Raw genomic sequence first — 64,313 nt, 5'->3', positions numbered from 1 at the left:
AATCTCCCCTCTGGAGATAAAAACATCTTATGTAAAATATTCTAAATAAAGGAAGTTTTTCTCCAGAAAGGTACGCCTTTATCTTAATCTCATAGCTATGAATTATTTAGAAAGTTTAGAATTAACGGAAGAATCTGATTATTATAGTCTATCTGCCTTATTAGATAATGAAAAACAGGCTGTTCTAAAAACAGAATTAAATCTCAAATCAAATGAAAAATTTAATAAACAAAATCTTTTAAAAGAAGTTTTTAATAGAAAAAATATAATATACTATGGAAAAATTCAACTTGAAGCCCCTATAAAGATAAAATCTGCTAATGGAGAACTTGAAATAGCTCTTATAAATGATGAAGAATTGAGTAAACAGATTGAGAAAATTAAGGATCAATAAAAAAGATCTAAAATTGGATGGATTCATATTAGTACTATACATAATGGAACAAGACGATGAACCATTTTCAATTACATATGCAATAAATTATGCTTTAACAAATAGCCATCATAGTATAATATTTAAAAACAGAGAAAGAATTTATGTCGATGAATTATTTCAGAAAATTGTAAAAACAGAAATACCAAAATATAAAGCTATTGAAAACCCAGTTCTTTTACTAAAAGAACCATCAGGAAAATTAGTTTCATCGAATTTTCAAATAAGAGAATCCAAAATTAATAGCCCTTTAAGTTTATCTAAGTTAAAGATTAAAGAAGAAAATTCTGAAATAAAAGAATTAACAAAAAAGGTCGAAAAATTAAATGAAACCCTAAACACTAAGTTATGACAATAAATAAAGAGAAAATATATGTAACCTATCAAGACAAGAAACAAGAGCTCTTTGAAAGAGAAAATCGGTTGAATTATTTACAGTTTTCTGAAATAAATCAAAGAGCATTTGAAACTCTAAAAATAATCTATGAAAAATTGAAAGGAGAAGTTGAAGAGTTAGAAAAATTAATAAAATCTCTAAAAAATTGATGAATTGATGATAGAATTTGCAGAAATTCTAAGATAACTAATGAAGTATACAAAGATTGAAAGACCAGAAAACAAAATAAAAAGAAAAAGAGCGAAAAAATTAAAAAGTAAAATAAAGGAGTATAAAAGAGAATTAAATAATCTTCAGTTTGAAATTAATGACCTTATAATAAAAAGGATAGAAATAAGAACAAATATAAACAAGTTGGAGCTAAACTTGAAAAATTTATAAATGCCTGGAACATGAATTAAACTTAAAAAATTTATAAATGCTTGAAAAACCATATTATGACTTAAAAGAATTAAAGCTGTTAAAAGAAAAAATGGAAAATGAAGTTGAAAAATTAAAAAGATATTTAGAAACAACAGAAAATGTAGAAATAAAAGAAGTTTTTGAGGATTTAAGAAATTATATTAAAGAAAAAGACAAACAGATAAAAGATTTTATATACAATAATCCATGCAAAAAAGAATATTATAAACTAAAATAAGATTGAAAAATTATGGTCAATACTTTTTATAAAGCACCTATACAAATAGAAATTTCGAAAAAAATTAAAAGAAAAATCCAAAGTAAAAATTTTGGTATCAGAGCCAAGTTAACGATTAAGGGTAACACTTTCTCTTTAAGCAATACTTTTAGTGATACGCTTTCAATTACCAAATGTCCACAACTAATTGGTAAACTTCTTTGTAGTCTAACGGTTGCTTTTAAATGTATATATATACTGTCCGTCATTCATATATATCATTATTTGGTTATACATTGAGGTATGTATATATTTACATTGAGGCACGTATATATTTTATGAGGCAGTCTTTTAGTTCGGCAAAATTTTTATTTTTTTATAATAAGTAATAAATTTATTTATTTTAAAATACTAACAGAGTTTTTGCTAAATTTTGATTGTCCAAAAATTTTAAATTATCTGTGCCATTAATTTGGTGTAAAGTTAATTGATTATCCATTTAGGATATAAGGATTATTATCTATATGTCATTTATGTAAATATTGATTTATCTAAAGAAAGATCTATATTTGACCAAGTTATATATACATATTAATAATATTTGAATAATAAAAAATATTATTTAATTGTTACATAAAGAAACTAGTAACAATTTGGATTAGCATACCCATCTATTTTATAAAGATTTAGTTTTGGAATAAATTGATTGAATATTATGTTGCCAAAGTAGCATCTTTTGTGAAAATTGATTTATTTAAAACATTAGAAATATGGTGATATGTAATTCATGTGAATATTGGTCGGCCCAAAGGAAGGTCTGTATTTGGCTAAATTACATACACATATTGATGGTAAATACATATTTGGGTAACTAATTAAGAATAAAGTAATGCTTATTATTTATGCGAACAATAATCGACTCAAAAGAAGTTTATTGTTTGGCCAAATAATAAGCATTGCACACTTTTGTTTATTTTTTATTAATTATGCGGTCAATAATCGACCCAAAAAAAGATTATTGTTTGGCCAATTAATAGAAAATATACGCGGTAATAAATAGGTTGCGAAGTTTAAGTCTCCATGTGCGCATTAAGTCGGTCCAAAGAAAGGCTTGATGTGTGACAAGAATTTTGACAATATTTGATTACTGAAATGAGAGTATCACTTACAGTTAATTTTTCTATCCAAAGATTGAAAATTAATGTTGTTCTAGATATCTCAATATGGATTTTTCCCATTATTTAACTAATGTTTACTGTATGTTCCTTTTGTTCTAATCCAGAAACTATGGATTAGCTACCAATGTTTCTGCACAAATTAGCAGTATTCCTATGCTGAATGGTTCAAATTTTAAAGTTTGGAAAGATACCGTGGAGATTGTCCTCGATTGTATGGATCTAGATATAACTCTTCGAGAGGAAAAACCCACTTCCACTCCGAAAAATCTCAATGAGGTTAAAATAGAGAAGTGGGAGAGATCCAATCGAATCAGCATTATGATCATGAAACGCTCAATTCCTAAAGCATTTTGGGGCTCAATTACTGAGAATAAAGATGCCAAACAGTTCCTAAACGATGTTGAAAAATTCTTTACTAAGAATGAAAAGGTGGAGGCAAGTAGTCTCTTGAGCAAACTTGTCTCCATGAGGTATAAAGGTAAAGGAAACATAAGGGAGTACATTATGGAAATGTCTCATATTGCTTTAAAATTGAAAGCACTAAAGTTAGGGTTGTCTGAAGATTTACTCATGCATTTCATTTTGATTTTCCTTCCTGCACACTTTGGGCAATTCAAAGTGAGTTATAACACTCTGAAGGACACTTGGTCCTTAAATGAGCTTATATCTCACTGTGTGCAAGAAGAAGAGAGGCTATAGCAAGATAAGACTGAAAGTGCTCATATGACTTCATCTTCTTAGTATAAAAGAAAGCGTGATACTATTGCGGATGTGCCTTCTCAGCAGAAAAAGGTTAAGAAACAGGATCAAGTTTCAACCTGTTTCTTCTGTAAGAAGGTGGGACACATGAAGAAGGATTGTACCAAATATGCCACATGGCGTGTAAAGAAGGGTATAATTCTTACTTTCGTTTGTTCTGAGGCTAGTTTAAGTTATGCACCTGTTGATACTTGGTGGGTAGATTCTGCTGCTACTACTCATGTAAGTATTACTGTACAGAGTTGCCTGTGGAGCCGACTGCCAAGTGATGCTAGAAGATACATCTATGTAGCAGACGGCAATATAGTTGCAGTCGAAGCTATAGGAACCTTTAGATTATGTTCCACGAGTAGATTTTACTTGGATTTATTAGAGATATTTTATGTACCGTCATTTAGACGAAATTTGGTTTTTATTTCTCGTTTGGACAAATCAGGTTATTTTTGTTCATTCAAAAACAATAAAGTCAGTCTCTTTTATAATTCGAATAATATTTGCTCTGGTCATTTGGTGGATAATCTATATAGGCTTGACGTAAATTCCTATAATAATGAAATACTGCAAACGGGTACAAAACAAAAACTAAATGAGAATTCGGCATCATTATGGCACAAACGCCTAGGTCACATATCTAAATAGAGAATTCAGAGGCTCGTGTCGGTTAGAATTCTTGGACCCCTAAATTTGGCCGACTTTGAAGTCTGCATTGAGTGCATAAAGGAGAAAAGGACAAACAAAAGAAAACTATGTGCCGAGAGAGCTAAAGATGTCTTAGAACTGATACATATCGATATATGTGGCCCATTCTCTACTGTCTCTTGGAATAGACAACGGTACTTTATTACGTTCATAGATGATTACTCTCATTATGGATATCTATATTTAATTCATGAAAAGTCCCAAGTCTTGGATGTTTTCAAGTCTTTCAAAATTGAAGTTGAACTTCAACTTAAAAAGAAAATTAAAGCTGTCAAATCTGATCGTGGTGGTAAATACTACGGAAGATATGACGGTTTAGGTGAGCAATGTCCCGGGCCTTTTGCTCTTTTCCTAGAGGAGTATGGAATTGTTCCGCAATACACCATGACAGGCAAACCTAGCATGGATGGTGTTGTAGAGTGAAGGAATCGAACTCTTAAAGACATGGTGAGAAGTCCTAAAGACCGCAGTGTACATCCTTAATAGGGTACCAAGCAAAGCAGTTAACGAAACCCTATATGAAATTTGGACTGGAAAAAGGCCCAGTATAAAGCATTTGCATATTTGGGGATGTCCAGTTGAGGCGCGGCCTTATAGGCCGCATGAAAGAAAATTGGACTTAAGGAATTTTAGTTGCTACTTTGTTGGTTACACTGAGCATTCACAAGGGTACAAGTTTTACAATCCTGCATCAAGGTCTATTTTTTGAAACGGGAAATGCGAGATTTCTTGAGGATGTTGAGTTTGGGGGGAAGGAAATATTAGGAATGTTGCTTTTGATGAGGATTTTGTAACTGATAATGATCTAGTCTTTGTACCTATTATTGTTCAAGACACAGTTATAGTACAAGAACACAATGAGAATTTTACTGTAGATCCAGTTACAGTACAAGAGAACTATGCATGAGAATATCGTTGTTTCTCAAGATACTGCTACAGCACAGGAAAATAATGAGAATCCTTCTCAATCCCAATCCATACAGCAAGCTCAACAACCTCAAGAAGTGTCACTAAGGAGATCCAATAGAGAAAGGAGAAAATCCATCTATGGTCTCAAACAAGCTTCTTGTCAATGGTATCACAAGTTCATCAAGTCATTACCTCATGGTTTTGAGGTAAATATTATAAATGAATGTGTATACCACAAGTTCAGTGGGAGTAAATGCATATTTTGGTCTTATGTATTGATGACATTCTACTTGCCAGTAACGATATAGGCTTGTTGCATGAAACTAAGAAATTTCTATTGAACAAATTCGAAATGAAAATTCTTGGTGATGTCTTTTTGTATTAGGAATTGAGAAATTAAGAGATCGTTCTCAAGGTATTCTTGGATTATCACAAAAGAACTATATCGAAAAGATTTGAAGTAGACATAGTATGAAAAGTTATAGACCAAAGGACACACCCATAGCTAAAGGAGACAAGTTCAATCTCAAGCAATTCCCTAAAATGATCTTGAGATGACAGCAATGCATGATAAACCTTATGCATCAACACTAGGGAGCTTAATGTATGCTCAAGTCTGCAGACGTCCCGATATATTATTTATAGTGGGAGTATTAGGTAAATACTTGAGCAATTTGGGCATGGATTATTGGATAGCTGTTAAACACGTAATGCGTTATCTAAAGAAAACAAAGGATTACATGCTTATTCATTGGAGATCAAAAAATTTTGAGATCATTAGGTACTCTGATTCCGATTTCATAGCATCTAGTTGCGAAACTTTGTCACTGAGCTTCGTATAGTAGATGACATTGAACGGTCATTAAAGATATTTTGTGATAATAAGTCAGCAGTACTATACTCCAATAACAATAAGAGCTTGACAAAATTGAAGCATACAGACATCAAGTTCTTAGTTGTCAAGGAGAAAGTTTAAGAAAAACAGATTTCCATGGGACATATAGGAACAGAGTATATGCTAGCAGACTCAATAACCAATGAATTGATCCCTAAAGTCTTTTATAAGCACACTACTCGAATGGGAGTCAATATTTGTGATGCCTTGGTTTAGTGGGAGTTTATTTTATACTATATGTTCTATGACAGATATTGAGTTATTTTTCTGCAGAATTAAGTTGATGGTTTATTTCATGTTATGTGAAATGTTTATTTTGCAATATTTGTATTGTATTTGATCTCAATGAAGTTTTAAAGTTGGACCAGCTGGAAATAGACATGCATGAGATCACTTGGCATGTAATTTCCATATTACTTATCCAAATTTGATCTATGTCGTTAAGTGTATTAGGATGGTGATTGTCGTGGTTTAGTCACGAGATTAATGTGATAAAAGCTGTAGTAGTTCCATATCTAATGTTTGAGATGGACCGGATTGTTAAAGTATGAGAGAAATAGCATTCAGATGCGCGCATAAAGTTTATAAGATGTGATTATATCAAGAAAAGAATATATGTATAGCCCAAGTGGGAGATTGTTAGGAAATTATTTTAATTTTCTAATTTGTTTGTGGGCAATACATATATTAATTATAATCACAAATTATGCTATTTCAAATTAAATGACTTATATAATGGTGATCTCATTTATTGTTATAAATGCTAAATTGAATAAGTCATTATTACTTTTGATTTGGAATTAAATGAAAATAAAACCAGATATTATCTTTTGTTCTTTAGATAATTATCTTTTGAATTTTAAATATATTATCTTTTGGACTTTAGATACTATTTTATTTGGGCTTTAGGGTTTAATGGGTGCCATGCTCAAATAAAAATAGGCCTTCAGGGTTTCGGTCTCCAATATACCAAAGCCAACTTTGTTGTTCTTTCCCCATCAAAAGAGTTGCAGTTCAGCTACCTAGGAATACAGAAGGCTTTGGTTGAGAAAGATCGAAAGAACACAAGATCCAAATTATTCCATCAATTTCTGACTCTTATGAGTAAAAGTACGCTTTCGCATTATGTTATATTTTTTTGGTGATTCAATATGGATGATCTGGGTTATTGAAATTGATTTATTCCAACTCATTTTTTATCCGTTCTTCAAATGGCATAAACTTTACGAACCCAATTTTCATATAAAATAAATTTGAAATAATTTGGGGGTCCGAAAGCTGAGTTATGGTTCGCCGAAGTTCGGCCAAAAATCAAATTTTCACAAAAATCCTCAAACCTCTGTTTTCATTAATTCACCATTCAGTATCAACTTCCTTTGCTAAAAAATCAGCACTAACACATACAATATTACAGCAACACAACTCTACACCCATCCATCACCCATCCTACCTCAATTTTAAACAATTCTCATACATGAACTTCACAATTATACCAACAAAATCATCAACAATCCATCATCTATACATATTCATTATTATCAACTTGCCAATAATCATTAAATCATAATTTATCATTCTATTTCCATTCTCAATATCAAACAACAAACCAATACTCAACCTAGTTCAACAAATACCATCAAGGCACTAAGCAATTCATATACTCATGCATTCCCACCTATCCTATGGTTATCTAACCTAAGTTTTCACAAGACATTATATATTAAATACGAGAAAGCAAAACCATACCTTGGCCGATTTCCTCTTATAACCCAAAGATAACCCGTTAAGCAAGCCACGAGTTCCACTTCCAAAATCCAGCCTCCACAGTCACCAAGCATTCAACATCCATAATTAAGCTCCAATTTACATATATACACACCTAACACATATTATCACATATACATATCCAAAATTCAATACCCAACACACTTAATCAAGGAATTAGCTAGGGTTCTAAGAGTCTCACCTTACTCAAGTACCAACGAAGCAAGATTAAGCATTTTTCTCAAGCTAATCGGATCCTATAACAAAAGAATCAAAATCTCAACACCTACTTATACAATTTTAAAAAATTTGGAGAAGGAATAACTGAGATTAAAACTGAGACTTCCTTACCAAATTAGGCACTGAGCTTTGTAGAGCTCGACGCTGCAGACGTGTGGCCGCAAACGGTATGGCGATCGGAGCTCGGAGTGAGAAGATATGGTGGTTTGAGTCAAAGCCAAGGGTTTTGTTCTCCTTCCCTTGTTCTTTCCTCAGAAGCGTGTTTCTCACGAGGTTGGGAAGGAATGAGCTGAGCTCATGGTGTTTGTGGAGTGTGGGTTGGGCCTTGGGCCAATACGGGATTGGTTTGGCCCGTTCAGCCCAATCTTGGGCCAAATTTTTTAAAATTAGTATAAAAAATTTTTATTTTAATTAGCTCTACCTCATTAAACTATAAAATTCATATCTCTAATTTTTTTATTAAAAATTAATTTATTGATTAACTATTTGCTAATTTTTACGGGGTTTACATAGTGTAGGAGATCCACGAAGGGTGTTGTGGACATCACTTGGACGGAAAAGCATTAGGTTAGAAGGTCATTAGAGCTTAATATTACTGGCCCACTATTATTAAATATGTTATGGAGTATGTAAAGAAGCGTCAAAAGTACCAACTCCATGGTAATTATCATCAAATCCCAGCTCATAAACTCGTCTCTATCATTCTGACACAACCATTTGCAAAGTGGAAAATGGATTTATTAGGTCAATTCCCTCAAGGGACTGGTCAAGTAAAGTACCTAATAGTGGTCATAGACTATTTCACAAAGTGGATTGAAGATATGCCGCTAGCGAGCATCACCTCAAACTAATGTCAGAAGTTTGTTTGGGGAGAAGTTCTTGGTAGGTTTGGAATTTCTGAGGCAATCGTCATAGATAACGGGATGCAGTTCACGGACTCCTAATTTCATGAACTATTAAGTGGACTGGGAATTCGGCAAATCTTTGCCTCAGTAGAGTACCCTCAAGAAAATGGACAGACTAAAACTACAAACAAGGTAATTCTGAAAGGGTTGAAGAAGCGATTAGATGACGTTCCAAGATCATGGGCTGATGAGCTATGGTCAGTGATATGGTCCTATCGTACTACGACTCAGTCCTCTACTGAAAAAAGACCATTCTGACTTACCTTTGGAGAAGAAGCAATGATCCTAGTAGACATTGGAGAGCCCAATCCACAAATGCTTCTTGGGAGTTTGATACAGCATGAAGGTCTTGACCTAATTGATGATGTGAGGGAAGCAACCAACCTAGCAGAACAAGCCTTGAAGCAAAGAGTTGCTAAAAGGTATAATACAATGGTAAAATCAAAGAACTTCCAAGCAGGAGACTTGGTATTGAAGCAAGTTGATGCCGGGACCTCGGCATCCCAGGAAAAGTTGGCTCTAACCAGGAAGGTTCCTTTAGGGTTAAAGAGAATCTGGGCAAAGGGGTATACAAGTTAGAAAACCTAAATGGTTCCAAAGTCCCAAGAAGTTGGAATGCTGTTCACTTGAAAGGTATTATTCTTAGGAGCATCTTGTAATAAAATAAATGAACTATTTTCTATACACTTAGGTTTTTAAAGAGGCCTGATCACTTTTTTAAAAAAAAATCATTAATAATACAACGTGATCTAATTTTTGAATGATTGTCATTTAAATTGCGTGCATTATGTCGTTATTTAATTTTTCATGTGTAAGTGTTAATAATGGTACTACGGTATATCAAATACCTATCCATAATTGAATTTGAAGCCAAACGGCCAAGTAGTAATGAATTTATCAACAAGCATCGATGAATAGGTGCATTAAATGCTAGTATCGGAAAACAGTAAAAGCGCAAGTCATGAAATTTAAAAGGCAATAAAGGTGGTAACGACTTAACCTATCAAATTTTGTTTAAAAGTTCCCAGAAGAGATAATGATGTCCCGAATAAATAAGAAAATGTTTGTCCATAAAAGGTAATACGAATTGCCTAGTTCAAAACACTTCGAACTTTCAAAAAAAGGAATTATAAAATTTCTACAGCTTTTTCATCTGCCACTTTCTTGAAAACACTAATTTGGGAGATGTCCAAGTCGGGAGCTAAGAGTCTGATTTGGTCAAGGATGTTCTGCTCGGCATCAAATATCCTATCTACAATAGCGCGCTCAGCTCGCTTATCTGATGTGTCGAAGGTTTCAATTTGAGTCATAAGCTCGAAAACTTGTTTCTTCAGATTTTCCACCTTCAAATCTAAAGAAGACTTTGCCTCCTTCAAGTTTGTTACTTCACCTTAAAGGTGGTTTGCTCCTCTTGATGGACGGAAAATGAAGTGTTTAGGCTCTTAACTTACGAGTTAACATTGGAAGTTTCTCTATCCTTCATCGCGAACTCAGCACAAAAGTTCAAGATCTCCACCTCGGCGTCTCAGATATAGGCATCCGAGTAAAGGAGCAACATTTAAACTCGAGGAAAGGTGTCCTCCAAGGGCATCTTAGCAAGTCCCAATCGGGTATCCTCAGTCAGTAGGAGTATGTCCACAAAGTCAACAGCCCAAAATTCTTTCTCCAAGACACAACCAAATGAAGTCGAAGAAAGGACATCAGAAGGCTCTTTACCTTTTTTCTTCGGCCTTTGCTTCTCTAGAAAGTTGGCAGGGGAATCTTCTTCCAAATTATGGTCTTCAGAACCCTGTCCTTCTTCGCTTCCTTCAAACCTGGGAGGCTGTGGCAGATTGTTCATTGTGCTCGACAAAGACACCCTGTTGCCACTAGGGTTAATCGGGAGGTTGGATTGAGATTGTAACCTTTTCTTCATAACAGCAATAGCTACAATTCCTCCAACCATGGGGACTACTAAAAGAAAAGATTTTATAAGTTCATAAAGTTGGAAGAAAGTAATTCAAAATTTCGAAAACAAGGGCTGAGAACATAAAATTTGCTAATGTTGTTTTGAGCAGCATGCTCGTCAACTATAATATCTCTCAAGCTTAGGGGGAGTTCGTTCCATAGACTAATGAGCATGTTAATGCTCACGAGTTTGGAAGCATTAACGCTATGAACTCAGATTTTCGAGGATGAAACATTAAAATTCTAATAGAGCTTTTACCTTTTTTATTCTTCTAAAGTCATGAAAAAAGGTGTTGTACCCTCCACCCTTTCAATTTTAAAAATTTTTTTCTTTAAATCCGTTGTAGGATTCCTAAAAAAGATTAAATATTCTTCTATTAGGATTACCTCGGAAAGAGACAAACCCGTGGCCTTAGAAACTAAAAGGCATGGTTAAAGTAAAAAATAAAAGAAGACTTTAATAGAAAGTTCGAGATCTAAGAATGAACATAACAATTCAAAGCTGCGAATGATAGCCCAGCTATTCGGGTGAAGTTGAGAAGGAGCGCATCCAATGTGCTTCAAGACGTTCATTTGAAAGTCAGAAAATGGAAGTCGGACTCCAAGTCGAAAAAAAGGGTCTCATACATCCACAGCCATTTCGGAGGCGTTTTGGGATGTTCATTTATATGGCATAAGTATTCATTGGACCCGGAACCAACAGTACATATAAATTACCTAAGTCGGAGTTAAAGATGACCCCGGATTCTTCTAAGTTATCTAATTCCTCTTGGGTAATGAAAGAAGGTGTCGATTTCACTTACTCAGAAACCCAAGAGTAGATATACACCTCGAGCTCACTACCTGGATTGGTTGGAGGCACGGAAATAGGTCAAGTCCTTGGGCATTTGGAAGTGCTAGCACGCTCACGAGTTACAACAACCTTTTTCCTCAGCATCTCAGAAAAAATCTATAGGGGTATCACCACTATGTTACAAAGAGAAAACTTCGAAATCTACCCAGAAAATTAAAAAAAAAACCACCAAATTCTAGAATACTCAGAAAGGTGCGAGAAAACCTAGAAATTAAATGGGATAAATAAAACCTAAGTCAACACTACTAGAATTAGGGAAAACTAAAATAGTGGTACCCCTACTATGTTAGCCTAATCTGTAAAAGTGAAAACGAAAGTCATGGAAAAAATGCAAGTGACAATGAAAAAAAATGAAGGTTGCATAGTGAAAAAATTTACATAAAATGCAAATTCTGATGGATTGAATGATAAAAAGTAAAAAGGGAAAAACCTTACTTGATTTTTGAAGATTATTGAATAATTTGATTGTTGGTGATCACGAAAAGCTAGCCTCTCTGCACTGAAATAGAAGCAGAGAAGAAGGAATGAGAAGAAAGATGAAGAAACCTTGGGGAAGTTCTTTGGAGAGAGAAAATATTTTGAGGAAATAAAAAGTGAAAGTTAAAATGGAGTTATTTAATTAAAACTTAATGTGACATTGATTGATGTAGAAAAAAATTGTAATAACCTCACAGTTCGTAAAGCGAGAAAAGTTACAACAAGCATGAAAGAAACTGAAAAGCTTTTCAAAGATTTTTCGCACTTAAAATTTAATAAATGAAAAAATCATTTAAGTCTGATCCTGTAAACTCAGGTACCCTCGACAAGATCATTTAATCGAGAAATCCAAGTTAGTTGGGACACTGTTCTAGACAAGATCAGCCGTTCAAAATCATAGTTAAATGAGAATACTACGTTACTAATTAATGGATATATTATTAAGACTAATAAAATCGTGATCTCATAAAACTAACAAATTATGACATTTAAACAGACATTACTGATAGAAAATTCCTAGAAAACCATTACCTTAGAGAGAAATGAATAAAGAAAAAGGGAACTCAACAGATAAACTTTAACAAATACTAACATATGTAGACATTTTTGACTTAGGTATCAGAATGTCTTGCAGGTAGTCTTTCCAAATTAATTTTAACGTCACTTAAATTAAGATTTCTGATCTCCTAATCTCATAAGCTTGTAACCACAACTAAAAGTACGAACAGAGGTCTTTGACGCTAGATTTCTTTGAGAGCCTCTTAGCAGTAGTGTAGTAGTCCATGATTTCATAACAGACGGCCAATAAAAGACAGAGACTATTCAGCTAATTAATATAACTCAATAATTAAAGAGTAAGATTTAACTCCGAATAAAGACAAAAATAACTATATTTAAATAGTTAAACTAAAATATGTGCAAGAAAAAAAGAGATATCCTATTTGGTACAAAAGAGTAGCATAAATTTTTATTTAGCAAAATTATTTCCTAACTAAGTCAGATCAAAAGAGTGGTCCAAAAGGAATAAGAGAGAATTGTGATTAATAATGTGTGATACATTTCAGAATTTGACTCCGAACATTCCTGTCCTGGTATTTAGCTTTCAAATGCACCCTGTTACCGTGTGATTTCTGATGTACATGCTTTGATATTTAATACATAAATGTGATTAATAATAAGGATGTGATTTTCATTTCACATTTTTGGAAACTCATATATACAAGTGGAATTTTTTGTGATGCCACTTCTTGGTTTGCTTCTCAATTTCAGCCCAAGAATTAAAGGGACCGCAACAGAAGAATAGCTGCTATGATTAGCAATGCTACGGTGCACAATAATGCCTGCAAGTTGATCAACACCACATTGGCATTTATAAAGTGATAGAGTGAGTTGCAATTAAGTGACAAAAACTACACTATTATCTATGTGATTGTGTGATGAATGGTTCAAGTCTTCCATGAAATTTTATCTCTGTTGAAGAAAACAAGAATGGAAACATGGATTTTAATAGCTTCACCAAACATCTTAGTGTACCTTTAGGCTATTTAAACGTGTAGAGATAGTTACACTGCGATTTTGAGAAACGGGATCCATCAGATCGATCTAGTTCAAAGTAAAAATCTTTTGACAAGGAATCAATCAAAAATTGGAAAGATTGATAAAAATGGTTGAATAATGTGATTTTTTAGTAATTAACTGATTTAAAATAATAAATAATATTTTATTTTTGAAATTATATATTTATATATAAATATATTATTTTATTATATCTAATTCAACTCTGATTAAAATATGGTTAATCCAACAACCGATTAGATTTTCAGGATTTACTTACACATTGTTACCAACTGACATAAGGTAGTGTTTGGTTAATATTTATGTTCTCACACATAAACACGATGACACACATTTGTTGATTGTTCTAATAAGACATAAATTTCGTTGTAACATTGTTAAATATATGTATAGAGGGAAAGAAGTTACTGTAATTGCGGAGGCTCCAAGACCAGCCCTTTCCCTAGGATCCTTTCGATAGTAATTTCCGAAATAGAGAATTGTTGCAAAGTACCACAGAGGTGGACATACAAATCCAAAAAGGAATCTGAAATAACAAGCAAAAGTCATGAGAGGCCTAAGACAAGAACAAGAAGAACAAAGTGAAGAAAGGAATTTATAAATTGATATGTAAAATACTTACGAGAACCATCCAATTCCGCAGCCAAAACATGGAAGGGGTTTGTCATAAAGTCCAATTTGCAAGTCCTCCGGATCTCTAATCAAATAATATTTTCCCTTTTCTTGCTCTGTGTCATCTGGCGCTTGAGCTGCCACGACAATTGACAGTGTTTTAGAAGAACTTGATCAAAGAGTTTGTATACTAAAAATCAACTACTATATGTTTGTATATTTTGTATTTTAACACATATTTTATATTGATTTAGTAGTTAATTTTTTATACACAAGTATCATGGTTACAAATGCTTCTAGTATCTCTCTTTACTTTTTGTTTGGTAGTTGGTACATTATCAGATCAATATCTCTAAATAGAATACAAATAAATGGAAATAAATTACCTCTAAAAATTGGAAAACTTGGTACACTTGGCCTCAAAAGATTAACATGTTTATCAGAGACTGATGTGGCCAATTCGACTCCGTTTCGCAAGTTAACAGTCTCTTCATTAGCAAGACCTGTGACATCAAAGTGAATCACAATTCATGGTAAGTGTGTTGGATCAAGTTATTTCTTCATAGTTCTAAATTCCCTATACATGAATGCTTTACAGTGAAAAGTAGTGAACACTATACAGCAATCCAAACCTGCTAGTGCAAGTGTACTATATTTGAACAGTGCCATGCATCTAACTTAGGTGCACCAATAATAAAGATCTTACATAATTGTACATCAAATTTTGGGTAAATGACATAAAAGAAACCTAATGGAGTATAATATTTCCTTAAATGTCCTGAATGGTTCTACGTTACATGCATGTCCTGAAATTAGTTTTTGTATGTCCTAAAATTAGTTTTTTTAGGTAAATCAAAGCTACTAAACTCGATTTGGACTATTCAATGCATTTACTAAATAGCTTCGATTTAGTAGGAGCAACTTCTATAGAGGTAAATCGAAATTAAAAGAGTCGAACCATGTCCAAGGTAAATCAAATCCATTAGTTTCGAATCAAAACCACTTAATTCGATTTACTATTTTGATAGACGAACAAGTAAATCAAGTACATTACAAATTTTTATAGTACTCATGACATCTTTTAAGCCATTTACAATAATTTCAAAAAATACTTACAATAAAAAATTCTAAAATTTTATAAAAATGCTTACTTTAAAATTGTTATTAAAATTTTAGTTGTCCTCGTTATAAAATGAATAATTACAATAATTTTTTTTAAAAATTATAATAATATATAAATACAAAATGAATGAACGATTTAAAAATAGGACAATCTTTATAATATTGGAAGGCAATTAATTTAAAAACGTGATTTAAAAAATAAATTATTCTCATAACTACATAATTATAAATTTTAAATACTTTTTAAAAAAACTATTCTAATACTTAGAAGTAGGGGTGGCAAGCGGGAAAGCCCGCCCCGTCCCGCCTCACCCAATGAGGCGGTCCTAGAATCTCACCCCGCCCCGCCTAATTGCGGGTTGGCGGGCCGGCGGGCTAAGCCCGCCAAAGCTCTTTTTTTTATTACTAACTACTAAATAATATATATAATTTCACAATCATATTAATAAATTTATAATTTTTAAAGGCATAAAAAATTATATTTTTTATATTCATAAACATTAAAATCGTTGTAATTATAAATATCTAATAAACATAATTATAAACCAAGTTTTCATCCAAAACATAATTATAAATATTGTCTCTAAAGTAACATAAACATAATCCAAACCACTCAATTTTTATCTTCATACTTTTGTAAGTTAGGTTGGAGGAAGTTAGGTTTTGGCCAAAAAATTGTAAAAATACCTCCTCACTAAAAAAACACTAAGCCCGGCGGGGAAGTCCGCCCCGCCCTGTCAAAGCTCGCTAAAGTCCGCAGTTTAAGCGGTGCGGGTTAGGCAGACTTTTACTATTTGGCGGTCCTAATTTTTCAGCCCAGCCCGCCTTTTTTGGCGAGTTACGCAGGCCGGCCCGGCAGGTTTAGGCCCGTTTGCCACCCCTACTTAGAACGAAGGATCTAAATGTTTTAATTTTAAGGAGGTCAGAGATATAAATATATTTTTAATTTTCAGAGATCAAAATATCTGCGAGATAAAAGATTAAGAACCTATTTGTCCTTTTCTCTTCAAATTTTTATACAAGTACTTTTTTTTACTCTAAGAAACTAATCCAAACCCACAAAAACTATTTTTTTTCGCCCTTGGTGAAATAGCAGCAAAACTCTTTCATGCTTTTGGCAGTTTGGTTTTTTAGTATATCAACACTCTACTGTAATAGTCACACTTATTCAAATTGCAACATTCGAAAATTATAGCATAATTTATTAATTAAATTATCCAGATAAGGATAAATACTATGTGTGGAAAATCATGATCAGAAACTGTTTATAATTGTCAGAGTTAGAGCAGTCAATACTACATCAAATTGATGATTTGTTTCCTCATTAGAACCTACCAACTATGTTTATGCAATTTATTTAGAGGAGTTATCTTCTTAATGATATTAAGGGTTTTTCTTCTAAGAGCAAAAAGCATTGCGTTTTTAAGTTTTTAATGCATTAAAGAATCTTTTAGAAAGTGTTGAGTACCTTTATCCATAGAAATCGGAGCTAGTTGGCAAACTCAGCCTTTTAGCTGTTCAAACAACTGCTGGAAATCCCTGTTTGACGCAATCCAATGCAATCTTAGACAAAATCATAAGTTGTGAGACCAGCATGGCAGAAGAATACACAACAGTTGCAAGATATTGCATATCAATTCCCAGAGACTATGATGTTAGAATTTTCTTCTATTGATAGTTGACTTTTGATTTTATAAAAACAGTTTAAAATGCTTAAACCTAATATTCTTGTAAATTATAAAATGATGGAGTGATCCATTTTAGGTTTTAAATGTCATGTATTATTGGGATCTCTTGTAATCTAAGTTTTTGATGGTTAAGACCTGATCATTATATATACATGTTATAAGTAAAAAATTCACCCTTTTATCTAATTTGCTAAGGGATTCATTACTTGCCACCTCTAAAGAGATTCGACAGGATGTGTGTTGTCAAGTACCGAATCCTCACAAATATTATCCCCCAACTACTTGGCTCATGAAATTCCAGAAGTATATATATAGTTATCTTCCATTAGTTACTTCAAATTCCTAGTATTAAGTCTATTAAAAATGCTATTTGTACACCAAAATCAGCCACCAATGTATTTGTGTATAAATACATGTGGTTTAATTTATTTTCAATGTGTATTTGTATTCCAACATGTATTTTATACTGGTGACTGACTTTGGTGGTTGATTTTTGTGTACACGTAGCATAGTCGTAAATCCATAATATTAATATCTAACATATGAAACTCATAAAATCTTTAAGAGAATTAATGAAATATTCAAAGAGATCCAATAATGAACATTTAGGGTGAGAAATATGTGACTTTTAAGATTTTAATATTCATGAGACCAAAAGCAGTTGAATGGACAAAACTGTTGATCATCTAAAACTCTAATAATCATGGCACCTAAGAAAAAGAAGAAGCAGATGCTAAAGCAAAAAAAGGTCAAGAACATGTGCATAAGACTAGCAAGAACACCTCTCAAAATTTCATAGATATTCTATTACTTGAGCAAACATGGATGAATTTAAATTGTATGAAGAAGTAACAAGAATTGCAGAAAATAATGGTCGGAAGAACCAAAGTTTATTAATTAGGGCAACATACACACAGAGAAATTTCTATGAACTATGAATGAGAACTTCAGAAGAAGGAAAATTAGTTACCAGTTATAGAAAAGCTAAAACAGAAATACCGAAAAAAAATTAAAAAAAAAAACTGGGCTAAAAGTTCAATTTATGTTTCTTCATTGAATTGGTGCTTGACCTTCATTTTAACATTATACAACTGAAGCTAAACAGAGTTGACTCTGATCTGTCTCTTCTTGTTGTCTTAAAATGAAACTGTGAAAACTATATACTCTTTAGTTTCTTTTTTAATATATAACGTTGCGTGGGAATGAATAATCATAGAAACTAAGTTGCCTTTTGGTTGGTCTCAGCAGTTACAACTTACTAGAAAGAAGAGAGAGTTTTTGAGTTTTTTGAATTCACTAATATGGTAAATCACGCTTTCTTACAATGCAAGTTATTTCTTATATACAACATGCTGCTAACTAACTTCTCTTGATAGAAATAACTATGATAGATATCTCTTAACAAATTCCTATCAGCTAGTAAATTACATGATTTGCCAAGTCTTTAATTCGACTCAAATGACATCTCTCCAACAAGAGTGAGTAATAGCTTCATCATAGTGTTTGGGTTCAGTGATGGAAGAGACAACCAAGAAAAACACCTTATATGCATGTAACAAGTTCTCATATAAATGATTAGACATGATTTGATGCAGCAACAGAATTTGGGAATATAGAATTGAAGACATGAACTGTTGTATTAAAAGGCAAATGATCCCTCATAGAAGACTACATTTTGAGACACACTCATAGAAATACTCCCTTAGAAGACTATATTTCACTCTATTATCCCATTTTGTCGAGGACTTTCTCTGACTTTGGAAGTCCTGCATCTCACAACCAAATTGACAATCAAATGCACCCATTCATTGTGAAGTATAAGACATTTGTGAGACATAAGTATTTTGTCCCAATATGGATGCAACGACAACTTGTTTATTAGGCAAATTTATTTTTATTGGCTTTGTGAATGCAACTAGAGAATGGGTTATATGGATATAGTGGAACTTATCAATGATCCAAGAATCACCATTTTTCAGAGACATTTTCATGAGCACAACTTGGAGTATAGCCTTTTATCTACCTCCAAACCATCTGCCTATGCCACTTTTACCATGTGAGAAACTTGCAGCAAATTAAAATTTTTGAATTTTAAATTTTCTGAATTCACTAATTATAATATGGTAAATCATACTTTCTTACCGTGTAAGTTATTCCTTATATACAACTACTAAAACAAACGGCTTAAACCGTCTTGCCTAATTTATATATGTAATCTTTTTTGTTATTTTTAGAATTTCAACTCAAAATAATAATAATAATAATAATAATAATAATAATAATAAAAGGATTAGATATAAAAGGAGAAGAGATCTTGGCCTTCGACTTCTTCAGATTCTTCTTCTTCTCTTATCTCCACACACCTTACATTTTTTTCTACTAGGGTTCTTTCACACCATGAGCAACTAAACTTTTATTGTTAAAGTTAGGAGCTCTATTATTTTAATGGATTAATATTATTATCATTCCTCTCTTGATCAATGCACTAGTTTATTTTCAAAGATTAGTTTCGTTCTTCATCCTAGGAATTAGGATATATTGCAAGATAACTCTTTTTCTAATTCAATTCTTGTTGAATCTTAGAAAACTTAAATCACTTGAATAATAGCTTGAAATTAATTACTCATAATTCTCTGATTACCTGAATTTAACGTGATATGTGACATATAATTATCTTATCTTTGGGTAACTAGGATTTGTGTGGCTCATAAACTAGGATTGGATTTAAACTTCTAATTTAAATTAAGCGACCAAGGAATTGGCTATTGGTTTGGTTAGAAGAGATTAAATTGCTAAGGAATTATGCTTTAATCAATTAGGGTTTGCCATGAATTGAACTTTTGCATTATATTAAAGTGTGTGATAAGAACTACTAACCCGGAAATTTAATATCTCCAAAGCCTTTACTGTTTTCTCATACCATTTTTACCAACCGTTCATTACTTGATTTCTTGAATTCTCTAATTCATTGCTTTATGATACTTGGAACACAAATCACTCAAATTGGCTTGTCTGACTAGTCTAATCATCCAATTATTTTTGCTCAATCCATCAATCCTCATGGGATCGACACTCACTCACCTGAGTTATTATTTGGTACTTGGTACGACCTAGTGCACTTGCTGGTAAGTTTATAGTATTCGAAATTTCGCAACCAACCACATGAAAAAGGGTTATTTATTAGAAGTGTAAGTTTGGTTTGTTCAACTTTAGGGTTCTTATTTGTGGCTGTTGTTGTATCAATGTTGGGGGTAGAATTAGAAAGGGTTTAGGTCACATTAGGAGATGGAATTGAGAATTAAATTAAGTGTATTTGGTTGTTTACATATGGCAAAGTATGTACAAAACCTTATCAGTATATGAAATCGAATTTATGCCACCAATGAAAGGGAATCTGATTATAATGAAACTAAATGTATTATACACCATAAAACCAAATATAATATCATATAGTCATCCAAACAGATTCCATAAGGTTTGTTACATAATAGCAACCATAATGTAATAATATCAAACATAAGACACAAAACATAATACCAAAACATAAAACACTAAACCAGTAGCCCAAAATAAGTACTGAAGTTGCATAGTTGCACTTTTTTAACAAAGCATAAACATCACATGATCCAAAATACAAAAGTTAGCATATCCTATTGCTACATCTTGTCATTACTTCTTCTTTGCATTGGTGAGTCCAAGAGTTGGAATGAATTGCATTAGCCTTGTTGTGGTGCCAGAGGTAGCAGCAATTGTCTCAACAATAACTGGTGTTGGTATTGGTCCAGGTGTTGGTTGATTTGGTCTTGGTGCTAGTGGCACTATAACTGGTATAGGAGCGAATCCTATTGGTGCTAATGGCCTTGGAATAGTTGTTGGATTTTGGAGTCTGACTATTTGTTGCTTTGGTCTTGGAGCCTTAAAGGCAGGGTTGGCTGGTGGTGTAATGTTATTGGTAGCTTGTGCATTAGGGCCTCCAAAAGCATGCTATAAATTCCAAAAAAAAAAAAGTAATTACAACATTGACATATACATTGATATATACTTATTAATATCAGGCAAACAAACAATAGTTAGAAGATACCTGTGACTGTGGAGCTGACTGTGATAGTTGCACCTCTTCTTGGAGTTGAGCAGTAGTTGCATTTGTTGCAGAACTTGCCTCCTTTGCCTTACTCTTGCCCTTAGTTTTAGATTTTGGAGGAGGTTTAGGCTTTGGTGGTCCTTTGCAAGTCTTGGCATTATGTCCAGCAATACCACATTTTTGGCAAATCACTATGAAAGTCCTTCTCCCCTTGGTCTGATAATGACTATCTTCAATAGGGGTCTGCCTTCCCCCTTCTTCTTTGTTGGGCGCCGAATAGGCCTCTTGAACTTTGGTGGTTCTGGACTGAGATATTCATTTTTCTCCAAATATTTTTCGGAATTGACAGGCTTAATATAGTGGTGATATGTTGCTCTAAAAGCATCCATCTTGAGCTATTGATGCACCTATGGCTCTGGTCTGTCATAACTTTTTTGAATTGCTGCTAGCATATGCACACAAGGAAGACCTGTGTGAATTAGTGTTCAAACATTGAGTTTATCTTATTTTCATAATAACATGAACATGTGTAGTAGAATATGCCAAAATTCTTTTTTACCTGTCAATTGTCACATGTTGCAAGTACATGTTTGTCACATGTTGCAAGTACACATTGCACTCATTATCCCCAGTCCATTAAGTAGTCCAATACTTGGTCTCCTTCATGGTATCCTCCAGCTTTTTTTGTTATACTGGGGCTAGTACACCAGTATAAGTACTTAGGACCTTCTTGTGTTTGGTTATCCTTCTCATTAAATAATAGTGCAACTCTTCCAACATAGTTAGTATTGACTTTCCTCTGTAGTGGATAATTTCTGTATTCCACACCTCACTCATGTTATTGGTGACATTGTCTAACTTGGGCCAGTGACGGAAGTAGGCCTTAGTCCAACATGCAAGCTAAAACTTTGCAAGGTAAGCCCATGCCTCTTTGTTAATCCTCTTGAGCCTTTGCATTTGTTGTTGGAATTCTGCATCTGTGCTACTCTTAGCACAAGTCCAGACCATGTTTTTCAAATGTGTGTCCTTAAATATTCTTACAAGGTTCTGCCATATGTGTTTAACACAGTTTCTATGATGGGCTCTAGGCATAACCTCATGCAAAGCAGGCAGCAGTCCCTGACAGTCAAAATAGTCCCAAAAATATTTCATTATCAGACATATTTGTTCCTTAAGATTTTACTAATCAGGCATATAGATACCCAAAAGTATTCATAACCAGACATACTACTTGATCAAAAATATAAAACAGAGATAAAAGTTTGTGTAGTCATTAACACCAGACAGATAACTTTATAAAAAATGTACAACAGAGATACAAAGAAACAAAGTTTACCTTTTATTGGTTAGAGATGAAGTTCCACCCTACCTTCAACCTCACAATCACCTAAGTTATCTTGCAATAGCTCTAGGAACCACTTCCAGTTCACTTTTGTCTCACTATCTACCACAGCGTAGACAATCACATAAAAGTGATTGTTTGCGTCTTGTGCAACAGCAAACAAGATTTGCCCTCCATAATATCCCTTGAGGAAGCATCTATCAAGTCTTATAAGGGGTCGATAGTTGGTCTTGAGGCTTTTCTTCCAGGCATCTAGACATACATAAAGCTTGTTGAATAATGGTGGCGACTGAGGTATTGGTATGCATTCCATCTTGGTAGTAGTTACAGGATTGCTTCTAAGCAACTCATGCAAGTAATCCCTTAACTTGCCATACTGGTCCTTCTCATTGCCAACATATCTCTCCCTTGCTAGCTCATGCATGTGCATCTTAAGCACTTTTCATTGGCATTTTTTATAGAGAATTAATGACTTTTCCTTGATAATTATATGATTTTTAAGGATATTCTATTAGTACTTTGATTTTCTTGGTTTCATGATTCTTGTAAAAAAATGTTAGGAAAAAAGAAGCAAAAGAACAAGGTAGAACCAAGAATTGAAGACAAGTGAAAAGAGAATTTGTGATGCTGTTAACCCTGACCTTCTATATTTATGCATGAATACCATATCCACTCATACAAAATATACAGATTACTAAGTAATCTCCATTCTAGATATTTACTCAAACAAAATATTTAATAAACACAACAATGCTCTCCATAAGGACAACGTAACAACAATCGATCAATAAAATGCAAAATGCTTACCTCAGTCAGGGACGACAGAGACACGATCACAAATAGCACGAATTCGAAACTGCTGACTTGCTATGTCGATCATTCTCGAAATAACGATAATATAGGTTAGAGTGGTGAAGATGCTGAAGGTTGTGACGGGGATGACAATGGTGACGTGAAGAGAGTGGTTTTCTTCGTAAAACCTAATAGAGCAAAGAGAGTCACTTGTAATTTTATTTCCAAAAAGCAGCGTAAGGCACATCCATGAAATAATGTCGATTTTACACAAAGAGGGCCAAGGACTATTTTGTCGTTTTTGTCCACGTGGCACTAATCGTGTGACGTGACAAATTAATGCGATACTAAGACATTTTTTACTAGATTTGGCGAAACAAACTGAAATAAGAGGCTCAATTTTTTCGATATGGAGCATGTATGTGTGTTTGGCATTGATATGGAGTTAAGGTGGGTTAGACATGTATGTGGGGCAGAGTTTTGGCAGCTTTATAAAGGGGTTCTCGGACGGTCTGAGTTCTGGGTTTTTAAGTTGTAAAAGTGGGAGACGGACGGTCCGATTTGTGGTGGGGAGGGAAAGTGTTTAGTTGCTGAGGAATCGGACCCTGCGAGATGGCTGGGGGAAGAGAAGACGCACGGTCCGATTTGCGTGTAGTTGATGGAGTCGGACCGTCCGTTTTGGCTAGGGATGGTCGAACCGGTTGACGAAAACGCATGGTCCGATTTGGTTGTGGAATATATTTTTGAATGAAGTTAACCAAGCCGGACGGTCCGAGTTGAGAATAGAGTCTATATAAAAGTGCAACGAGTTAGTGTTAGGTTATCCCTCTTCTTCTCCTTCAAAATCAAAGAAGTGTGTAGTTAGTGTTATGTTTTTTTTTTGTGAGTAGGAGAAATGAGTGATAGAGTACTAATAAAGGTGTATTATTTTGGTCAAATTTTATTAGAAACATCTGAAGGGGTAAAATTTATTTGTGAAAATCCAGTAGATGTTGTTATTCCTTTTATCATTTCCTTTGAAGAACTGAAAGGTTTGATCTGTGAAAAGATTGATTCTGAGAGGGCAAAAAAAATATCCTGTGTTCTATACAGATATCACGTACCGGTATTTGGTGGGTTTGTCCAATTTCAAACAAGATATGTGACGGACGAAGCGAGCATGCAGGAGATGTTTTCAATGTATATTGAAAACCGGGCGCAGATCTCGTATATCGAGTTGTATGTTGAGTTTGAACAATCTGAGGCAGACCGAAACATTCTACGGGAAGATTATAATAGTGACAGTGAAGAAGAGTTCGAAAGCAACTACGAATGTGTTGGTGCAGATGGAGATGAAGTTCATGGTGAGGGAAATATGGATCCAGATGTGACAGAGGTGGCAGATGCACTCGCAAACGATATGCCGTTTGGGAAGCCTTCATTCATGCGAGTTCTGGACTTGGAAGCCATGCATGTTCCGGAGTTTCCGGAATATATGACTGCAGGTACGTTAATAAAAAATAATTGTCTTTTTTATTTATTTGTTGAATTATTTATGAATGAATTATTATTTATTACCCATTATTTACGCATGCGTTGATGTCATGTATGTGTTAGACATTGAACCGGTTGAGCTGATCCTATGTAAAAAAAAATTAAAAAATAGTAGGAATTTAAAAAAATAAATGTCAACATATGTGTTCAGTAATGGTTGAAACATATAACGTTATTTTAAACGAATATAGAACATAGAATTTAATATTTTATTATTATTTACGTTAGGGTCGGATTTATGTCATACTTGATGCAGTTAATATTGATTTAGTATGGTTTTGAAATATATATGTATTTATTGAAATTTTTCCCATGCTTGGTGTCCTGGCAGAAGTTCCTTTTGTCGCAGATGGTGAATTTGCTGTTGGGATGGAGTTTAGTTCCCGGGAAGCTGTTATTAAGGCAATAAAAGAGTATACCATACGACGAAGCGTAGATTACCGGGTGTATGAGTCTGAGCCTTTGACATTTTATGCCAAGTGTACACAGTATGGGTCAGGATGTGATTGGCTTATTAGGGTAAGCTTGATCAGCAGGAAGTATTGTTGGGTTATAAGGAGGTATAATGGTAGTCACACTTGTACCAGAGCCACCATTTCACAGGATCATGCGAAGCTGGACTCCATCACAATTGCAGAAGCAATAAAGCCATTGGTTGAGGCTGATCCCTCCTTAAAGGTAAAGTCTGTTATAGCAGAAGTGCAATCGAAGTTTAACTATACTGTTAGCTATCGGAAAGCATGGTTGGCTAAGCAAAGGGCAGTAGAAAAAATATTTGGAGGTTGGGAGGCATCGTACGAAGCGTTGCCTATATGGTTTCAGGCCATGTGTCATAAGGAGCCATCAGCTGTTGTCCATTTTGAGACTATGCCTGCATACCAAGGCGATGACTTGGTTGGTCATATTCGGGTACTGCATAGAGTATTTTGGAGTTATTACCCCTGTATCAGGGCATTCAGACATTGTAAGCCAGTTGTCCAGGTGGATGGGACTCACTTGTACGGGAAGTATAAGGGTTGTCTCCTAGTCGCAGTTTCACAGGATGGCAACAACAACATCGTCCCAATTGCGTTTGCTATTGTCGAGGGAGAGACTTCTGATGCGTGGCACTTTTTCCTTAGTAACTTACGTCAACATGTTGTCACTCGAGATGGTGTGGGACTGATATCCGACCGACATGAATCCATCAATGCAGCTGTGGAACGGAGTAACGGCGCCTGGTCACCTCCTAGAGCTTTTCATATGTTCTGCATCAGGCATATAGAGTCGAATTTTCTGCGGAAATTCAAGGCACCGTACCTCCAAAAATTGGTCGTCAACATTGGTAATAATTTACTAAATTTAAGTAACTTATTAACAGTAGTTAAATATTAATATTTGTTTTTGAGTTTTATATTTTTTTTTTTTGCTTTCCTCTAGGATATTCCAGGACGGTGCGGGAGTATGAAGTGCGTTACCAGCGATTACGGGAACGAGGGGAAGCGTATACCAACTGGTTAAACCGAATTCCTCGCGAACAGTACGCATTGGCGTTTGATGGTGGATACCGATGGGGTCACATGACAACGAATCTAGTGGAATGCATCAATTCAGTGTTGAAGGGTGCACGCAATCTTCCTATTACTGCTCTTGTCAAGGCAACATTCTACAGGCTAAACGAGCTCTTCACCAGAAAAAGAGCAGAGGCAGAAGCGCGGATTAATGCTGGCCATGTGTTCTCCGAAGTCGTGACCTCGAAGTTGCATGCAAACCAACTTGCATCAGGAAACATACAGGTCAGTTGCTTTGACCGGCAGAATGAAGTCTTCGAGGTGCGTGAGATGCCAAGCGGATTGGAGTTTGCAGTCGATCTACGCGCCCTTCGATGTGACTGTGGTGAGTTCCAGGTGAACCGGATCCCCTGCAGACATGTGTTCGCATGTTGTGCGAACCAGCGACTGGATTGGAAGCTATATGTGCATGACGTGTATAAGATGGACCAAGTTCGGCGGGTGTACCGAGCAAGATTTAGGCCACTAGGTAACCCGACGACGTGGCCTGCGTACAACGGTCCTCGCTACGTACCGAATCCGTATCTGAGACGTGTCTCGAAAGGGCGCCCCAGGATGACGCGTTTCTTGAATGAGATGGACACGCGTATGTTACGTCGTCCTAGGCGATGTACGCTATGTGGAGCTGAGGGACACAGTCGTAGTAGATGCCGTCAGTCAGCTGGTAGAACCGTCGACGGAGATGCTCAGTAGGTTCACATTGTGGTAGGTGTAGAACGGTTTATGTATTCTAATGTTAAAACGGTTTATGTTAAAACGGTTCAATCTGATGTTTTTATGTTAAGACGGTTTATGTATTCTGATGTTTTAATCGCATTGTATATATGAACCGGCCGGTCCGGTTCAATCGCCTTGTACCGGTCCGGTTCAATCGCGTTGTATAAATGAACCGGCCGGTCCGGTTTAATCGCATTGTAAAAATGAACCGGCCGGTCCGGTTCAATCGCGTTGTATAAATGAACCGGCCGGTCCGGTTTAATCGCATTGTAAAAATGAACCGGCCGGTCCGGTTCAATCGCGTTGTATAAATGAACCGGCCGGTCCGGTTTAATCGCATTGTAAAAATGAACCGGCCGGTCCGGTTCAATCGCGTTGTATAAATGAACCGGTCGGTCCGGTTTAATCGCATTGTAAAAATGAACCGGCCGGTCCGGTTCAATCTGATTTTATGAATGAACCGGCCGGCCATGTTCAATCGGATTGTGTAAATGCACCGGCCGGTCCGGTTCAATCTGTTCTTCAACATTAACCGACCTGTCCTATGCAATCTGATTTTATGAATGAACCGGCCTTTCCGGTGCAATCTGAATGTATAAATGAACCGGCCTTTCCGGTCCAATCTGATTGTATGAATGAACAACAATAATGCGTACGTATGCAACACCTGTACCGTAATGCGTACTCAAGATTAACAATACCTGAATAGTGCATAAATACTCTAAACATGCAACATAGATACTCTAAACATACAACATAGATACTCGGAACATACAACATAGATACTCTGAACATACAACATAGATACGTTAAACATACTACATAAATACTCTCAACATACTACATAAATACAACATGGTCCACGTGATTACTACTTAAATAAATAAGTTACAAGACAACTACTTTCTCATGGCCCACTTCACATCCTTGACTAAATTCTTGCATTTCTTGGCCGCCTTTTTGAAGACAGATGGAGTGTAGCGACTAGCACTGCGACGTGGTGGATCAATCCTCAGATTGTAACCTTTGGAGGTTTCATCCGGAGTGCGTGCATGACCTGTATAGAAATTATAAAAAATGATTAAATTATGCGCAGCAGGTAATCACAGCAAGACATAAACCACATAAGATTTAGTAAAGGTAAAAAATAGATGCCAGTTATGAACAAAAAATAAAAAAGTAATGCAACATGTAAAGTAGAATACTAAACATAATACCATCATTACGAGATTCTTCATCCTCGTCAAACTCCTCTATTTCATCGTCATCTTGATCCTCCTCGTCATCCGGGTCATCTACTAGATACGCATCTGTCTCCCTCTCGAGTGCATTAGCATCTTCTTCAATGAGTCCCATGGATACACGGTTAGGATTCTGACTAAAAAAAGCTCCGCGTCCGTCATCACTCCTACTAGAGTCAACCGACACAAACCCCCCAGAAGCAACCGATGATGTATGGCCCGGATACCTCGCATCCAATGAATACCTACCAGCCATGAGGTCAGGCTGTTGGCCATATTGTGGTAGTCCAGGACCTGCAGACATCAACCCAAGCAATTGGCTAAAAGAACCTCCTTCTCCTGTTTCAAACTGTAAGGTTCCCCAATATTGTTGACTGATTGGAACTGATGGGGGGAACTGTGTCTGAGGTACATAATGGCTTGAGGACTGAGGTTGTTCTTGTGGAATCGGTGTTGGAGGTAATATATGCGGCGAAAGTGGCTCTTCTACTTGATTGTCAGCATCCATATCCTGACTACCCTCATCGGTATCCTGATTATCCTCATCCAAATCCTGATCACCTTCCTCCATATCCTGATCACCTTCATCATTATCTTGACCCACAAGATTTGACAAGTTCAAGTGGTCCCCATATTTTGATCGGTACCAATGCATGTAACTATCTAGTAGATCTTGTGAAGGCATCGGAAGCTCAGATAGAATGTAGTTATACCTGTTTGACCAATGCATCACCCATTTTGAATGACTCGCTTCCGTGGCCCAATTAAGATTCTTGGGACCCTTCAGGGTTTCTCCATGCGCCTTCTCTAGATTCCGCTCCTGACTTGGTAGACCCTGAACCAAACCAAACTGTCGCCTAAATCTATCGGTAGCATGCCACTCGACACATTCAAATGATACCAACGGAACTGTAGCACTCCAAACCACCGACTGCATGTAGATTTCAGGAGAAATGATGTTCGGATCCACCCGATCCACAGCATAAGCAACCCAAACAAACTGGAAATAAAAAAGGAACCTCAACAAAACAGTCCACAAAGCCAATTACAAAGACAATGCTGTATAATTATGTCTCAGACCCTAAACATAAAACTAATACTACTTTCATTGAAACATACCTGCCCTTCCTGAAGTTCATCAAATGACTTCCTAAAGTGACCTAACTTCAAGTATCTAAATCGTCGGTCACCACGCTCCCAGTTCCGCCACCTATGATGATATATTCAATTACCTCAGCTACCATTAAATGAATCATAAATATCAACATACGGGTACATAACTAACAAATTATTACCTGTTTGCTAGTGGAAAACTTCGAGGTTCCCTAGGTAGCGGCGATAGGTACGGCATCCTGATCCAAGCCCAACAGAGTAGAAGTGTTAGTGGACCATCTATTTCCTTGCAGTTAAAACGGGATGCCCGGCATAATGCCCTGTAGAGATGTGCCAGGCATGCCGCTCCCCAACTATACTGACCAATACTACCAAAATCACGTAGCAAGGGTAGAAATTTCCAATGCACTCCTGCCCCAGACTTATCCCCAAACAAGATCGTCCCGATCAACAACATAATATGGCACCTCACATACCTCTGTATACTGATATCATCAATCAACTGTAAATTTTCTTTTAAATCACGCAGCCAGGTAAGTTTTATGCAACTAGATCTACAGTCAGACATACGCGGTGCAACTCCAAATTGAAGCAAACACTCCGCCTCCAACGCTTCATAACTGCTCATTGTCATCCCTGTGACCGGAAGACCATCTGTGGGAAGACCAAGAATCATAGCTACATCTTCAAGTGTCACAGCACATTCACCAATGGGAAGGTGGAACGTATGTGTCTCCGGGTGCCAACGTTCAATTAGAGCATTTACCAATGCTTTCTGACACTGCACTATCCCAATCTGAGATGCATGATAGAACCCGGTAATTCGCAGATGATCCTCCACCCTTTCGTTGTACCGATCCGGAGGAAGTGGATAGTTACAAGTCAACATTCTTGATTTCTACAAAAAAACATAACAAATTACTAATCAAATTATTAAGAATTGCTAACTTACCATCATAAAGTTATTGACTGAATCCTTATACAACTAATTCTCGTAACTTCTAAATTTAACTAGTTAATCCTCAAAAGTATTCATAACTGCTAATGAAACTCATTACAAATACATATATTCCTAATCATAAATCTCAACAATATTTACAACATCCACAATAATTAAGAACATTAATTAATTACTCTTTTCTTAAAAATTTTTCCCCTGCAATACAAAATATTAATAAATCTGTATATGCCATCATTCATATTCTAACAACGCTAATAATTAACTTGCTAATAATAATTACTACATTTAAAATTATTTAAATTTTCCCATAAAGAAATATCTAACATGGCTTAATTAAAAAAACCTTTCTGATCAACTCATTAACACTTTACCACAATAATAATAATAACATCTAACCAAAATCGATAACAGTTACACTTAATTTCTTAAAAACACATTCAAATACCATTGGCTTACAAATACTAATTATACTACAATTAAATAAATTTATTAAAAATTTACATTATGTTCTACTTACTGCTACAGCCAAAAACACAAAACTAAAGAACAACAACAACATAACATAACCATAACAAATTATCTTATCATGATATATATAATTCATAATCTGTAAAAAAATATTTAAATAGAACCTAACAAATATTCAAAAATTAGTCATAACCATTCTATTTATATTCTTCAACTACATATCTCTAACAACTACTTAATCATAACAAATTTTCTAATCATGATTTATATAATTATTAATCTGTAAAATAATTTTAAAGAAATCTAACAAACAGTGAAAACTAAGTCATACTCATTCCATTTATGTTCTTCAAATGCATGTCTAAGAACAATATAATCATATAAAAAATTTTAATCATCATAAATACAATTATTAATCTGTTTAAAATATTTTAAAATAATCTAACTAATACTAATAAATAAATTAGTCATAATCATTCTATTCTTCAACTGTGTATCTAACAACAACCATAATATTGAAATTTTATATTTTAATAATTATAACTATAAAAAAATAAAAAAACTCAAAAAAAATTCAAAAAATACTTACATAGTCAGGATCACTGAGATAGTGAATAATATGAAGCTCAGATCGATCAACATCTTTAATTTTTGATTTTTTCCCCATTAATGTTGCTCCTCCACCACCATGCAAAGTTCAGAGACAGAGAAATGAAGAAGAAGGGTTTGAGGGAGAAAGGTTGGTGGGAGTGAAGTGGGGATTCAGACTATAGGAGAGCAGGTTTTCTTCTTTCAAACGTTGCCCACCGAGGGACTCAACGGGGAAGCGCCGCGTGTCCATAGCAGCAATGGACTCGGACCGTGCGAAAACTAACACCAAACTCGGACGGTCCGTGAAGCAGCGGTCTCGGAGGGTCCGAGTCCCTCACCATCTTCTTTCCAAGGCACTGGACTCGGACCGTGCGTTTTGTGGCCTGAACTCGGAGGGTCCGAGTCCCATCCCCCTGACACCACACGCAGGTTTAACACCCCCCACCCCCATATCCGTTGAAAACACCTGCAAGGGTACAATATTGAAATTAAAAAGCGGAAATAAGAACCTAATTGACTGACCCAGTTAAATATTAGAGACTAACTAAATAATTAATTTTTGTTAAAAACTAAAATATTTAATCTGCAATTTTTTAAAAGACAAAATGAATAAATACTCTAAATTTTTCTACTTAGTTTGCACATCATATATAGTGTAACTATAGAATTTGGTCAAGTGTGATGGGCTATGACTTGTGAGCTAGCTTGGTGGTTGAAATTTTTATTTTTTAATTTTTTTAAAAAATTTTTTGTGCTCTTAAGAGTATTATATGGAGAATATAAGGATTAAATTTTATGCGGCTAAATCTTATATCATGAACCTCATTAGCAATATGATCGTCAACATTATTTTTCATGCACTATAAAATTATACTTCTATTTATTGGATTTAACTCAATTATCTTCGTTATGATTGTATTACTCTCCATTTCTGTTACGGACCATCACAAATCTAGTCCATTTAGTCGACGGGTCAAGACACCATCCTTAACCCAGGCCCCAAACTATCCCCCACAAGAGAAATTTAACAGGTTGGTTCTTAGCACCCGACTCGGTTGACGTCCGACTTTCGCCACCTACACAATCTGGCGCACCATGCCTAACAAACTGGTCGGGTCGGCCTCCTCGGAACAACGCCCGAAGTCCCGTCCCGATGTCCGAGATGACCTGATCCTTCCACGTGACGGGGACAGCTCACAAGAACCCTGGCTAGTGGGTTAGGTCATTTTTGGGCCCGCCCAACACAGTATATAAGAGGAGAGGTCAGCACTCCTCCCAAGATACATATTATCTTACTTAATTTGGCTGCCAATTCGTACGGACACTAACTTGATCGTCGGAGTGTCCTTGCAAGTGGCCACCCCCTCGTCACACCACCTCCGGTGTCTCCAACTCACACCTTAATTTTCACTCCACGTCAGCTCATGGTCTCACCCATTCACCTTTTCATCACCATCCGACCCGATGAGTATTCGAGTTTGTCAGGTAACGAATAATTTCAAAAGACCAATGATACTCTTTCATGCACTAACAAATATCTCTTAAACTCTGAAAAACATTATTAATATTAAAGTTATATTTTTATATTTAATAATATTTTTTAAATATTATTAAAATTATATATCTACCATAATATTAATAATAATAGACACCATGTATAATATTCATCGAGTTAAAATAGTTAATAAAATTTATTATTTTTATCTAATATTTTTTATCATAAATCTAATTTATTTAGTTTAATAATTTAATAATATAATATTAATTTATATTTTTAAATATTATTAAATCACTATTGATTAAAAATAATAAATTTATTAATCTTCAAAAATTATTCATTTTCACGCACGTGAGAAAAAGATTCATATCTAAAGAAGACAAAAAGTCACAAGAGGGGGAAATTAACCAAAAGAAGAACCATTGGCTCCTATGCAAAAACTAAAAACTAAAAAGTCACACCACAAGTGCGTCTATCTCCGAACTTCCATCCCTTGGTTTCTCCTTTCTCCACAGCAACGTCAATGCTGACCCACTGACTGTTCCTTTTTCCAACCATATGTCACTAAAATTAAACAATAAGCAGTTATCATATAAAAAAACAATTTGTCACAACAAAATAATTCATATTTATCGTATGCAACAATCAAAACAGTAATCTTCTTACTGTTATAAGTCTTTTTGGGTCTTCCAACCCCATTCATTAGCATAATCATAAATCATGAAGAAAGGGTGCTTAGGACCCAATCTGAAGCTCACTGTTCCTGTTCCTGCAACTCATCACCCTTCTTTTCCAAGCTTCCTGTCAGTTTTTCTCTTCTCTTCTATTTTTTAGATGTCTAAGTGTGATGAGTGATTGACTGTTGTGTTTTCTAACTAAAATTGTGTGCGGTTAGGAATGAAAGCGGCACGTTTATTGATGGGAACCTGCTTGTCAATGGCGACGGAGTTCTGATCGCTTCTCAGGGTGAAGTGGGAACTGTAACATTTCTTACTCAACGCTTTACACATGCTTATCTGTATCTCTGTGTATTTATGTTTCTTATTTATTTATGAGTTTAATTTACGTAAAAGTAGGTATTTTGCTGACATGGCAATACGTAATTAGATACAAGGGTAAAACTGTTTCACACATCAAAATTAGATTCTTTTATGTATTCTATACTATTGGATTGAATGAAATGCCTTTGTTACAACGAGGAATTCCTGATATTTTTTTGGTGCTCCCTTATTGAAAACTAATTAACGAAACAAAAATGTTAGATGACGAAAAGGCAATGGAAAATAAAGGATGATGTAAACGATAAGATACAAGTCAGTTGGTCAAAGTAGAGGATGATGTAAACCATATAGTTATACATATATTACAGTAAACTGTAACACCAAACCAAAGGTTTATTTGGTACAGTTGTAACATGGAAATTTGAATCAGGGTTTCCTGCATATTTTTATTTTTGTCACAGTACTCTTGAAAAGAGATTTACATGCTGTTGTCCGAGTACGGATGGTTTTGTAAATTCACATTTCATAGTTGTGTTGTTTTCAGCCACCCCCAGTAAGGGCAATAGACAACAAACTAAGTTTGGCAGACATTGACACAATCAAAGTGATTGGAAAGGGAAATGGAGGGATAGTGCAGTTGGTGCAACACAAATGGACTAATCAATTTTTCGCATTAAAGGTTCACTGAGTGCACAATGACATTGCTTGAATTTGCAACTTATAGTTCTCTCTCTTTTTTAGATGATTTATCCTTTTGTATTGGCATTGTTGACCAAGTATTTTATGACATTTAGAAGTTGTTTTCTTCCTACAATGACATTGTTGGTCAGGGAAAGAAATTCTTCAGAAACTTTTTTATGTCAATTGGTGTTTAGTAGTGAGTTAATTACATAAGTATTAATTCAACTAGTATGTTAGTTTAAAAGAATAATATGTTAGTTTAAAACACCATCTTGTTCACCCAACATTGGACATTTAAATTTCACCGAACATAATGATTGAATCTAGGTCCTTGGACTTACTAATTTCCAGTTATCTGATATATCTTATTTATACACATCCAATGCAACATTGTTCGATTGTCACTTATGATGTATTCTCTGTAATTCAGGAAATCCGAATGATGGTTGAGGAGCCTATGCACACGCAGATAGCACGAGAGCTAAAAATCAATCAGTCGGCACAATGTCCATATGTTGTTGTCTACTACCAATCATTCTACAATAATGGGGTCTTATCAATCATCTTAGAGTACATGGATGGAGGGTCCTTGGAAGATTTTCTTAGCATAGTGAAAACAATTCCAGAGCCATATCTTGCCGCGATCTGCAAGCAGGTTGGCGAGACATAAGAATTCACACTACAGTGTACTTTGCATCCCTGACTAGATTTGATCCATTTCTTTCCTTATGTTCAACAATGTAGGTGCTGAAGGGTTTAATTTATCTTCATCATGAAAAACATATTATCCATAGGGACTTAAAGCCTTCTAATTTGTTGATAAATCATAGAGGAGAAGTAAAGATTACTGATTTTGGTGTGAGCGCAATCATGGACACCACATCTGGTCTAGCTAATACTTTTATTGGCACATACAGCTACATGTCTGTGAGTAAAGTACTTGACTATATTTCACTTTCTCAGTAACATTTAGTACATCAAAAAATATGTCATTTAAATATTTTTGGTACATTGAAAAATCATTGTAGCTGGACAGAAATGCACATTGATTTTTCAATATTTCCATAAAATCAAAGCAACATTTAGTTTGACCAACTAAACATGCCACCCTTGACTGGAATATTTATAATAACTCGTCTACTCTTCTTCACAGCCAGAGAGAATTACTGGAAACCCTGGTGGTTACAACTATAGAAGTGATATATGGAGCTTGGGACTGATATTGCTCAAGTGTGCTACAGGAAAGTTTCCATATACACCACCTGATAAAAAAGAAGGATGGGAAAATATCTACCAGCTTATTGAAATCATTGTCGAAAAACCTCCGCCGAGTGCTCCATCTGATCAATTTTCTCTGGAATTTTGTTCTTTCATCTCTGCATGGTAATATAATTATGCATGCTTAAGTAACTAAATTGCGTACAATTCACCAAAATAGAGTGCAAAGTATGGAGGGAGAATCTTTTGAATACCCTAGCATTTCCTAGAGCTTGAATTGATTGGGATACTTGAGAAACCTATAATTTCAAAGTAGCATCTCCTCTTACCTAATTGTGTTAAATCTTGTATTCATACTTGATTTTAATATACATTGGACAATTTCATGAAATGAATCCCCATCTTTTTGGAACAAAATTTGAAGATTTTAATTGATATGCACAATTAGTATAAAGGAGTTCTTCTTCTGCTTCTGCAGCTTAAACTGACATTCAAGAATGCATTGTCACAATTCACATAACTATTCAAATGGTTGTTTTGTCATAAGTTTTTATGTCGCTGCATTTGATTAAGCTTCTGATCATCCTTCAATCTTTTGTGTTTAGTTTACAGAAAAATCCAAGGGATAGAAAGTCAGCTCCAGACCTTGCGGTATGCATAAGAATCTTATCTGTACAAGTATGCCTTATAAAATATATAATATTTTTCACATTATATCTATGATTTAAATTCCAGAGACATCCATTTATCAACATGTATGAGGACTTGGATGTGGACCTTTCAGCATACTTCTCCAATGGAGGATCTACACCTGCAACCATATAAAACTTTGTGTTCAAAAGTAAAGAGTCATTCTAATTTGAATTATGTATCACTTCATTAGGTATCTTGAATTCAGATTGGTATGTTCATTACCCAGATGATGTACCAAAAAGTGACAGTGTCGAGAACAAAGAGAGTATATGCTAATTTGTCATGTACAGCAAGGTTTTTGCTTCTCGGTAGTTAAGTGGTTTGCAATTTTAAACTGTAACATGTTTTGATGCAAATTATACAACATAATTGTGCTTTTTACTATTAAAATGGTCATTTATCTTGACACCCTGTACTAGTTTGCTTAGGATATTCATAGTTTCTGAAGCTAATATCTCATTTTACAGATTATATCCAAAACTATTATGTTCTTGTGTAATGCGCTTGTTTGCAACCTTCCATGGATCTTTCAACCATCGAGTCACTGTAATTGCAGTTTTGATTCCTTTCTATGTAGATTCACTACTTGCATACGGTCAATCTTTGTAGCGTAGGAGCAAGAAAAACCAGTTCCTAAAATTGTCACAGAAATTGCATTTTATTGTTGAGTGATGTAAAGTTAAGCGGTTTAAATTTTTCAAAGTTTTAACTAACAAATATAATTCAAGGGTGGTTGATATTATTATTGGAACAGATAATCAGAAAAAAGAAAAAAAGAATTTACATGTTGAAAAAATTAATAGAAGTTCCTGATGTGAGCAACTGCTTACAGTAATAATTCTTATACACAGCAAATTTCAATTCACATAACTTAACCCTGGTGAAAAATGTAGGGGCTAGACATATGCAAGTATGCAACTAATGCATGTTTGGTTAGGGTTTAAAAAGGGTGAAATTTTTTATGAATTATCTCCATTAGTAAAATTACATATGAAGCTTATCCATGAAAAATTCCATCAAGTTTTATCCCCAAACCAAGAATATAAAAAATTACCAGTGAAACAATAGCATATGAGTGAATATTCCAAATGAAGGGTTAATATCTATCTTTATTCTCTATGCTTTCTTCTTCAATTTTCTTTGGGCCTTTAGGTCTATAACAATGACTGAGACATTATCTTTGCTTCCCCTTTGGATGGCGAGTTTAGAGAGACATTCTGCAGCATAATGAGCTGCAGGATCAATGCCATGGCCATGTTCTGTTGATACACTGATGTTGTTGTTGCTGCCATTCTTCTTATGCCAAAGGAGGATTCGTCTTCGGGCAATGCTGCAGGCTTCTTCATTTGTGATGATGTCCCATAGACCGTCACTGGCGAGAATAAGGCACTCGTCGGTTTTCTGTCTTCGAATAAACATGACTTCTGGTTCTGGAATTATCCATGGTTTCAAGTACCTATCACCTGGTTATGGACAAGAAGTAAGCAAGAATTTCAACTGCAGTGGATACTAAAATAAATGCAATTTAGCATATTTTTTATCTACTTCGAACTGGATAAATCGGATAAAAAAAAGGCACAAGTGCACATACCTATGGATCTTGACACTGCCAAAACACCAAGAACTCGGTAACCATTCCACTGTATGACCCTTCCTCCAGCAGCTTCTATTCTTTCCCATTCATCTTCTCTATTAGGCTATCAATAAGAAATAAAGATTCTTTTATCAGATAATTAAGCACCCAACAAGGAATTCCAGCAAAACAAATCCTGTAAATAGAAAGAGATTCCTTACTTTGTGGTCAGTAGACAAAGGCATGGCTTCTTTTCCACGACATAGAACTGCTCTTGAATCACCACAATTTGCGACTATAATGTGGGTTTCAGTTAGAATAGCAACCACTGCAGTAGAGCCTGCAGTCTCAGGAGTAAGGGGTTCAATACTACCCTCAGATCCATCACAATGGCTTTCACTATCCGGTGCCCCGATTCGTCCAACTGCATCATCTACTTTATGAAAACAATTAGAGAATGCTTTCTTCCAATGGTCTTGCCACTTCTCCCTCGCATTGTTTAAATTAGATTTTGCAGCTTCTATCTCCTCAGTCAACACTGAATGAAGATGTTCCCGGCAGTAATTCGCGACCTATGAAAGTATCACTCGTCTAGTGAAATGGATCAACTTCAAACTATGGCACAAATACTTCAATTTTTTAGTCACCTATGTGTAGATGAATTTTATTGTGATTTTTTTTTCATAAAATTACAGCATTTAGGCATAGTAACAAATCGTAATCAATATTTGTATTTGTATTTGAGCAAAATAAACTTCAGGGAATAAACAAGTATAACTGACACAAGTGATTACGGATTTTCAAACATACCTGACAACCCCCATGTCCATCATAGACACTGAAAAAGTGGGCTGATGAGTTTCCATTTTCATTAACGTGGTCATCTGCTAGCATCTGTGAAGGAACTTGAAGAAGTTGAGGCTGACAAGCAACAGCATCTTCCATCTCTTGTCTCCTTCCACAAACTGACGAGAAACCCCAACGAGGACCTCCATCAGATTCCGATGCATTCTGGAAGTCTGCTATGCTTGTTTGCTTGTCTGACACATCATGAAGACTGGCAGATAGTTTTGGATCAAATCCATCTGATCCGCTTCCATCTTCAGTTTCAAGTTCCATAGCAGCAGAAACCATGTTCTGCACTGGCTCCAGCTCTGGACTCGCCTCGATCGAACTGGACTTTCCTTGGATATTACTATTAAACTTGGTGGCAATCGGCAAATCATTATCAGAATCAGAACAATTATCAGTCAAAGTAGCAGCTTCATTCCCAGGACAACTTTTGTCACTGGCAACAGATTCAGATCTTTGATTATGTACAGAATGAAAACTGTTAGCTGACATGAATTCATCTTTCACCTTAAATTCAGTAACCATTTTTGATTCAAGGGGAGCTGAGTTGGTTCGACCCTGATTCTCCTTTACCTCTGCAGATGACCTAGTTTGGTGTTTTGGACATATATCTGCGCAGTAGTCTTCGTTTCCAACAGAGTAAGATTGATGATGACTTTCAATTGTAGGATTTAATATCAAAGCTGTTGTGTTTGCCATGAGCTTCAGACCAGTTATCTCCATGCGGGTTGCCACCGTTGACTCCTTCTGAATCAAATTCCCAAGTCTGTATGGCACCGCAATCGTCGAAGTAATTTCCTCCATAAGTCCTCTTTGATATTTTGCAGTAGCCTTATCCTCTCTAGAATCCTATACCTGTTAGCCTTCAACCACTTTTCTCTTTTCTAGTACTTAGTTCAACCGGCACAAGAAACAACAAGGAGATTCCTACGGCAAGAAATGAAAATTTGATTATAGAAATTTAGAATCAGTCTCCTCAGAAGCAGTCAACTACAGTGTAAAAAACCAAACAATCAGTTGTCTTTTTTACTCATCAAAATTTATTGAAACAGCAAAGCTATTATATATACTAGATTATCCCTCTAGATCCTTTCTGAAAATTAATTCACCTGTTTCTTATATTTAATTCTATCAGTCAATTGGGCGAACAGGTGGTGTGCAAAAAAATAATTTATTTCTCTGCCTCCAAACCAATCCTTTGTTGATCCCTGAAATAGAAGGCAATAGATGATTCAAGAAAACCATAAAACATAAATATTAATAAATGTCAAAAGTCAGTGACCTTGTCTTCTCTCCATCAAACAAAACATGGTGACAAGGGAAATGGGGTCATTGAAAATGAACATAAAAAAAACAATAACAAAAAATATCACTATAATTGGGGGGCAAGAGAAGTAAGGTTCCCTGGATCTGAGGCAACTCATATCTACCATTAAAGATTCCCCTTATATGTTTGTATACCTCTTATGTTACTTTCATATGTCAACTACAAACATGGCCACCCATTCTCAAAGATCATGATTCATCTTGAACTTAATATTACTCATTCCAATTCTATGATCATTGATCAACCACACTACATACCTAGCTTTCTTTCTTTAAAGTTATTAAATTCTAAGCTGAATTGCTTACCTTATCAAACTGGATGTAAGAGTGATGGTAGAACAGAAGAACAACCTCGGCAATGGTATGCCATTAATGGATTTAATTACTTATAAGTAATGAACAATTCGTAGCACTATATATATATATTTTCTTCAAAATGAATGTTGTTGTTTAGTGAAATACTACTACTTACACAGACTCTGGAAATGATTTAAGGCCTGCCTTTGTAATTTGTTTAATGTTTTGGAAGAAGCTTTCTAAGACAAGCATCTTTTGTTTATTTGTTTAAATAATTTTTTTTAACTAACAAAAAGGAGAATTGGAGAAAATGTGGCAGGGTTGCCATTTGTTCCCTTGGTGAGACGATACAAGAATGTGACACCTAAGACCCTTTCGTTTCTTATTTTAATTGGTCGGTTTGGTTTTTGGTTACATCATTTCCTAACAAATATCTTCCAAAAGGGACTCTCTTTCTTTAATATCGCCAGCACAAGATTTAGACGTGAAAGTCATTCTAATCTTAATCTTTCGTCAATTATGGGGGGCTTGATATTCTTATAAAACCTGCTCTGTTGTTTTTTACAGCATTAATTAACTAATTTTTAGAGTTTAATTTCTGAAGAAACGCAAATTATTAGAAATACATCTCTTTGTTTTTATTTATATGTTAATACTAAAAATTCTATTTTTAAATCTTATATAAAAGAGAATGCTTTTTAAGAGATATCTTTTAAAGTGTTTAATATAGTAATTTGTTAAAATCTAAAAATTGAAGCTTTTCAAAATAATTAAATTTGTATTCTATATGATCTTAAATTCTTAAGCAGTGTCCTTTTAACAAGATTTTAAGAGAAATTGTACTGAAAATATATTCAACTTAAAATTTTTTTTACTACTATTATCTAATCTGGATCAACCGTTGAACTTGATCCATCAAAACATCAATTTCTTTTTCTTCAAAATTTTAATATAAGAATAAATAATTGAGAACAAAAAGGAGAAGACGACTTGAAGCATGGCAGGTACGGCAATGTGAAATCTGGAAGATACGGGCGTGAGAATCAAGATGGGATCCCAAATTCGTAAGGGGAGATGTACGTAAGCAACAAAATAATAAAGGAACATAATAATAAATGGGAATCCATATGTGTCATTGAGTTAACAGCCATCATGGTATGGTATCGGGATCATATAAGATGTTGAGGGATGTTGTTTCAACGTCACATAATTGGTGTTTATATGGAGAAATTTGTGTGTGATATTACGAAAAAGTAGTGTATATATATGAATAAAAATATTCACCATAGATAATAAATATTAACCAAGTTAGGCACTCATATGAACTTGAAATTAAAATTATTAGTAATATTCTAATGGTTAAATTATTCTATTATCCTCTATAAATTTTTTAAATTTATAATTAAATTTTTATTAACCATGAATGTTACAAAAAATATTTTAAAATGTGTTTTTACCATTACAAGAATCTTGACATATTAGATAGCTCAAGCTTATAGATTTTATGAAGATTTTCATACTATTAAAGATAAAGAGTAATAATGTACAATAACAATGTGTAAAACTGCATTAGTGTCTTTCTAGATTAGTTATTAGTGTCTTTCTTAACAAGTCTTGAGCTTTAATAGTCATTAGCCGTGTATATATAGAGACAGCAAACTTAGCTTAGTAAAAGTGTGTAATTTTGAAATGAAATGATGCTTGATTATTTTCATTACAAGTCTTTGTCTCTGTTTTAATTGTTCATTTCTGTTTAAAGCTATCACTGCTCTTTCTCATAGAGCTGAGCTTACTGTTCTTTCTTACCTTCTTTGAATCTTTTATGGTATCAAGAGCATATTGCTTAGTTTCAGCTATACAATGAAAATTATCCTTTCTGATTCAATAAAGAAGACCTTCTCCCCAATTGCTGAAAAACTAAATGAAGATAACTACTCTACATGGGGTACTTTGCAATTCTCACTATTGAGAGTCCTGGTCTTGAAAGTCATCTTGACCCTCTAAGATTCCTGAGCAGTTTACAACTGATGCTACCAAGAAAACGGTTACAGAATTCGAAGAATACAAAACCTGGCGCCAGAGAGATAGAACCCTCACAACATGGCTCGTTGCTTCCATGACTAATTGCTTCAAGAACAAAGTAATTCACCTCTCAAGATTTTTTGAAGTATGGGCAAAGGTTGATGATTACTTTCAGGCAGCCTCCTCTACTCGTGTTCAAAGTCTCAAGAGCCAATTGAGATCGTGCAAGAAAACAAGTTCCGCTACTTATTACTTGTCCAAAATTAAAAGAATTGTTGACTCTCTATTTGCTGTGGGATATGAAGTGCCAGAAGATGATCATCTTCAGGCTATTATTGAGTGTCTTTTTGAAGAATATACAACGTATATTTCTTCCCATAAAAAATGCTTGAACGCTTCAAGAAACCAACCTTTGGCATGCATGTAGCCCATTATGGGCAGAATCCTTTTCATAATTTTGATCCCAACAGAGGTAATGCTTTTAGAAGAGGATGTGGAGGTAGAAATAGTAAAGGAGGAGGCAAATTTGGATACAACAACAATAACACAAGAATGCAGTGTTGTCTGTGTGGAAGGATGGGTCATGTGGTATGGAACTGCTATCATAGGTTTGATCAGTCTTTCAACCCTAATTCTTAGAAACTCTACCTCATCTTCTCAGCCTCCCTACCTTAATGCTCAACCTCCACCACCCCCTTCAAGTTTCCATCAATCAACTGCATATCTCACAAGCTCTTCCTCCTCCATAAGTGATGCTACTTGGCTTGCAGATTCTGGTGCAAGCCATCACTTGACCCCCAATCCATCCAATTTGCTAACTTCCACTACGAGCAATGGTGTAGAATTTTTCAATCCACAAACTAACCGGCAAGTGCACCGAGTCGTACCAAGTAATACCTCAGGTGAGTGAGGGTCGAACCCACAAAGATTGATCGACTGAGCAACAATGGTTGAATATATCACTTAGTCAGGCAAGTAGAAAGTTGTGTTTTGAGGGTTGTAAAATGCATTAAACAGTAAATTCAGAGAATTAGAGAGCAAACAATAAAAGTAGTGTGAAATATATGAGAGAAAATAGTTAAAGTTTCGGAGTTGTTTATTCATCCGGATTAAGTTTTCTTACTAACTATTTTAATCATGCAAGATTTATTTCATGGCAAACTGTAATTAACTAAACCCTAATGTTTTAGTGATTTAGTCTCCTCCAACCCAAATCAACCGCCAATATCTTGGTTACTTAATGTAGGTTAGAGTGTTAAGAGCAATTCTAATTTATGGCCACAGAAACCCTAATTACCCAAAACTAAGAGAATCATATGTCATGTATCCCGATTAGTTCAAATAATTAGAAATTTAGGAGGAATTTGCTTTCAAGTTGTCGTTCAAGCGAGATAACTCTTTCAAGAATCACAAGAACACATATAGAATAAGGGTTATACATTTATACTGTCGTTTTACCCAAATTCATAAGATGAAGAATGAAAGCAATCCTTGAAACTAAATCAATATATTAATTAAAATAAAAAATAATAATCTCAATCGATAGAAATAAATAGAGCTCCTAACCTTAACCAAGAAGGTTTAGTGGCTCATGACTTACAGAGAAAATAAGGGTTTCGAAAAGTGAAACGTGCGGAAGTCAGAAGATCCCCCTGAAGAGTGAATCTTTTTCCTTTTATATCTAACCAAATTTGATTTGAAATAAAATAAAATATTAAATTCTAAACCTAAAAGATTTTTTTTTGTAAATAAAAAATTACAAAAAAAGATAAGATAACAACTAAGCGCTAAATCCACTAAAGATGCTCCTTTGAAGAGGTTTAAATTCGGGTCCTTGGTGCTAAACGCCAGGTGTGGCATTTAGCGCCCTCAAGGGTAGAAACTCCAGTTTGCATTCTAAGTTGCTGGCGCTAAATGCCAGTTAGGCGTTTGATGAGCGGATAATTTATACGCTTTTTGGCATTGTTTTTAGGCAGTTTCTAGTAGGATCTAGCTACTTTTAGGGAAGTTTTTATTAGTTTTTATGCAAAATTCACATTTCTAGACTTTACTATGGGTTTGTGTATTTTTTTGTGATTTCAGGTATTTTCTGGCTGAAATTGAGGGACCTGAGCAAAAATCTGATTTAGGCTAAAAAAGGACTGCTAATGTTGTTGGATTCTGACCTCCCTTCACTCGAAATGGATTTTCTGGAGCTACAAAACTCCAAATGGCGCGCTCTCAACGGCGTTGGAAAGTACACATCTAGAGCTTTCCTGCAATATATGATAGTCCATACTTTGTTCGAGTTTAGATGACGCAAACTGGCGTTCAATGCCAGTTCCATGCTGCATTCTGGAGTAAAACGCCAGAAACACGTCACAAACCAGAGTTAAACGCCAAAAACAAGTTACAACTTGGCGTTTAACTCTAAGAGAAGCCTCTGCACGTGTAAAGCTCAAGCTCAGCCCAAGCACACACCAAAGTGGGCCCCGGAAGTAGATTTCTGCACTTAGACTTATTTCTGTAAACCCTAGTAGCTAGTCTAGTATAAATAGGACTTTTTACTACTGTATTTTCATCTGGGATTTTACATCTTTGATCACATTTTGGAGGCTGGCCATTCGGCCATGCCTAGACCATCACTTATGTATTTTCAACAGTGGAGTTTCTACACACCATAGATTAAGGTGTGGAGCTCTGCTGTACCTCGAGTTTTAATGCAATACTACTATTCTCTATTCAATTCAGCTTATTCTTGTTCTAAGATATTCGCTGCACTTCAACCTGATGGATGTGATGATCTGTGACACTCATCATCATCTATACTTATGAACGCGTGCTTGACAACCACTTCCGTTCTACCTTAGACCGAGCGTATATCTCTTGGATTCCTTAATCAGAATCTTCGTGGTATAAGCTAGAACCCTTTGGCAGTCATTCTTGATAATTCGAAAAGTCTAAACCTTGTCTGTGGTATTCCGAGTAGGATTCAGGGATTGAATGACTGTGACGAGCTTCAAACTCGCGATTGTTGGGCGTGGTGACAGACGCAAAAGAATCAATGGATTCTATTCCGACATGATCGAGAACCGACAGATGATTAGCCGTGCTGTGACAAGAGCATTTGGACCATTTTCACTGAGAGGATGGGAAGTAGCCATTGACAACGGTGATGCCCTACATACAGCTTGCCATGGAAAGGAGTAAGAAGGATTGGATGAAAGCAGTAGGAAAGCAGAGATTTAGAAGGAACACAACATCTCGATACACTTGTCTGAAATTCCTACCAATGAATTACATAAGTATCTCTATCTTTACTTTATGTTTTATTTATTTCAAAATTTTGAAAACTCCATAACCATTTATTATTTGCCTAACTGAGATTTACAATATGACCATAGCTTGCTTCATACCAACAATCTCCGTGGGATCGACCCTTACTCACGTAAGGTTTATTACTTGGACGACCCAGTGCACTTGCTAGTTAGTGTGCGAAGTTGTGAAGAATGTGAGTGAACCATAGTAGTGTGCACCAAGTTTTTGGAGTCATTACTAAGAATTGTTCGAGTTATAAAAAGTGTAAATCACAATTTTGCCTATCAAGTTTTTGGTGCCGTTGTCGGGGATTGTTCGAGTTTGGACAACTAACGGTTCATCTTGTTGCTCGGATTAGGTAATTTTCTTTTCAAAAATTTTTCAAAAATCTTTCAAAATTCTTTCTTTGTTTTCGTTTTTCAAAAAAAAAAAAAATAATTTTCGAAAAAAATAAAATACAGAAAAATCATAAAATCATAAAAATAAAAAATATTTTTGTGTTTCTTGTTTGAGTTTAGTGTCAATTTTTAAGTTTGGTGTCAATTGCATGTTTTTAAAACTTTTGCATTTTTCGAAAATTCATGCATGTGTTCTTCATGTTTTTCAAGTTGTTCTTGACAAGTCTTCTTGTTTGATCTTCATATTTTCTTGTTTTGTATTTTTTGTTGTTTTTCATATGCATTTTTGCATTCATAGTGTCTAAGCATTGAAAATTTCTAAGTTTGGTGTCTTGCATGTTTTTCTTTTCTTGAAAATTTTTCAAAAATAAGTCTTGATGTTCATCTTGATCTTCAAAGTGTTTTTGGTGTTCATCTTGACATTCAAAGTGTTCTTGCATGCATTATGTGTTTTGATCTTAATTTTTCATGTCTTGTGTCAATCTTGCTGTTTACTGAAAAAAAAAGAGAAAAACAAAAAAATGATATCTTTTCTTTTTTCTCTCTCATCATTAAAAAATTCAAAAATAAAAAATATCTTTTCCTTATTTTACTCATAAATTCGAAATCTTTGGGTTGACTTAGTCAAAAATTTTTAAAATAAGTTGTTTCTTGTTAGTCAAGTCAAGATTTCAATTTTAAAAATCCTATCTTTTCAAAATCTTTTTCAAAAATAAAATCTTTTTCATTTTTCTTATTATTTTCAAAAATTTTAAAAATTAATTTTCAAAATCTTTTTCTTATCTTTATTTCATGATTTTCAAAAACTTTACTAATAATTAATGTGATTGATTCAAAAATTTGAAGTTTGTTACTTTCTTGTTAAGAAAGGTTCAATCTTTAAATTTTAGGATCATATCTTTTAGTTTCTTGTTAGTCAAGTAATCAATTTTAATTTTAAAAATCAAATCTTTTCCAAAATATCTTTTTCAATCATATCTTTTTAAAATATCTTTTTCAAATTATATCTTTTTCAAATTATATCTTTTTGAAATTCCTACCAATGAATTACATAAGTATCTCTATCTTTACTTTATGTTTTATTTATTTTAAAATTTTGAAAACTCCATAACCATTTATTATCCGCCTAACTGAGATTTACAAGATGACCATAGCTTGCTTCAAACCAACAATCTCTGTGGGATCGACCCTTACTCACGTAAGGTTTATTACTTGGACGACCCAGTGCACTTCCTGGTTAGTTGTGTGAAGTTGTGAAGAATGTGAGTGAACTATAGTAGTGTGCACCAAGTTTTTGGAGCCATTACTAAGAATTGTTCGAGTTATAAAAAGTGTAAATCACAATTTTGCCTATCAGCGTTTAGCGCCCTTGATGGACAACTCAAATTCTTCTCTTTCTTGCACAAAACTCTGCCAAACTGATCCGAATTTCACCTGAAATAATTAAAATACTAAAACAACTCAAAGTAGCATCCAAAGAGAATTTTTACACCAAAATAAAATTAAACTTAATAAATTCTAACTTAAAATAAGCGGAAAATGGGTATAAGATGCTCACGCATCAAGCATCAATGACTCTGATAAAGTGTATGTAGGTAATGGGTCAGGTATTGCCATTTAAAAACTATGGTTCTTCAATTTTGCATGATCCATATGCTAATGTTATTTTTTATTACAAAATTTACTCCATATACCCCAAAATTTTCAAAATCTACTTAGCGTTTCCAAGTTTGCAGTTGATAATGGTGTCTTTTTTGAATTTTGGCCTGATTTCTGCTTTATTTGTGATAAGGCTACCAGGGAGTTTCTCCTACAGGGCATAGCTAGGAGTGGGATCTATTCCTTTCACAATCTCAGAGTTCCTAGGCATGCTTTTGAGAAATCTGCTTTGTCTTACAACTCTTCTTATTCTCATAAACCTTTTTAGTAATAATCATTCTTCTATTTCAATACAATGTAACTCAAATAGGATTAGCAACCGAGAAATCATTCCACCTAATTTTTGTGTTTTTAACAGTTTCTATAATTAGAATAGTAATAATACAATCTTCTGGCATAAAAGACTTGGCCACTGTGCAATGAAAATAGTTCATATAGTAATGAATCAGTGTTCTATTCCTATCTCTAATTATGGATCATTTTTACAATATATGTGTGAAATTTGTCCATTGGCTAAAATACATATACTTCACTTTAATGAAACTCAAACTACATATCATCAACCACTAGAATGTGTTTCTGCTAATTTTTGGGGACCTGCCCCGATTAATTCCAGAAATGGATTTAGATACTATGCATGCTTTGTTGGTGATTTTTCTAAATTTACAGTTATCTTCTTGCTTGAAAATAAATATCAATCTTTACTAGCTTTTCAAAACTATAAAAGACTTATAGAAAAACAGACAGGATACCAGATCAAGGCTTTATAAACTGATAAAGGAGGTGGATTTATATCTACAGTATTTGTTGATTTTCTTAACACTCAGGGTATTCACCATAGACAATCATGTCCCTACACACATCACCAACAAGGAAGTGTGGAAAGAAAATACAGACATATCACAGAAATGGGACTATCCCTTCTTGCTTTTGCATATCTTCCCTTCCAATTTTGGGAAGATGTATTTGTTACCTTTGTCTATATCATAAATAGATTGCCTACACAGGTAGGGGTGACAACGGGGCGGATAGGGATGGATTTTTTCTCTACCCGATCCCGTCCCGCCGTACAAAAACCCCATAGAACCCGCCCCACTTCTACCTGCGGGTAGTAAAACGTTGAACCCTAATCCGCCCCCGCGGGTACCCGCCTCGCTCCTACCCGTCCCTATAATTATTAAAATCCAACAAATAAAATTAAATTTCAAAATTTATATAATTATCATCACATACATAACATAAATTAAAGTAAAAATTTAACTATGAGTAGGTATTAAAATTATATATTATATATTTCTTTTCTTTTCTTTGATGTTTTGTACCTTAAGCCTAACCGTGACTCTTAGTATTTTGTCCTCACACTTAACTTGACACAGAAAATATCACAAGCACTTAATTGGGAAAATATTTGATGTGGGGTTGATTCGATGATGTGGGAGGTGATGTGAAGGTTGGTTGAGAATTGAGGGAGATGAATGTGGATGAGAATGTGGTTGGGGGGTAAGAGGTAGTGGAATGGCAAAGGAGAGGGGGAAATAACCATTGGTAACTGTTTCGAGGGTTACCTGAAACTGTAGGTTGATCTCGGATGAGATCTTCTGTACTGGTTGGAATGGTTTGTGTCTGACTTGTTGGACTTAGTGGTGATGCTGATTCCTTCGTTCCCGGAGGGTGAGGGGTACCTGCAAGGGACTCCGATGCTTAAGTTAGCAAGGGTATTAAGGAGGTATTGAGTAGAATCAGAGTATGAGTTATACCTGGGTGCTCCAGTGTATTTATAATGGTGTAGAGTGACCTCTTTGTATGAGATAAGTTAGTTATCTTATCTTATCTTTATCTTATCTTTGATTGGGGTCCTCTTATCTTTCAAGGGAACCGCCTTTATCTCTACGGGCTTTGGGTCGCCCTTAGATTTGGGATGTGTTCCTCTATTTGGGTCCTTTGTTTGGTCCTTCCTGTGACTTGGCTGAGCTCTTTGGGAAGAGATCGGGTTGTCCTGACCTGAAGAGGTCGGTCGCTTTGTCTGTAGAACATCCCGGGTTGGACAGCTCGACCCAGGGTATGAACAGTGCCCCTGCTCGAGCTTGATCTTTTATCCGGAGGCCAAGTCTTGGTTTTAGTACTTTGAGCCTTCTCGGGTAAAGCCAAACTCGAGCACTTTATCGCTTTATCTTTCGTAGAGCTCTTTCTTGAATGCGGAACGTTTCTGCTCCGTTTCTTCTGAAAGCGCGCGCTTTTTACCTTTAGCATTTTTTTCTTTTTTCCCTGGGAATGCACGAGGGTTTTTAATGCCCCTATTAATTTGTTTTTGTTCCGTTTTTCTTGGTTTTCTTTATTCAAATTTTGTATCCAAGAGACGGTTTTCCTTTCCCTGTAACTTCCCTTCTTTTTCGCCGTTTCCTGTCCTGCTCCTCTCGTTTCTTTGTGACGCTTTAGCCTTCGCTTGGTGCTTTCCGCTTTGTGGTCGATTCTCTGCTACTCCTTTTTCAAGGTTTTCTTCCTTCTTCCAGGTTAGTTTTGCTTTCCTCTTCACCTTTTTATTTCTGCTACTTTTGTTTTTGATCCTTTTGATGACGCCTTGATTTTGTATGCTTGGAAAGCTTGAACCTTTTCCTTTGTTTCTATTTTTACTTTTGGAATATGATTCTTTAATAAAGTTTTGATTTTGCTTAAGTTGTTGTTGGAAATCTTGAATCTTTTCATACTACCATGCTTGACTGTCACTACGATGTATATTTTCTGATTTTCTTTTCGTCTTTCTGTGTGCTTTTGGCCAGATTTCCTGGTAGTTTAGTGCCTTTGGGGTTTTGCATGTTGCTGTGTTTTGAAAAAAGGTTGCTCCTTTGGTGGCTTTGTTCTGTCGGTATTTTTTCTACGGAATGGAGACGATGGTTTCTTGGTGATTTCTGGTTTAAGAGAAAAAAAGGGTCATTGCTGGGGTGTGAACTTGTAGGTCCCTTTGGGTTCTTGTCTTGTGGTTGCCTCCAAAAGATGCCCCTGGATCTTTTGTGTAGGTCCTGGGGTCTCCTTTTGTTCCTCATACTGTGCTGGGTTGTGTGGTCAAGTTGGTTTGCTGTTTATCTGAGATGTTTTTTAGTAATCCAATATTCTTTTCTTATTGTAGGACTAGTTGGCCTCATGGCTTTTCGCAAAAATATTGTTGAGATGTCTTCCCAAGTCCCTGAGGGTATGGCTGATTGGGTGGATTCTATGGTTCTTCTGTGTATTTTTGTGGTGGACTCTGAGTTTTGTATAAAGCTACGAAAACATCATAGGGTTTGTGGTAGCGGTGCCCAGGAGAGGGATTATGAGCTTGTAGCACATGGTTCTGACGAAAGAGTTTGTTTTCCCACCTCAGTCGAAGGGGAGCGTCCCTTCTTCTATTCTTATGAATATTTCTTTAGTCAGTTGAACGTTACTTTTCCTTTTTCTGCCTTTGAAACCGACTTGTTGTGGTCGTGTAACATTGCTCCATCCTAGCTTCATCTTAATTCATGGGGTTTTATAAAAATTTTTCAATTACTGTGTCAAGAGTTAGGCATCAAGCCTTCTCTAACTCTTTTTCTTTACTTGTTTGTTTCGGCCAAGCTTGGGGCTTCTTCAAAAAATAAAGCTTCTTGGGTTTCCTTTAGATCTGCTCAAGGGCACAAGGTCTTTGCCATGTATGACGAGTCCTTTAAGGACTTCAAAAATTATTTCTTTAAAGTTCGAGCTGTTGAGGGGGTTCGCCCCTTTTTTCTTGATGAAAATGATGAACCTACTTTTCCTCTTGAGTGGCAAAAGAATGTCATGGTGCCTCGGTATACTTGGGAGATGTTAGATGAGGTCGAGCAGGCCTTTGTGAGTGTATTGGAGGATATTTGGGGGGAGCCTCCGCATCTGGATACTAAGAAATTTCTGGGGGACCCATCTTTGGTCCGAAAAGTGTTGGGTACTAACTGACGTGTTTTCATTTTATTCTATTTTACCCCTGTTGATCCTTTACTTTTGTTTGTTGATTTTGTCTTTTCTGGATTTCAGAAATGTCAAAGAACAACGACTCCATGAAGGCTTTCAAAAAGGCCAGGAAGGCAGCCGCTGCACAAAACATCTCGGTCAAGGCGGCTGGGGAGGGGTCCTCCCAAACCATCATGAAGCCGCCCGTGCCGAGTTTCCCTGGCCCGAGGAGGGTGATCCCTACTCCCCGGGTTCGTCTGGCAGATCCCCCACAATCTTCCGCTGCTGCTTCTGGTGCTCCTCCTTTGAAAAAGCAGAAAACATCTGAGCCCTTTAACCTGGATGCCCTGGATTTTGATGCTATTGAGTTTGTCGACCAACAAATTGCCCCTTATGGTGGGCTTTCTATGGATGATGTGTCCCTTCTTCAACACCTAGATTTCATTACCAAAAATAGTGTGAAGATGGCACATATGGTTGCGGCCATTTTCCGGACTGTTCAGGGTATCCCGATTCATGCTACTAAATCTTTCATGGAGGAGGCTAAATCGGAGTTTGATCGGATCAAGGGTCTGAAGGAGGAATTGGAGGTGAAGTTGGCAAAGGTAGAAAAGGAACTGGAGGGTGAGAAGGCTAGCTCTATCGCCTTGGCAGCTTCTTTGAAGTTGGCTGAGGACATGGCATTGAAGCATAAGGATAGCTATGTCTCAGCTTATAGGGAGTTGGTGCGTCTCCGAGATGACTTGGAAACTGCTCGGGTGGATTATGCCGAGCTTCAGGGTCATCTTGTGCGTAGCGTGACTGCCGCCTATGAGAACCTGATAGAGCAGTTCCGAATTGTTGCCCCTGGTGCCGATTTGACTCACGTTAGTCTTGATAACATAGTAAAGGATGGCAAGATTGTCCCGGATGATCCCGATGATGATATTGAACCTCCTCCTGCGCCTCCTGTTAAAGCCTCTGCCCCGCCGATTCCTTCAGCCCCCTCGACCGTAGTTGAGCTAGATCCTGACTGTCAGATCTTGAATCGAGGCGTCGGGACAGTGGATGCGGTGCCTCTCCAGACTCGTCCTCCTTCACCTCATGTTGATGCTGCTACTGGGAAGCCTTTGGACTCTCTTTGATTATCCTTGATAGATTTGTGTATAGCCCGGCCTATGGGTTTTAAACTCTTTTTTGTAAATGGTATTTTGTTGACTGTTTGATAGTTGCTACCTTTAGCAACTTTATTTTGAAAAACAAAATAGTTTCTCTTGCTCTTGGGGTTGGCTTTAAGCGGCCTCTTGAGTCTTTGTTTTATGGTAACTGCCTTGTTTTTCACGATATGCTTGTTTGCAGGAATCTTTCAGATTTGTTTTTTATTCATCCTCTTTTGATTGCTTTTGGCGAGGTCGAGGTCTATCGGGTCGAGCAATCTCCCCTCTGTTGACTGATTTTCTTAGTTGATCTTTGAGTTATTTCTAGCAACCCCTTGGGATTACTTTTTATAACTTTTTGTAGCTTTAGTCCGACTTTTTCACGTCGGTCCCTGTTCCGTTACTAGGTAATCGTTTTTTCTTGGATCTTATTCAGATCTCTTTTGTAACTTTATCTTTTCCGGGCCGACTTTGTCATGTCGGGCTTTTGTCGAGTTGCTTGATAATCCTCTTTCTTGGACCTTGTTCAGGTCTCTTTCAGGGATTTATCTTTTGTAGCTTTATCTTTCCGGGCTGACTTCATCATGTCGGGCCCTATCGAGTTACTTGATAATCCTCTTTTTGGGACCTTGTTTAGGTCTCTTTCAGGGATTTATCTTTTGTAACTTTATCTTTCCGGGCTGACTTCGTCATGTCGGGCCCCGTCGAGTTACTTGATAATTCTCTTTCTTGGACCTTGTTTAGGTCTCTTTCAGGGATTTATCTTTTGTAACTTTTTTGTAGGAGTCCGACTTTGTCCTATCGGGCTCTTCGAAGTTATAGTAATCCTCTTTTATAGGGTTGGCCAGACCTCTTTCCAGGGCTTTACTTATAACTTGGGTTTTTGTGGCTGGTCCGACTTTTGTGCCGTCCAGCCTTTAAGTTATTTTCTAGCAATCCATTTTATTAGGACCTCGTCAGGTCCTTTCTATGGATCACTTTCTATAACTTCTTGCATTATTCAGTCTTCATCTTTGCCGATTTCGTAGAATTTGGGTTTTTAGCCCTCGTTTTTATCGTGATCGCACAGTGAATTTGGTTTTCACTTTCTGTCGATCTGTAGCTTTACAATCGGGCGATGAATGTTTTTAGAATAATACGACTTGAGCATTTGTAGAGAATCTGAGCAAAATTTATTAAAAGAAAATACAAATATACATGAGGAGTTAATTTCCTAAGTCGAGTGATCTGTAGGTCTTGGCAGGGCGCCTCGTTTAAAAACCTTTTCATGAAAAAGAGTGTGCCCTATCCAAAATCTTTTTCCTCCCTAGCTATAGTACCTTCTTAGGTTGCAGGCGTGCCATGTTCTAGGAAGCTCTTGCTCGTCGAGTTCGGAAAGCTTGTAGTAGCCCTTTCCCAGTACTTCTATGACTCGGAAGAGTCCCTTCCAGTTTGCTGCCAGTTTTCCTTCTCCAGGTCGAGTTGTTCCTATATTATTTTGGATTAGGATGAGGTCGTCTTCAGCGAAGGCCCGCTGTATTACATTTTGGTTGTATCTGGAGGCCATTCGTCGTTTCAACGCTTCTTCCCTTATCCGAGCTCTTTCTCGGATTTCCGGAAGTAGGTCGAGCTCTTCCCTTTGGAGTTGGAAATTGGCTTTTTCGCTGAAATGGATTACCCTGGGTGATCCTTCTTCCACTTCTACTGGGATCATTGCCTCCATCACGTAAGCTAATCGGAAAGGTGACTCCTTTGTCGTGGAATGTGGAGTCGTTCGATATGCCCATAGGACTTGTGGGAGTTCTTCGGCCTAGGCTCCCTTTGCATCCTGTAGCCTCCGTTTTAACCCTGCTAATATAATTTTGTTAGCAGCTTCAGCTTGTCCATTGGCTTGGGGGTGCTCAACAGAAGTGAATTGTTATTTTATATTCAGGTCGGCCGCTAGTTTTCTAAAGCCTGCGTCTGTGAGCTGGGTACCATTGTCTGTAGTGATGGAGTGTGGAACTCCAAACCTTGTGATGATGTTTCTATATAGGAATTTCCGACTTCTTTGAGCTATGGCATTAGCTAGGGGCTCTGCCTCGATCCATTTTGTGAAGTAGTCTATTCCTACTATGAGGAATTTAACTTGCCTTGATCCTTGAGGAAAAGGTCCGAGGAGATCGAAGCCCCATTTTGCAAATGGCCAGGGTGAGGTTACGCTGATGAATCCTCTGGCGGAGCGGTGTGAAAGTTGGCATGCTTCTGACATGGCGAACATGTCCTTACAAATTCTGTGGCTTCTTTTTGTAGCGTCGGCCAATAGAATCTTTCCCGAAGTACTTTTTTGGCGAGTACTTGCGCTCCGAGGTGATTACCACATGCCACTGTGCACTTCTTCAAGGATATCTTTAGTATTGGAAGTCGGCACACATTTCAGCAATGATGTTGAAATCCCTCTTTTGTATAAAGATGGTATAGTATTGTGCTTCCCGTTTTAACCTCTTTGCCTCTTTCTCATTTGTAGGGAGGGCATCCGTTGTTAGGTAATTGATTATGGGGGTCATCCATCTCTGATCGCGACCTGTTATGGCTAGGACTTTTTCTTCTTCTGAGATTGATGGTTTCTGTAGAATTTCTTGGATAAGGCTTCTATTGTTGCCTCCTGGTTTGGTGCTGGCTAGCTTTGAGAGTGCATCGGCCTGGGCATTCTGTTCTCGGGGTATGTGTCGAATCTCGTACTCTCCGAGTTGTCCGAGTTGTTCCCTGGTTTTGTCCAGGTACTTTTTCGTAGTGGGATCTTTGGCTTGGTAGCTGCCTGTTATTTGTGACATGACTACCTGTGAGTCGCTGAAGATGATAAGTTTTTGAGCTCCAACTTTCCTAGCCAGCTTCAAACCAGCTAAAAGTGCCTCATATTCCACTTGATTGTTTGAGGCAGGGAACCCAAATTTGAGGGAGAGTTCGATCTGGATCCCCGGGTTGCTTTCAATTATTACGCCTGCGCCACTTCCCATTTTATTTGAGGAGTCGTCCATGTATAGATGCCATTCTGTGGGGATTTCCGATGTGTCCGTAAATTCCGCAATGAAGTTGGCCAGATATTGGGATTTGATGGCCGTCCGAGCTTCGTATTGAAGATCAAACTCGGACAACTCGACTGCCCATTGCAAGATTCTGCCCACCAAGTCTGTTTTTTTGTAGGATTCCTTTTATGTGTTGGTTGGTCCGAATTTTAATAGTGTGAGACTGGAAATATGGGCGAAGTCGTCGAGATGTTATTATGAGAGCGTAAGCGAACTTTTCTATTTTCTGGTAGTTCAGCTCGACTCCTTGTAATGCTTTGCTGATAAAGTATATGGGTTGTTGCCCGCTGTTGTCTTCTCGGACTAGTGCTGAGGCTATTGCCTGATTTCCCACTGCGAGGTACAAGATGAGTGGTTCCCCTTCCCGTGGTCGACTTAATATAGGTTGCTGTCCCAGAAATTTTTTGAAGTCTTGGAAGGCTTGCTCGCATTCAACTGTCCATTCAAATTCCTTTCCCTTTCTTAGAGTAGCATATAAGGGGAGAGATCTTATTGCGGATCCCGCCAGGAACCTGGACAAGGCTGCCAATCGTCCATTGAGTTGTTGTACTTCTTTGATACAAGTCGGGCTTTTCATGTCAAGTACGGCCCTGCACTTATCCGGGTTTGCCTCGATTCCTCTCTGTGTGATAATAAAACCCAAGAATTTATCGCTTCTACTGCGAAGGTACATTTTGTGGGATTGAGTCGCATGCTGTGTTGTCTTATGGTGCTGAATACTTGTGTCAGGTCGGATAATAACATCTCTTCGTTTTGCGTCTTCACTAGCATGTCGTCTACGTAGACCTCCATGACCTTTCCGATGTGATCCGAAAAAACTTTATTCATTAATATTTGGTAAGTGGCTCCCGCATTTTTGAGACCGAAAGGCATAACAATGTAGCAGTAGTTTGCCTTTGGGGTTAAGAAAAAGGTTTTTTCTTGGTCAGGTGGGTACATTGGGATTTGGTTATATCCTGAGTATGCGTCTATAAAGGAGAGATATTTGTATCCGGAGGAGGCATCTACCAGTGCGTCAATGTTTGGGAGTGGATAAGGATCTTTCGGGCAAGCTTTGTTGATATCGGTATAGTCGGTGCACATTCTCCACTTCCCATTTGACTTTTTTACCAAAATGACATTAGCAAGCCATAACGGGTATTTGACTTCTCTTATGAAGCCTGCCTCCAATAGAGCTCGTACCTGTTCTTCCACCGCTTGAGAGCGTTCGGATCCTAGCTTTCTGCGCCTTTGTTGTACCGGCCGAGATCCTGGGTAGACTGCTAGCTTATGGCACATTAGTTTGGGATCTATACCTGGCATGTCTGCAGCCTTCCACGCAAAGAGTTCGGCGTTATTGCGTAGGAACTGTATGAGCGATTCTTTTATGTCCCCTTTTAGGAGTGTGCCGACGTTGGTTATTTGGTCGGGGTGTTCCCGATCTGGATTTGCTCTATTTCTCCTTCAGGTTGTGGGCGAAGCTCCTCCCGCCTCCGAACTCCACCAAGCTCGATTGTGTGGAATTCTTCACCTCCGCCTCTGAGGTTTAGACTTTTGTTGTAACAGCGGCGCGCCATTTTCTGGTCTGCCTTTACTGTGGCTATTCCTTCTGCGGTTGGAAACTTCATGCATAGATGCGGAGTCGAGACTATTGCGCCGAGTTGATTTAACGTTGTCCGACCTATTAGAGCATTGTAGGCTGAGCTTACGTCAACGACGATGTAATCTATTTTGAGTGTTCTTGACTGACTTTCCTTTCCAAAAGTTGTGTGGAGCGGAATGTATCCCATTGGTTGAACCGGGGTATCTCCTAACCCGAACAGGCTATCCAGATATGCTCTGAGTTCTTTTTCTTCCAAGCCGAGTTTGTTGAAGGCGGTTTTGAATAAGATATCGGCAGAGCTCCCCTGGTTTATCAGTGTGCGATGGAGATTTGCATTTGCCAGTATAATAGTGATGACCATGGGATCGTCATGTACTGTTGTGATGCCGGATGCGTCTTCCTTGGTAAAAGTGATTGCGGGGATGTCGGGTGCTTCCTTCCTTTCTGTAACGTGATATATGTCTTTGAGATGTCTTTTGCGGGATGACTTGGAGATTCCTCCCCTGGCAAATCCGTCGTGTATCATGTGGACGTGTCTCTCTGGTGTCTGGGATGATTGCATAGTTGGTCCGACATCTTCTGCTCTTCTTCTTTTCCTTTGTTCATCTTCGTGGGTAGTCAGGTATCGATCTAACCTCCCTTCTCGCACAAGCTTTTCTATGACGTTTTTTAAGTCAAAACACTCATTGGTGTAGTGCCCGCAGATCCGATGGTATTTACATTATTCAGCCCGGTTTCCTCTTCCTTTTTTGCCTTTGAGTGGTCGAGTTGGTGGTATTTTTTCTGTGTTGCAAACTTCTCTGTAGACATCCACAAGAGACACCCGAAGAGGGGTGTAATTGTGGTACTTTTTGATTTTCTCTCCATGTCAATCTTCCTTTTTTCTGGAATCTTTGTCTTTATCCCGAGGGGTGAACCCTGCTTTTGAGGTCTCTCCTAATCGGGAGTTCTCCTCCATGTTGATGTACTTTTCCGCTCGCTCCTGCACCTCGTTCAGAGATGTGGGATACCTCTTTGATATGGATTGACTAAAAGGCCCTTCTCGCAGACCATTAATGAGACCCATGATGGCTGCTTCTGTTGGAAGGTTTTGTATATCCATGCATATTTTATTGAATCTCTCCTTGTAATTTCGCAGGGTTTCCCGCTCCCCTTGTCTGATTCCTAGTAAGCTCGGAGCATGTTTAGCTTTGTCCTTTTGGATGGAGAACCTGGCCAGGAATTTTTTAGCCAAGTCGTCGAAACATGAGATGGACCTAGGAGAGAGATTGTCGAACCATCTAATTGCTGTTTTTGTTAAAGTAGTTGGAAAGGCTTTGCAACGAACTACATCTGAGGCATCGGTGAGGTACATTCTGCTTCTGAAGTTGCTGAGATGATGGCTGGGATCTGTAGTGCCGTCGTATAAGGTAATATCTGGGAGTTTAAAGTCCTTTGGGATTTTTGTCTTCATGATTTCTTTGATGAATGGGTCTTGCTCCTTTCGTGCATTATCTTCGAGATTAGATCGGCTGGCTTTTGTCTTGACATCAGCTTCAAGTTTCAGGAGTTTTGTTTCCAGTTTCCGGCGTCGCCTTATTTCTCTTTGCAGATCCTTTTTGGCCTCTCGTTGTCGCAAGGCGTCTTCCTAAAGTTGTTTTAGCCGATTTTGGAATGCCTCCAAGGCTCCCTCGTCTGGGGAGTTTTTATTATTGACTTGGGGAGTATCCTTTGGTGGAGTGCCCGCATTTTTGTGCGGCGTTCTTTCTTCTAGATCTGAAGTGTGGTCGTTGTCATGGTCGTCCGCCATGGTAATGGGATGACTTCCAGAATCCCCGGCAACTGCGCCAATGTTCCGAGGGTTACCTAAAACTGTAGGTCGATCTCGGATGAGATCTTCTGTATTGGTTGGAATGGTTTGTGTCCGACTTGTTGGACTTGGTGGTGATGCTGATTCCTTCATTCCCGGAGGGTGAGGGGTACCTGCAATGGACTTCGATGCTTAAGTTAGCACGGGTATTAAGCAGGTATTGAGTAGAATCAGAGTATGAGTTATACCTGGGTGCTCCAGTGTATTTATAATGGTGTAGAGTGACCACTTTGGATGAGATAAGTTAGTTATCTTATCTTATCTTTATCTTATCTTTGACTGGGGTCCTCTTATCTTTCAAGGAAATCGCCTTTATCTCTACGAGCTTTGGGCCGCCCTTGGATTTGGGACGTGTTCCTCTATTTGGGCCCTTTGTTTGGTCCTTCCTGTGACTTGGTCGAGCGCTTTGAGAAGAGATCGGGTTATCCTGACCTGAAGAGGTCAGTCGCTTTGTCTGTAGAACATCCCGGGTCGGACAACTCAACCCAGGGTATGAACAGTAACGGTTATGGAGCCTTGTTCAATATTCGAAACTGGTGTTGTCGGTGCTAAATGCCAGCCTCGGCGATTAGCGCCAGAGTTGGCACCCTTTTTTTTGGGACGAGTCAACGCCCAATAAGGCATAGGTTGGCTTTGGAAATTGAGCCTCTTGTGGGCGTTAAACACTCACCTAGTGTTTAACGCCAGCTTCTCCTACCCACCCATGGCATTAAACACCCTCCCTAACGTTTAAGCCCAGCTTTTGTTGCCAATTTCAGCGGTAAACACCCAGCTGGCATTTAGCGCCAATGCATTTGAGTTCAATGTTCCCTAGGGTGTTCTGTTTCTCTTCCTGAGCTCTCTGTTCCTATTCTAAACAATTTTCATGACCACAAACAAAATTAAACCAAAGAAAACTATAAATTAAAATGAAAAAGGATAAATGAGAATCAAACTGAAAGAAAAACTAAAGGATACTCCTGGTTGGGCTGCCTCCTAACAAGCGCTTCTTTACCATCACTAGCTTGATGGTCAGCTCCACTAGGGTGGGGGTGATCATAGGGGCTCAGCTCTTCACCTCTCACCGTGAATTTTTTCCTGTGCTCTCATGGATTAACTCAATATGCTCAAGAGACAACATCCTGTTCACTGTATGAGGCAAGATTGGGCTTGCAGTGAATACCACAATCATTGTTGGAGAGAAGTCTTCAGTAGGGATCTTCTTGTTCCTCCATCCCCTTGGTACCTTCTTCTTGGTACATGCCTCTTTGGTGCGTGACGAACACCCAATACCAAACTTAGGTTTGATGTTAGTAGAAATTTTATTGATTCCCACCAAAGGAGGTTTGAGCAGTGAACTCTGCCTTGCATTAGTCAGGGGTCCTTGAGGAGTTGGGTTAGTGAGTTCACCCTTCATGCAAGTGCCTCCTTCACCAGAGTGATGTAAAGGTTTAAAGACCTTGAATACCAAGTAATCCTCACACATCCTTAAAACTAATTCCCTTTTTCCACATCAATTATAGCTCTCCTACTGGCTAGAAATGGTCTTCCTAGTATTATAGAATCATTTTCATCCTCTCCCATGTCTAGAATCACAAAATCTACAGGGAGAAAAAGTTCTCCAACCTTAACCAAGACATTCTCTACTATTCCATGTTCCTGTTTCAAAGACTTGTCTGGCATTTGTAGTTCTATCCTTGTTGGTTGTGCCTCTTGAATTTGGAGTTTTTTCATTACAAATAGGGGCATAATATCGATGCCTGCACCAAGATCACACAGGACTTTGTCAAAATTGATGTTCCCAATAGTGCATGGAATATGAAAGATCCCTGGGTCTGGCATCTTCCTTAGCAACTTGCTCTGAATTAATGCACTACATTTCTCAGTCAGGATCACTATTTCATCTCGCTTTAGGGTCTTCTTTTCAGAGAGTAAACCCTTTTATGAACTCAATATATTGAGACATATGATCCAACACCTCAGTAAAAGAATATTGATCAACAACTTTATGAAAACTTCCAAGAACTGCGAGAATTGCTCGTCCTTGGTCTCCTTTTGGAGCTTCTAAGGGCATGACGACTTCGGCTTATGCTCGGATGCCTTGGATAGGGCGTGTGCTATGGCACCTTCAGCTTTTTCTAGAGCTTCTATTTCTTCTGATCCCTCAGCGATTTGCACCTCTTCTAGCACAGATTCACCAGCCACTGTGATGGCCTTGCATTCTTCTTTTGAATTTACTAATGTGTCATCAAAAAGAGTGTTGGGAGATCTCTCAGGTATTTGCTTGCTCAACTGACCCACTTGTACTTTTTCAAGTTCTGAATTGAAGCTCTGGTCTCCTACATGAAACTCTGAGTGCTCTTGGAAAGTTCTGCAACTATAGAAGTTAAGTCAGGAGTGTTCTGAGGCTAGAAAGCCACTTGTTGCTACTGAGAGGGTTAGAACTGACGGTTGTTGAACTTATTCTGATTAAAACCGCCTTGAGAGTTGCTGTTGAAATTTGGCTGAAACTTTTGGGGTTGCTTCTTCCACCCAAAATTTGGGTGATTCCTCCATCCCTGATTAAATGTGTTAGAATAAAGATCATTATTTAAATTTCTAGAGGAATTTCCCACATAGTTAACCTGTTCAGGAGAGGATTGAGCATAACCATAAGTCTTCCTTTAGTTCAGGCCACTACTCATGTCATAAAATGCATCTTGAGTATTAACAGCTGAGACTTGCATCCTACTCAAGTGCCGAGTAATCATGCTAATCTGTTGATACATGGCCTTGTTCTGAGCAAGAATAGCATCCAAGGTATCCATCTCCATGACTCCTTTCTTCACAAGATTCCTCTCATAAGTGTATTGGTATTGGTTGTTGACAACCATCTCAATCAACTTATTAGCCTCTTCAGGGATCTTCTTCATATGCAGAGAGTTACCTACAGAATTATCCAGAGACATTCTAGCCATCTCTAAGAGTCCATCATAGAAGATCTGCAGCCTAATCCAGTCTGAGAACATGTCAGGAGGGCACCTCTTGATCATTGGCTTGTATCTCTCCCAGGCTTCATAGAGGGACTCACCATCTTTCTGCTTGAAAGTCTGAACATCTGTCCTCACGTAGTCAGCTTTTGAGGAAGGAAGAACTTATTCAGGAACTTGTTGACCACCTTGTCCTAGGTGTCCAAGCTCTCCTTGGGCTAAGTATCAAGTCACTACTTTGCTTTATCCCTTACAAAAAATGGAAAGAGCATCAGTTTATAGACATCTGGATTCACTCCATTAGTCTTTATAGTATCACAGATCTGCAAGAAATTAGAGATGAACAAATTTAGGTCTTCCTGTGGAAGTCCACAAAACTGACAGTTTTGTTACACCAGAGTGATCAACTGTGTCTTTAGCTCAAAGTTGTTTGCACCTACATGGGTTGCCACAATACTATTCCCATAGAAATCAGGGGTGGGAGCAGTGTATGAGCCAAGCATCGTTTTAGGCTGCTCATTACCATACGGATTCTCAACATTAGCATTGGGATCCATGGTGAGATCTTCAGCTTCCTTCTCAAAAGTGTCCCTAAGATTCTCACTGGCTTTGTAAGCTTTAGGTTATTCATAGATGACATTTTGGTTTACTCAAAGATGGTGGAAGAGCATGAAGAGCACATGTGGATTGTGTTGCAAATCCTGAAAGAGCAAAAATTGTATGTGAAATTGTCCAAGTGTGAGTTGTGAAAGGAGGAGGTGAAATTCTTAGGTCACGTGGTAAGTAAAGGAGGGATAGGGGTGGATCCTTCAAAGGTTAAGGTGGTAATGGAATGGGAGAGACTGATGTTAGTGACTGAGGTTAGGAGTTTCTTGGGGTGAGCCAGATATTACAGAAGATTCATTCACGGATTTTCACAAATCGCGTTACCGATGGCTAAGTTAACAAGGAAAGAGACACCGTTTGTGTGGATGTCTAAATGTGAGAAAAGTTTCCAGAATTTAAAAGAAAAGTTGACTTCAGCACCAGTCTTAATTCTACCTGAACCACATGAACTGTTTGAGGTTTACTGTGACACATCGTTAAAGGGTTTGGGTTGTGTGGTAATGCAACACCGGAATGTAATAGCTTATGCTTCACGTCAGTTAAGACCACATGAGGTGAATTACCCAACTCATGACTTGGAATTGATGGCAGTCATGTTCGCAGTAAAAATTTGGAGGCACTACTTGTACGGAGTGAGGTTTAGTGTTTATTCTGATCACAAGAGTCTCAATTACATCTTTGATTTGAAAGAGCTCAATATGCGTCAAAAAAGGTGGATGGAGCTACTAAAGGATTATGATTATGAACTGAGTTATCACCTCGGGAAGGCTAACATTGTAGCAGATGCCTTGAGCAGGAAGTCATTGACTATCGCTTGGATGATGATTAAGGAAGAAGAGTTGGTGAGCAAGTTTGAGGATTTGAGACCGAGTGTCGAAGAATTTGATGGAAGTGTATGCTTGAACCAACTACAGATCTCTAGTGACTTCAAGGCCTCAACAAGACGATCAAGAATTACAGAAGGTGTTGCCGACAATTGAGATGGGAAGTTTCGTGGGACAGAGATGAAATATAGAGGTACAAGCGGTGGATTTGCATGCCAAATGTTGGAAATTTGTGGCAAGATATCTTGAAGGAGACGTATAACAGTGGATTCTCTATTCATCTAGAAAGTACAGAGATGTATTATGATTTGAAGAAGATGTTTTGGTGGCCTGGGATGAAGGATGATGTAGCTACACTTGTGTCTAAGTGTCTGACGTGTCAGAAGGTGAGGATAGAGCACCAGAGACCATC

The 64,313-nt window shown here is 36.8% G+C and overlaps 5 protein-coding genes across 9 annotated transcripts; 2 read left to right on the top strand and 3 right to left on the bottom strand.

Annotated features, from left to right (window-relative positions):
• Window positions 1-13,085: 13,085 nt before the first annotated feature.
• On the bottom strand, window positions 13,086-16,978 carry LOC107479066 (uncharacterized). Its single transcript, XM_016099219.3, has 5 exons — window positions 16,853-16,978; window positions 14,649-14,765; window positions 14,273-14,399; window positions 14,059-14,176; window positions 13,086-13,415 (listed from the first exon to the last, which is right to left on the bottom strand). The coding sequence occupies exons 1-5, from the start codon at window positions 16,860-16,862 to the stop codon at window positions 13,353-13,355; spliced, it is 435 nt and encodes a 144-aa protein (XP_015954705.1). The 5' UTR covers window positions 16,863-16,978; the 3' UTR covers window positions 13,086-13,352.
• Window positions 16,979-24,182: 7,204 nt separating this feature from the next.
• Window positions 24,183-26,084, top strand: LOC107479070 (uncharacterized). Its single transcript, XM_052258286.1, has 3 exons — window positions 24,183-24,771; window positions 25,152-26,027; window positions 26,077-26,084. Exons 1-3 carry the CDS (start codon window positions 24,183-24,185, stop codon window positions 26,082-26,084), a joined length of 1,473 nt encoding a protein of 490 aa, XP_052114246.1.
• Window positions 26,085-33,445: 7,361 nt separating this feature from the next.
• Window positions 33,446-36,942, top strand: LOC107479065 (mitogen-activated protein kinase kinase 2). Of its 3 annotated transcripts, none has more exons than XM_016099216.3 (8): window positions 33,447-33,762; window positions 33,855-33,939; window positions 34,490-34,639; window positions 35,072-35,296; window positions 35,386-35,568; window positions 35,795-36,024; window positions 36,465-36,510; window positions 36,595-36,942. In XM_016099216.3, exons 1-8 carry the CDS (start codon window positions 33,680-33,682, stop codon window positions 36,682-36,684), a joined length of 1,092 nt encoding a protein of 363 aa, XP_015954702.1. In that variant the 5' UTR covers window positions 33,447-33,679; the 3' UTR covers window positions 36,685-36,942. The 3 variants fall into 3 exon arrangements, with proteins under 3 accessions (XP_015954704.1, XP_015954702.1, XP_015954703.1); XM_016099217.3 differs by having other exon boundaries at window positions 33,451-33,762; window positions 34,505-34,639; XM_016099218.3 differs by lacking the exon at window positions 34,490-34,639 and having other exon boundaries at window positions 33,446-33,762.
• A 397-nt stretch (window positions 36,943-37,339) lies between these two features.
• LOC107479064 (protein phosphatase 2C 50) lies at window positions 37,340-40,761 on the bottom strand. Of its 3 annotated transcripts, XM_016099214.3 has the most exons (7): window positions 40,610-40,761; window positions 40,087-40,185; window positions 39,485-39,904; window positions 38,936-39,328; window positions 38,347-38,697; window positions 38,144-38,249; window positions 37,340-38,015 (listed from the first exon to the last, which is right to left on the bottom strand). In XM_016099214.3, exons 3-7 carry the CDS (start codon window positions 39,779-39,781, stop codon window positions 37,669-37,671), a joined length of 1,494 nt encoding a protein of 497 aa, XP_015954700.1. In that variant the 5' UTR covers window positions 39,782-39,904; window positions 40,087-40,185; window positions 40,610-40,761; the 3' UTR covers window positions 37,340-37,668. The 3 variants fall into 3 exon arrangements, with proteins under 3 accessions (XP_015954700.1, XP_015954697.1, XP_052114830.1); XM_016099211.3 differs by having other exon boundaries at window positions 38,936-39,904; XM_052258870.1 differs by lacking the exons at window positions 40,087-40,185; window positions 40,610-40,761 and having other exon boundaries at window positions 38,936-40,051.
• A 20,235-nt stretch (window positions 40,762-60,996) lies between these two features.
• LOC107479069 (uncharacterized) lies at window positions 60,997-62,534 on the bottom strand. The gene is made up of 4 exons (XM_016099222.1): window positions 62,183-62,534; window positions 61,979-62,060; window positions 61,629-61,873; window positions 60,997-61,262 (listed from the first exon to the last, which is right to left on the bottom strand). The coding sequence occupies exons 1-4, from the start codon at window positions 62,532-62,534 to the stop codon at window positions 60,997-60,999; spliced, it is 945 nt and encodes a 314-aa protein (XP_015954708.1).
• Between the last annotated feature and the right edge of the window lie 1,779 nt (window positions 62,535-64,313).

This window comes from Arachis duranensis, chromosome 3, assembly GCF_000817695.3.
Source record: "Arachis duranensis cultivar V14167 chromosome 3, aradu.V14167.gnm2.J7QH, whole genome shotgun sequence".
Lineage (NCBI taxonomy): Eukaryota > Viridiplantae > Streptophyta > Magnoliopsida > Fabales > Fabaceae > Arachis > Arachis duranensis.
Note: the sequence above shows the minus strand (reverse complement) of the source record. Positions and strands in the feature narration are given on the sequence as shown.

What these genes read in the sequence shown, in the direction of transcription:
- LOC107479069 (XM_016099222.1), bottom strand. Translation starts at nt 62,534, where the DNA reads ATGATCAAGAGGTGCCCTCCTGACATGTTCTCAGACTGGATTAGGCTG. An exon ending in AGATGCATTTTATGACATGA is followed by an intron (nt 62,061 to 62,182) that starts GTAGTGGCCTGA and finishes ACATTTAATCAG; the next exon opens with GGATGGAGGAATCACCCAAA. An exon ending in AGCTCTAGAAAAAGCTGAAG is followed by an intron (nt 61,263 to 61,628) that starts GTGCCATAGCAC and finishes ATCTTGGTGCAG; the next exon opens with GCATCGATATTATGCCCCTA.
- LOC107479065 (XM_016099216.3), top strand. Translation starts at nt 33,680, where the DNA reads ATGAAGAAAGGGTGCTTAGGACCCAATCTGAAGCTCACTGTTCCTGTT. An exon ending in CTCAGGGTGAAGTGGGAACT is followed by an intron (nt 33,940 to 34,489) that starts GTAACATTTCTT and finishes CACATTTCATAG; the next exon opens with TTGTGTTGTTTTCAGCCACC. An exon ending in GCACATACAGCTACATGTCT is followed by an intron (nt 35,569 to 35,794) that starts GTGAGTAAAGTA and finishes TCTTCTTCACAG; the next exon opens with CCAGAGAGAATTACTGGAAA.
- LOC107479070 (XM_052258286.1), top strand. Translation starts at nt 24,183, where the DNA reads ATGAGTGATAGAGTACTAATAAAGGTGTATTATTTTGGTCAAATTTTA. An exon ending in TCCGGAATATATGACTGCAG is followed by an intron (nt 24,772 to 25,151) that starts GTACGTTAATAA and finishes GTGTCCTGGCAG; the next exon opens with AAGTTCCTTTTGTCGCAGAT.
- LOC107479064 (XM_016099211.3), bottom strand. Translation starts at nt 39,781, where the DNA reads ATGGAGGAAATTACTTCGACGATTGCGGTGCCATACAGACTTGGGAAT. An exon ending in CTTTGTCTACTGACCACAAA is followed by an intron (nt 38,250 to 38,346) that starts GTAAGGAATCTC and finishes TCTTATTGATAG; the next exon opens with CCTAATAGAGAAGATGAATG. An exon ending in GGCAGTGTCAAGATCCATAG is followed by an intron (nt 38,016 to 38,143) that starts GTATGTGCACTT and finishes GTCCATAACCAG; the next exon opens with GTGATAGGTACTTGAAACCA.
- LOC107479066 (XM_016099219.3), bottom strand. An exon ending in TGCGGAATTGGATGGTTCTC is followed by an intron (nt 14,177 to 14,272) that starts GTAAGTATTTTA and finishes TTGTTATTTCAG; the next exon opens with ATTCCTTTTTGGATTTGTAT. An exon ending in TTGGAGCCTCCGCAATTACA is followed by an intron (nt 13,416 to 14,058) that starts GTAACTTCTTTC and finishes ATCAACTTGCAG; the next exon opens with GCATTATTGTGCACCGTAGC.